At 42.6% G+C, this 72,089-nt stretch overlaps 2 protein-coding genes across 2 annotated transcripts; both read left to right on the plus strand.

The window, feature by feature from the left end:
• Window positions 1–6,660: 6,660 nt before the first annotated feature.
• LOC133887731 (uncharacterized) lies at window positions 6,661–9,579 on the plus strand. Its single transcript, XM_062327697.1, has 2 exons — window positions 6,661–8,687; window positions 8,767–9,579. The coding sequence occupies exons 1-2, from the start codon at window positions 7,094–7,096 to the stop codon at window positions 9,000–9,002; spliced, it is 1,830 nt and encodes a 609-aa protein (XP_062183681.1). The 5' UTR covers window positions 6,661–7,093; the 3' UTR covers window positions 9,003–9,579.
• Window positions 9,580–17,385: 7,806 nt separating this feature from the next.
• LOC133887889 (uncharacterized) lies at window positions 17,386–20,500 on the plus strand. Its single transcript, XM_062327904.1, has one exon. The coding sequence runs from the start codon at window positions 17,741–17,743 to the stop codon at window positions 20,096–20,098; it is 2,358 nt and encodes a 785-aa protein (XP_062183888.1). The 5' UTR covers window positions 17,386–17,740; the 3' UTR covers window positions 20,099–20,500.
• The last annotated feature ends 51,589 nt before the right edge of the window (window positions 20,501–72,089 follow it).

Genomic DNA, 72,089 nt, shown 5'->3' on the forward strand with positions numbered 1-72,089 from the left:
CTAAACGGGCAGCATGTTGTTTATCCACTTCGTCGAGTTTCACGGTGTTTCCAGATTCTACATCGAATAGTTCGGGTGCCCCGCATCATCTTGGTATTCAGAGCACGGTTGTCTCAGTATGTTCTTTTACCCTTAGCTACATATTTATTTACTATCCTATACAAAAGCCAAAAATAAATAAATTATCCCATAGTTTGCAATCAGTTATTCTTGTGAGTTTTGTTAAGTTTTAGTCCATTAGAATTTGTGTTTGGTTGCTGATCTTAGTTTTCCTTCGTGTGACTTGTGAGCCTAGATCAATCTATCTTGACGCGTGGTGTGCATGAAACAGTCACAATTGTCATATACGGATTCAAAGTTTAGTGTTCAAATACTTGTTGAAAAGAACACGTGGTGTTCTACAATTAACTATCTCAGGTGAAAGTCGCAATTCGACTTTTATCTATGTGTCTCAGACCCAACGAAGTTTCGTACCAGTTCTGAGTTTTGTGTCGTCCTTTAGTTTCAGTTTCAGTTCTTTTCAGTTTGTGAATCTTTGTGTCTAGTTCATAATATAGTGTGTCTTGTGTACATATATTAAAAAAAATAGTGAATCGATTATATCCTTTGTGAACACTTGATCTCATTGAGACTAGCTGTAGTAAGTTGCTCTAGGGCTTTGCATGTTTGTGAATTATATTGAGAAATCATATTTCATCACCTTGTGTAGAAATCTTGTGTGCTGATCACAGTAGCAAAAAAAAAAAGGAAAAAAGCAGAAAAAAGAAGAAAATAAAAGGAAGGAAAGAAAAGAAAGAAAGAAAGAAAGAAAAAGTGTTGCGGTCACAACATTGATTCGTCATACGTGCTACTGTCCAGAAGCTAAACTTTTGTTAGTTTTATGCAAATATTGTAGCCCTTTTTCTCAGTTGGATCAATCAGCTAGCGTCTCTCCTTGCACTTTTGCAACACAAGCGTTTGGTTTAGAAATTCAGATTGTGATATCTCACTCCTTGGTTGCATAAGTCTCATTATCGTTGCGTGTGAGTTGCTTTACACTTCACTTATATCTTTTGGTCAGTAACTAGGCATATTGTTCTAGCTTGGATTATTACTTAGCAAGACAATATCTTGAATTTAGATTTTCCAGGTAAAACACTAAACCCTTGAAGCTCCACATATGAATTTGTGCAATTGTTACTGAACTTTGAATTTGCTTAATAGTCACCATTGAGTTATCTACTACCAGTGGAGTGTGATAAGCCCCTCTTTTCAAGAAGGAAGAGTAAGAACTTCAATTGGTAAGAATATGAGGGTTTGAGTGATTTCCATAGGCATCTATAGTGTGGTATCTTTTCTATCATTAACTTTGGCATGTGGTGAGTTGATGGAACTTCCATTCTATGGGAGCAATGACCCAGAGGAGTACATTGAGTGGGAATACAGAATTGGAAAGTTGCTTAAGTATGAGAAGAATTCAAAAGAGAAAGAAGTTATACAAGTCACAATGCAATTAATGAATTATGCATACAATTAGTGGCAACAACTTCTAATGAAGCGACTTATTACTTCGTGGGAAGGATTGAAGGTTGTTATGCGATGTGAGTTTGTTCCACCTTATTATGAGAAAGAGCTACTTCATGATATGGAGAGTATCAAACAAGGGTGCAAACCTGTGCAAGATAACTATGTTGATCTAAGTTGTGCAATGCAACGTGCTAGTATCACGAGTGCATTTAAAGTGAAGGCGTACTTCAAAGGAGGTTTGAATTCTAAGATTGTTGTTGCACTTGAACATAAAAATTTTAGTAGTGTTCACAATCTTGTGAATTACGCCATTGATGAGGAGAGGAGAATTGAGAAGCAGCGAGTACCTCGGTTCAGCTTGAGCCAAAATAGCTCTCTTCATTATAAGAAAGATGCCTTTGCTGTTGCATTTTCCAAGAATTGCACAAATTCAATTTAGGAAAAGGAAGAACAAAATCCAATGCATATGAAGAATGAGAAGACGGTCGAGCATGGGACCTTCCCTTCGATCGATGCGACAGATAGTGCTACAACGCTTCATGTAGCACAAGAGATCATGGTTGATGGTAATTGCGCCATTGCTGGCCCATGGTCTATGGCTGATGAGATGCATCAAAACCCATGTGTGGATGAGAACCACATAGCCAAATTGAGTGAGAGTGCAGAAAATAATAAGTTGTGTGATTTCACTGAATGTAAGGATGAGTGTATCCAATTTCTGAGTATGAAAGATACACCAAACAAAAAAGAGAGAAGTAGATAATAGGTATAGGATGAGATTGACGACTAGAGGGGGGTAAATAGGCTCCACAATAAATTTCTTGCGAAATTGATGGCCTTCTCCTATTTGGATCACCCAACGCACCTCAAAACTCAAATGGAAGCAGAAATAGAAAGAAGTTTTCACAAGAGAAAATCAGGAAACACGACTCCACGGATGGTATATGAACCATAGGTTTCATTTAAGATCAATCCATGTGTCTTAGCACTTGAAAGATCACAACTAGCAAAGAAACAAGAAAAGATGAACACCGAGCAACAAAACTCTCAAAGTTGTTTGTCTAGAGGCAAAAGAGTTCAAGACCTCATCACATAAGCATGTGTATGCGAATTTTATGCCTGATAACAAGAAGAATGGCCTCACAAGGTACTGAAATTTTAGCCCAAAAACCAAAACGAAAATCAAATCTGGAAACTGAAAAACTTGCAAACATGCAAAGGAACCAATAGAGAGAAACTAGAAGGAGGTGAGCACAATAACAAAAAGAAAAATAGACTTCATTGCAACAGAGATCAACCCTATTTTAGACAGATTAAAAATAAATTATCACAAATCTCTCATCTAATACATAGGCTAAGCACTCATTTTTTTCTCCTCTAAAACCTATCACTAGGCTCTCTCAAATGGCTAGTTCATCCTCTATCATAACCCTACCCCTCTATTTATAGTCCTAGAAAACATGACCTTCAAGTTTACTAGCTTTTTTCTAAAATACACCTCTCTTGTAGTACACTTATATCTACCACTGAGGGTATTTTAGTCAATTTTTTTCTCCATTAATGGGACGGTCGCGGTGCCTTTATGACTTAGCTTCGCCTCGACATAAGCTTCGCAATGGTGCCACGTACTCCTCCAGTCCTCCCATAGTTTTTAGGCCAAACAGCGACACCCTAGTATGCTTCTAAAAGCGTGACTAGCCATCACTTGCTTCCACTTGAAGCAAGAGCTCTCATGATGACACATATTCTCCGTCTTGCAATCTTGACCCCCGGTAAGTCTCTCCCACTCTCGACCCTCGGGCCTCCTTGTCACTTGCACCGGTATCACTTTCGTTTGACTTTTTCAACACGTCATCTTCATCCTCCGTTTCATATTTTCTTGACATTCATGTGTATAACTAGGATCACCCTTGACTCTGTCCGGCCCTCCTTAATCATCTAGCACCAAGCACCCTCTTAGCCCCAATCACCTGTCGTTAACCGCTAAGTTGCATCCATCACCTGCACACATTAAAACAAGCAAACACATTTCTCCATAATCCAAAACATCTCTAGGTTAGCACAAAATCAAAAACTTTAACTCAAAGCACATTCTGTAGAAAACGTGAACACCGAATATTTTGGTGTGTTCTGCTCCTGAATACCGAACCATCTGGTGAGTGTAACACTATCTATTCTAGGAAAATTTTGTTCTCTACAAGAAAAGGTGCGGTAAAAGCTTTCGGTGATCTCATGTCCATCACAGGATAATCCGGTGTGTGTCAAAAGGTCTAGTGCATTCTCTGGTATTCACAATCTCAGCACCGGACTATCCGGCGTACATAATCGAACTTGGCACCAAAAATCTCCTCTCTGCAGAAAATACTCTGGTGCTCTCAAAGTCCATCATGGGACCATCTAATGTTTATTTTCATTTCTGCTTCAGCACTGAAAATGCTCTGGTGCTCACTTCACCATAACACTGGACTATCTGGTGTGGTAAAAAACCACACAACGGATGTTCCAGTGAGGCATAATTTTCTAGACTCTGAAACAATCTGCTCCAATTCAAACTAGCCATAAATAAGATCTCACACACACAAGCTCATGCCAACAAAAATCATTTCAAATCCAACATTGTCAATGACTCATCACATGCAAACCAAGGCACATTTAAACTTGGTTTCTCAATCTCCCTCTTCATGAGTGCATTGACAATCCTCAAAACACAAAAGATTTGGGTTCGAAAAATGAAGCACATCCAAGTGACCAAAACTCAAGAAAGATAAAGAATCATATCACTTGTCATAAGAAACATTGCAAAAGGCCGAAGGGAGGCAAAAGACCAACCAAAACCTTAAAAGAGCAAGAAAAAAAATCAAAAACTCAAAAACAAATGCCCCCCCCCCCCTTGATGAAAGCACATTGTTCATTTTTCTTTGAGGTTTGTTGAAAATTCTCATTTCTCTTCCTTTAAAGCATATTCTCATCTTTGTGCATATGCGCTCCCCCTTGGCAATGCAAACATCAAGAATAAAACATTGTGAACATGTAATCCTAAATGAGGTTTTACAAGTATACCGCAAAGAATTTGCAAGAGCTAGAAAGGTCAAAGGGCTCCCCAAGATAGAATGTAGAGCTCACAATCATATAGAGGCTCAAAAAAAGACAGTGATACAAGAACATGAAGCTTGACAACCTAAACCCAAAGAATTAATTAGCGTATTTAATTTCACATAGCTGAATCATGTGCAAGGTGACCACCGCATAAGCATCCACTCGTGTCGAGGCAATACAAGCATTAAGAACTAGTCAACTTCAATATCAAACTAGGCAAACAAGCATTTATGATAGTAGGCTTTGCAAACACTCACATTTGAAACTAAGATTTAATTGGATCAAGTGATTAAAACAAAATTGATTATTTAAGCACATTTCTTTCATTTTTTCTTCAAGTTGACTCTTATCCAAGCAAAGTGTCGGGCGACTGGATACGGCAAACACTTTGAGGCTTCAAGACAACCATGTTGGATAAGATTTTAGCACAAGATACTTGAATTCACCACATTATTCACATTTTCACAACAAAGCAAGTTTCCACATGATCAAGTCAAGTAGTGCCTTTACGGCACAAGGAACACATATTCTCCCAAGGTTCTATTATGAGCTAAACATTTGACAAAGACAGAAAATATAGTGAAATGTTCCCCAATCCACAATCTTGAATCAAGAAGCCTAAAGCAAGATATCCATCAAACTAGCCTTAACACAAGTATTGACTAAGCCAAAGCAATTACGAACATGATCATCAAGAATGTAGCATTTCATAGTCTATAGGATTCATAACATTGCCAAAATTTATCTTAAGAAAAGCTAGCTTGTTTGAAATGTATCATGTCAAAGCATCAAGAAGAGCCTAATATTAAAAGCTTACTCCACACAACTACTCAATTTAGTCCAAATACAAGTCAAAGCTCAACTAATATGATTATCTTACATAATAATATATAATACAAATACAACAAAAGTAAGATAGAGTATGTACAAAGAACAACTTCTCCTCACACAATACCATAGGATGGCACACAACAAGCACTCCTCTTAAATAGGCAAATCTTGTAGCATCTAGAGGCTTGGTGAATATATCAGCTAGCTAGTGTTTGGTATCTATGTAGCTCAACTCAATGTCTCCCTTCTCATTGTGGTCTCCTAGAAAGTGGAATCTCATATCTATGTGTTTGGTTCTGGAGTGTTGAACTGGGTTGTTGGCTAAGCTTACGGCACTGGTGTTGTCACACAAAAGTGGCACACTCCTGAAATTCAACCCAAAATCCCTTAAAGTAGCAACCATCTATAAAATCTATGAGCAACAGCTAGTAGTAGCTATATATTCAACTTTAGCAATAGACTGCGCAATGCTAGACTATTTATGAGAAGACCATCACACAAGAGAGGTACCCAAGAAGTGACAAGTACCAGATATATTATTCCTGTCAATTCTATAACTAGCAAAATCTGCATTCGAAGAACCTCGAAGAGAAAGCGAAGAGTAAGCAGAAAAACAAAGCCCATAATTGAGAGTGTGCTTGAGGTACCTTAGAATACATTTCACTAAAACATGTGGCGGGCACCACAATTTTCTATGGAGGGGATTAGAAGAGTCCAGATCCAGAACATCAACTTACCTGCACGGTTGCACATTGTACTCCACCTCCGCTTGATTTCCGATGGCGCATCGTGTCCGCCAACTCTACAACGGCCGCCTCTGCTCCGGCCACCTCCACCCTCTGCTCCAGTCAGCGGCCACCTCCACCCTCTGTTCCGGCCGCCGGAAACCCTAGCCCTCTGCCCTGGTCGCCTCTGCTCCGCACGCCTCTGCTCCGCCTGCCTCTAACGTCTGCTCCGGCCGCCCGCCTTCATCCTCTGCTCTGGCCGCCCGCCTCCACCCTCTGCTCCAGCCGCCCACCTCCAACGTCTGCTCCGGTCGCCCACCTCCAACGTCTGCTCCGGCCGCCTGCACCTCTGGTAAGTCCCTCCAGCCTCCGTAGTCCGCAGTCCGCACCCCTCTCTGCTGGTCTGCAGTCGGCTGGGGCTAAAGCAGGCTAGCAGCTCATGTCGCCCTTCTGTCTGCAGACAGAGGCACAGAGCAATCATATTCTTGCAATGAACTACTGAAGTGCAAAGGAAAAAAATAGAAAACTAGTATTTTGTACAGTCAAGACTACAATTACATTTAAATACCAATGTAATTAGGAAAAACAATCAAGATTCAAAGTTAAATACCAATGTAATTAGGAAAAAACAATCAAACTAAGTTGTTGTCACTTTTTTTCAGAACATGGCTACTCAAGGGACTAGAAGTGCGGAGGCCTCGGACGCCACATCAAATTATGATCCAAAGACTGATCCAAAGCGCAAGCTGGGAAGGTCAAATGATCTTGGATGAAAATATGCATTTTGGCCGACTATTGGTAATAGAGATCTCTTGCAGTGTTGCGTGTGTGATAGAACTGTAACTGGAGGAATTACAAGGCTCAAGGAGAATCTTGTGGGTGGTTATGGAGATATTTTGAAGTGTGCCAAAACCACACCAGCTATTGCTCAGGAGATGCAAGCTGCTTTGAAGGGCAAGAAGAGATCACTTCTGCTTGATGATGATGGAGAGCTTCAAGGAGAAGATGATGATGTGCTTGATGTGACAGAGGAGTCCCAAGATGCTTCTAGAAGCATTGTGCATCCTAGTTCAGGGACAGCTACCAAAAGGAAACAATCTAGCTTTTTGAAGTTCAAAGCACCAAAAGAGCTCAACACAAAGTCAGTCGGTTCAATGCTTAGGAGAACTCCAAAAGAGGTTGTGGAAGAAAGACATTCGAAGGGTCCTTCTCAGATCAGTATTCAAGCTAGCATGAGGACAAAAGAAGAAAGAGATGCTGTCAACTTGGAGTGGGCCAGGTTCTTTTATGAGTGTGGCATACCATTCAATGTCGCAAATTCTAGGCAATTTGAGATTGCTATAGAGGCCACTGCACAATATGGTTCTGGGTACAAGTCTCCATCCTACCATGAGCTTAGGGAGCCATTACTCGAGAAGGTTGTTAAGGAAACAGATGATTTGAGGAAGAGGCATAAGGATGCATGGAAGCAATATGGTTGCACATTGATGTCAAATGGATGGACGGATAGGAGAGGGCACCATTTGATCAACTTCCTAGTCAATAGTCCAGAGGGGACTTTCTTCTTAGAGTTGATTGATGCATCAAGTGAAGCTCATAATCAAGTGATGCTAGCTGATTTGTTAGAGAAGAGAATAAGCGACATTGGTGTTGATAAAGTTGTGCAAGTTGTTACTGACAATGGGGCTAACTATAAGGCAGCGGGCAAGCTTCTCATGGAGAGGTTTCCTACGCTTTATTGGACACCTTGTGCTGCACATTGCTTGGATCTTATGTTGGAAGATGTTGGAAAGTTGAAGGCATTCAAGAAGCCTATCTCACGTGCCCGTCATGTCACTACTTTCATCTATAGGCATGGAAGACTTCTTAGTGCAATGAGGGAGAAGACAGGTGGTAGGGATCTTGTGAGACCAGCAGCAACTCGGTTTGCTACCACATTTCTCACCTTACAAAGTTTGCACAAGCATAGAGATGCACTGAGATATCTGTTTACCTCTGATGATTGGACGAGTTGCAAACTAGTAAAGACAGAGGCCGGGAAAAAAGTGTATGATATTGTGCTTTCTAGGGAATTTTGGAACTCTGTTGAGGATTGCCTTAGAGCTTCTCTACCACTTATCATTGTGTTGAGGGTGGTTGATGGTGATGAGAGGCCTGCCATGCCAGAGGTTGCTTCTCTCATGAATCATGCAAAAGAGAGGATAAAGGCTGCCTTCTGTACTGAAAATAAGAGAAGCTTGTTCAATAATATCTTACAAATTATTGAAGGTCATTGGGATAGGCAAATGGACACCCCACTCTATGGTGCTGTCCTCTTTTTGAACCCAGGAAAATTCTATGCCATCCAAAAAGAGAATGATGAATATGTTGGGCACCTAAGGGGTTTTTTCAATGATGTGCTTGCACGAATGGTGGAAGATGAGACCCTTCGAAACAAAATTGAAGAACAATCCATGCTCTATGAAGATCAACGTGGTAGCATCTTCAAGAATTGTATGGCCCTCCAAACTATGAAGTCAAAGAACCCTCGTAAGTGATTTGAAATTTTAATTACAGCATGTTATTTACAGCTTAACCCGTAATATATGCATGTTTATTGTCAATTTAGTTGATTGGTGGCGTGCGTATGGTGGCCGATCTATTGACTTACAAAGATTTGCTAAGCGTATTGTTAGTCTTTGTGCTTCATCATCTGGTTGTGAGCATAATTGGAGCACTTTTGAATTTGTAAGTGAAGTACTCAAGTTTCACATTTCAATTAGCAAAATTAATAATACATTTTTGTTAACTTTGCTTGCTTTTATGGTTGCTTGTAGATTCATACAAAGAAGAGAAACCGGCTAGAGCATAAAAGATTGAATGATTTGGTTTATGTTGCCTACAATCGAAAAATGACTAGTAGGTTCTAAAAACGCCGTGAGGAAGCGGGTAAAAGCTATGATCCTTTGGTTATGGAAGATTTTGATTGGGAAAATGAATGGGTTGACCCAACGGCCCAACCTTAATGTTCTAGTTCTTTGGACATCACATGGGACCAAGTTGATGAAGCAATTGGTGCATCACATGAGCTTCGAGGTCGTAACCTTCCTAGGACCTACGCTCGTCGTGCAAGACATATATCAAGAGTGGTTGAAGAAGCAAGAGTGGTTGAAGATGATGAGAAGGAGGGAGAGGAAGAAGACATCATTGTGGATGATGTTGATGTTGATGATTTTGGTGATAAACCAATGGATGCTACTGAAGATGATGCGAAGAACATGGATGCTTCAAACGATTTCTATGAGTTTGCATTGGATGACTTTTGAGAGATGAGAGATTTGAAACTTTGAATGATGATTGATGAGAGAGTGCTATGTCTTTTGTGCTACATTTACATTGCTATTTATCTTTTGTGCTACATTTACATTGCTATTTATCTTTTGTGCTATGTCTTTTATGCTACATTTACATTGCTATTTATCTTTTGTGCTACATTTACATTGCTATTCGTCACGTGTGTATGGCGTCGCCACGCCACGCATCATGTCGCTGTAAAGTTGTGAAGGTGGTGGGTCGCCGCGCCACGCCACGCCGCCGTAACAACTATGATCTGAACAAGTAAAAAATCATTACTATGCCTAAGAGTGAACAAAGTTTTATCAACAGATCCCATCACATACCATGCTATAGTAAGAAAGACCTAAACCTATCATGCCAAACTCTAGGTGCCTAACATAGACCGCTTCCTGAATGAAACCATTAAGAAAAGTACTCTTAACATCCATTTGGTACAACTTGAAACCTCAGGATGCTGCAAACATAAGGAGAATTTTAATTGCTTCTAGTCTAGCTACCGGTGCAAAGTTCTCTCTAAAGTCTATCTTCTCTACCTGAGTGAAACCCTGAGCCACTAGGCTAGCCTTGTTTCTCACTACAGACTCATCCTCCCCCTGTTTGTTTTTGAAAACACATTTGGTTCCTATGGTGTGAACATTAGGGGGTGACTCTGCAAGGACCTAAACTTGGTTTCTCTCCAAAATTCAAGCTTTTCATGCATGGCATTGACCCGAATTGAATCAAATAAAACATGTGCAACATCATGGTGCTCAAAAGAAGCAACGAATGCAGAATCAGTAAAATGAGCATAAGAAACGGTCTTGAACCTCGTTACCCTCTCGTCAAGATCTTTGATCATCATGTGTGGAGGGTGTCACCGCTAAATATGTTGAGGGGCCTCACGCCTAGAGGTGAACTCCTCCTCAACCACTGCTGGTGTAGGCTCAAAAGCAGCTAAAGTGGAAGTAGAGGCTGCAGGACCCTCTGCTAGAGTAGAAGAAGCAGGAGCTAACTCTGGAGCAGGTGTGGTAGATGTAAGTAGTGGATCATCTTGCTCATCACCAAGAGTTAGAAGGTCACCATCTACAAAGATGCTCTCGCTCATCTCCTGATCACCTACACACTCAGAGATAGAACTAGCATAGTGGGGTTGACATATCAAAAGTCACATCATAGGATTACATGACTGTGTTAGTGTCAAGATTGTAAACCTTGTAAGCATGACTATGAAGAGAATACCCCAAGAAAATACCATCAGAAGAACGTGACTCAAACTTGTCAAAGTTAACACTCTTTAGGATGAAGCAACGATAACCAAAAACTCTCAAATGTGAAACCTTCGGCTTCCTCCCAAAGTGCAACTCATAAAAAGTTAAATTCAAGGTCGAGCGTAAGAAAATATGGTTGGAGATGTAGCATGTTGTACTAATGGTCTCAGCCCAAAACTTCTTAGGAGTCCTATGCTCATCGAACATTGTCCTAGCCATCTCCACCAATGTGCTATTCTTTCTCTTAACCACACCATTCTGCTGAGGAACGCACGGGGCAGAAAATTGGTGCTCAATGCCATGATCAAGACAGAAAGCATCAAAGAGATAGTTTTTGAGCTCGGTGCCATTATCACCACGAATTGTTTTCAATGCACCAGGGAGTTCCTTGAACAATTTCAAAGTTAAGCTCCAAAAATGTGAGAATACTTCATCCTTGCACACAAAAAAGAAGACCTAAGAGTAGCGAGAGAAGTCATCAATAATGACAAGAACATACCACTTCTCTCCTGCCAAACGAACACGAGAAGGATCAATAATGTCCATATGGAGAAGTTCTTCCGGTCGTTCAGTCATCACTAGATTGACTGGTGGGTAAAAGGTAGCAACCATCTTGCCATGCTAACAAGGAGCACAAACAAGATTCTTCTCAAAATTGAGCTTGAGCAATCCTCAGATCAAGCATAGGACACTCAAACAAGTAAGCAAATCAAAGCTCATGTGTCTTAGTCTCCTATACCACATCCAAAGCTCAGAAGAAGGTTGAGCAATCAATCAACAAGAAGAACTAAAAGACTCAGAAAAAATAGCTCCAAAAACTCTCCCAACTTGAGAAATCTTGCAAATCAAAGGGCTAGAAGAATCGAGAACTCGAGAAGTATCGTGTTTGAAACACACTTCCAAATCTTCATCCAACAACTGAGATAAAGAGAGAAGGTTGTATCCCAGATGCTCCACCAAAACTACATCCTTGAGAGCGAAACTCTCATTCACCCTTCCCATACCTTTGGCTTTCACCCTTCCTTTTTGATCATCCCCGAGTGTGATGTACTCGTATCGCTTTACGGGGGTGAGGCTGAAGAACCATGATGAATCACTGATCATGTGGCACGAACAACCAGAGTCAATGAGCCACTTGTTCTTCAGACCTCTGCCTGCAACTAATATATGAGAAGAATAATGGATGGATGGCTTAGTACTGGGCTTAGTCAAAAACCTCTTAGGAGAAACAGGTCTAGTACGCTGAAGGCGAGTACCATGATAAGAAAAATGTGGTCTGCCAAAGCACTGAGACTCAAAGCCTCTTACACGTGGACCAAAACCATATGAGTCATGAAAAAATCCACACCGGATAACACCTCTAGGAAGAGACTAAAAAGCGCTAGGGACTCATGAGTGGAAGTGAGGAAAAGGCTCATGTACACCAATAGAGGGGCGTTACATGTCCCGGGTGCTCCATTCCCACTCACGCTGCTCATCTCTCCTATGGCAAAAGCAAAACCAAACCATGACCTTCTCTCTAGCAGTAGGTCTAGTGATAGCGTTTCTCAGGAACTCGTATGCCGGTCACTCGGGGCTCTCTCACATGCTTTCTCATCTTAGGCTGTGGAGCTATCTTGGGTTGTGGTGCGGGTTTCTTCTTTGTGGGTTGAGAAATTTGTTTTTTTGATGGGTTGTGGTGTTGCATTGATTTTGAACTTCTCAGCTTCTAAGGTAGTAGGTGTGGTGAACACAGTCTTACTCTCTCAACTGTAAGCCACCCTCTCAAAACCCAGCCTAAGAGCCAAACCCGTCTTGTCAGCACACATCTTGGTCTTGACCAAAATCAAATTTATTTTCTCTTTGCCCTCTGAGCACTTCTCCACCAAAGAAAGGAGGTACTCATTCTTAGTCAAAAGCTTTTGAACTAGCCTTCTAACCCAGCTGAGTTTGTCCTAAAAGATGGTGGAGGTGGAATAATTTGGCTTCACATCCTTAGAAGTCCTAGCTCCTTCAGTCCCTTGTCTTTCAGTTCAACATCATTTACAAGCACATAAGAGAGTAAACCTAGACTACTCCTCAAGAAGCTTCTTCTCAGCACTCTCAAGCCAACTGACGACTTAAGCATGCACATTACGAAGATCGGCAAGTTCAGCCATGGCAATCAGGCAACTCTCACACTCCTCAAAATTGGACCTAGACCTAAGCACTACAAGTTAAGTAGAGACAGACTTATACTTAGGTCTAAGATCCTTTAATTTATGCACATATTTCTTAAGTAACATACCCTGGCTAACGAGAGTATCATTCAAGGTATCGACTTGGATGGAAAGCTGGTCGTAGGAAGGCAATATCTCAGAAGGATCCAACTCGGGATTGTTGTCGTCATTGTTGTCGTTCGTCATGAAGTAGAGACCGGTGAAGTCCTTGGCCTTCTTGTTTTTTTACTTACGGTTAATCCTCCTCCGACCTCTCCTCCTCACTGGAAGAGGTGTCGGTGTCACGAAGAGCCGCCACGAACGCCCTAGAAGCCACCTTGGTCGTCTTCTTAGCTATCTTGTTATGGTTTTTCTTGAATAAGGATTTCTTATTCTTCTTCTTGTGCTGTTATAGTCATTGTCGCCGTCCTCCCTCTTCTTGAGCTTAGGACAGTCTGTCTTGAAGTGGGTAGTGTCATCACACTCAAAGCAGGCACAAGAACCATCCCTCCTCCACTCTTAGTGATTGTTGTAGAAGTGGATGAACTTCTTCACAATCAGCATAAGGTCCCCATCATCCAGTGCGTTCATCTGCTCCTCTATGACAGAAACCAAGAAAGACAAAGAAAATCCACTCGATGAAGTGTTAGCACAAGAAAAGCTAGCTGCAGACTGATTGCCACTACCAGGTCCAGAAAGCAACACCATGTTCTGAGACAGGAGATTTTCGAGACCGATCCGAGCCGCCTTGACTATCTCGGTGGACTTAAGCTTGCTGAAGAGCTCATCATAAGTCAATGTATCATAACTTGGAGACTCTTCAATGCTTGAGATCTTCACTTCTCATATGCTACGGTCAAAAGCATAGAGAAACTTGATTTCTCTTTTGTGGTCAGAATAGGGCTAAGCACTAGTTGATCGAGGATTGCTAACAATCCCATAAAAGCGAGCAAACATCACATCCAAAGACTCTTCAGGGTCTTGTACAAATATTTGGTATTCTTGGTTGTATGTGCTTTGGATATACTTTTAAATCCTGTTGTGATATACTTTAAAATCTATCTGATAACTTGTTACGAGGTAGTGACATCTTCAGTGAAGGCATGATGGGATTGTTTGGTTACTAGCCAACGCAGGACATATCAAATTTGGTTGTGTTGATGAGATTAGCTAGTTTTATGGGCAGCCAAATGTTTCGCAAAATTTTGGAAACCCATGTTTAAGCACTACCAATTTTTGATATAGTCGATGTTGTCTAGCAATCAAACATCACCATATGTCCATACAACTGCTCCAGGATTTAGCTAGCGTTTGGATTTCTACTACTTGGCATGCCCACAAAAAGTTAGATAACGATTGTAAAAATATTTCTAGTTTTGCATGTGACCAAATGTTTCGCCAAATTTCGGCAGCCTGTGTTTTAGCATCACCAAGTTTCAGTGACAGACCCAAAATTTTTTTAAGGGTAGGCATCCAAATTTTTAAGACCACAAATTCGGTAAAAGAGTATAAAATTTGACAAAAGACAATGCAAATTCGGTAATTCAGTATAATATCATAAATTCAACAATGAATCCTAAATTTTAAAACCGTAATATAAATAGTTCAAACATGACATAAGGTCTTACACAAGTGGAAGATTACAGTATTACGATACTACTCTAGATTCTTCACTTTGCGCTCTCTCATGGTCATGAAAGACTCGATTATATCATCCTCACTTACCTTGGAGAAGATATCTCGCTCGATATATGTGACTAAATAATCATTCAACAACTCATCATCCATTCTATTTCTCAACTTATCCTTCACTAAACTCAATGCCGAAAATACTCTTTCAATACTTGTCGTCGCCACCGGTAGGACCAATACTAATTTAAGAAAAAGCAAGTACACTAAGTCATAAAGAACATACTTATTCGTTTCAACAAGTCTAATAGAGAGGTCAACAAAATTGTTTAGGCTTTTGAATCTATCATCTTTTCTCATATCATCAATAAAGTTATCAAGTTGGAGTTCAAGTCTTATCAATTCCACACTTGAAAAGTCTTTGGGATAAAACTTGGCAAGCCTAATAAATTTATGTGCATCAGAAGAATCAAAAGAATTGAAGGGGTTCAAGGCTGACATGCAAATAAGCAACTCCATATTTACCTCATCAAACCGATTGTTAATCTCATGCCAGATTTGATCAATGATACCAATATACACTTCTCTTCTATAATGATCATCAATTGTTTGAATCGGATAAAACCGTGAGGATGTTGCATGAGGCATATATCTACCATCCAATGATGGAATATCAATGCCATGTTTAATACCAAATGATGTAACCTTTCCTTCAAAGAATTCTTCCCACCCATGAGACCTCATTTGTTATAGTCTTCCCTTCGCTAAAGTAACAAGTGACATTGCATTAATAATATCTTGGTCCCTCTTTTGCAAAGATTGAGACAACTCATTTGTGTATCCAAGAATAATAACCATTAAGTGTGCATTGAAAATAAACTCAAATGACTCCAAAACATTAACTATAGCGTATATGTTCGGCCAATCATCCATTTGTTTGGGATCCTTTCTAAGAGTTATAAGTACTTATCAAATTGTAGAATACATATCAATAATGTGCAAAATAGTTTTATAATGAGAACCCCACCGAGTGTCACTGGGTCTAGTTATCATCATCTCTTGATTTAATCCACTCCTACTTTTTATTTCACCCAACTCAAGTGCAGTCTTAATTTTTTGAGCTCTAACATCTCGAAGCATGTCATGGTGCTTACAAGAAACTCCAATAATATTTAGCAAGCGAGAAACTTATCCAAAGAAAGTAGCACAACCAATATTCTCCTTGGCAACAGCAACAAGAACCAATTGATGTTGATGTGCAAAACAGTGAATATAATAAGCAGAAGGAGACTCTTTCATGATCAATACTTTCAGTCCATTAATCTCTTCTTTCATATTACTAACTCTATCATATCTTTGCCCACGAATTTGACTAAGAGTCAAGTGGTGACCAACAAATAGAGACTGAATTGCTGCCTTAAGTGACAAAGAAGTGGTATTAGCTACATGAACTACTCAAGAAACCTCTCACACATCATTTCAAGTTTATCAACATAACACAAACAAAGAGTTAGTTATTTTTTATGTGATATATTATTAGACTTATCAGCTAAAATTGTATAGTAGTCTTCATCAAATTCTTCAATTATATGTCTAGTGGGGCGCCAGGCGGGCGGTAGCGGCGTGACCACGTGAGGAACCCGGAACCAAGGACAAGGAGGCGAGAACGCGAGGAGGCGATGACGCGAGACGCGAGGAGGCGAGTCGTCGCGACGTAGAACCGAAACTGTCGTCGGTTTTTTTCTTTTTTCTTTTACAACCGAACTAACTAATTACTAATCAAACTAGATTGGACTAAAGTAATCCTAGACCTACAAGGACTACTTGTGGGTCCGCCCCTGCCAAGTTTTTATATGGTTTATGTAGGCTAGCAATTAAACATCGCTATATATCTTCAGACTCTAGCTCCGAATTTAGCTTATATATGGATTTCTACAAATATTTGACATGCCCAAGAAAATTAGATAGTGCTCGTACAGTCATTGCGAGTTTTGTAGGCGACTTAATTTTTCGCCACATTTTGGCAACCCATGTCTCTGGACAGTTGCTCCGGGATTTAGCAAGCATTGGGATTGCTACCGATATTTGGCATGGGCCACAAACATTTAGATAACGCTTTTCGGGTGACCAAAATGCTTTACTGAATTTTGGCAGCCTAGTTTTTATTTAGCATTACAAACTTTTAATATGGTTAATGTTGCAATCATTCAAACATTGTCGTAGGATCTAAAGGGGTAATCCTTTTGTCCACAAAAGCCTTTTTTCTGTAATAGGGAGAAAAACACTCATTTTTGAAATAACTGAAAAGTTTAAGCCTAATCAATCAGGCCCTATTTGCCTTTGGAGAAACCACCATGCAACCACTCAAGAATCAAGATGCAAAAACAAATGCAACGTACTGTACAATCTATGCATTTTTTTCTGGTAGATGAGTGTACAATATCTGCCGCTCTGTCAAAAAAGAAGCTCTCTTGTGGGCTCTCACCAACTGTTCCACCGCAATAATTGCTGGGGGGGCCTCGCACAGCGGCAATAGCACAACTCGCCCGTACCAATCCCCCTCCTCTCTCTTTTTATTATAGTATTATTATTGGCATTTGTACCATAAAGCATACAGTGAGATTATATCAGAGCATTCCTCTTTGCAGTCCTGCACAAGTAGCAGGCAGTCAAACTCCTACCAAAGGCCACCCAGAAAATACCGAAAATACCAGTACTACTAGGAGTAGTGAGAGAGAGAAACAGTGTGGGTGGGTAAGTAGAGAGAGAAAGGGTGAGTGTGCTGGTTTCTTTATATTCCAAGCTTTGCCCTCTGGGCTCTGAGTTCCTGCTCGTCCATTCTCTCTCTACACGGTCTCAGCGCCCAAGACTCGCAAGTATAGGGCTCAGGAAACCAAGATAAACAGAGAGAAAGAGAGTAGTGGAGAGAGAAGGGAACAGGACCAGGAGAGGGGTTTGGGTTTTGGAGGCATTGCTGGCTTGCTTGCAGCTAGTCTAGTAACACAAGAGCCAATAAAAATTGGGAGGCGAGAAAAACACAAAAATAGTGCTGCAGCTGCAGCAGCAGCAGCGAGCGAGAGGCGCCTCCTCATCCCACCTTTTGGTTTTGCCTTGCCACCCGTTCCCCACGAAAAAGTCCAGCAGCAAACTAACCCAACCGACGTAACCGCGGACATGACAGCCGCGTGACGCCATGTCGGCCGGGGAGGGCGCGTCAGGGTCAGCGCCGGCAGAGGCGCCAGCGCCGGCAGAGGCGCCGGTGGCGGCGCCTTCGGCAATGGGAGCGGAGGAGGAGGCGGCGAGGAAGCGGTACGAGTCGCTGGTGCAGGTGCGCGCCAAGGCGGTCAAGGGGAAGGGCGCCTGGTACTGGGCGCACCTGGAGCCCGTGCTCGTTCCGCCGCCCGGGTCCGGGATGCCGCCCAAGATGACGCGGCTACGCTGCGCGCTCTGCGCCGCCACGTTTTCGGCGTCCAACCCGTCGCGCACCGCCTCAGAGCACCTCAAGCGCGGCGCGTGCCCCAACTTCGCGGCGCCGCTGGTGGTGACTGCACCTGGAGCGACGCCGCCGCAACAGCACGCGGTGACCGTGGCTGCGGCATCGTCCGTCGTGCCGATCTCGTCCTTCCCGCCGTCGACGCAGCGCCGGCATCCCACCGGCGGTGGCGTTGGGCGCAAGCGCCACGCGCTGGCCGCGGCGTACGCCGCCGTGGAGGCGGCGGCGGCCTCCTCGCAGCACCTGGTCGTGGGCGAGCCCTCCGTGTACTCCTCGACGCCTCCCACGCCGCCAGCGCTGCCCGCGCCGCGGCAGATGCTCTCGGGGGGCAGGGGCGACCTGGGCGCTCTGGCCCGGCTGGAGGACAGCGTGAAGCGGCTCAAGTCGCCCATGGCATCGCCGGGAGCGATGCTGCCGCGGCAGCAGGCTGAAGCGGCCCTCGCCCTGCTCGCCGACTGGTTTCTTGAGTCTTCCGGTAGCGTGTCCCTCGCCACGGCGGAGCACCCGAAGCTCAAAGCTTTCCTGCTCCAGGTCGGCCTGCCGGAGTTGTCGCGGGCCGAGCTCACCCACGCACGTCTCGACGCGCGCTTCGCTGAAGCCCGCGCCGACGCGGCCGCGCGCGTCCGGGACGCGCGGTTCTTCCAGCTCGCGGCAGACGGGTGGCGCGAACAGGTTGTCACCCTCTCCGTTAACCTCCCCAACGGCACGTCTGTCTTCAACCGCGCCGTGCCCATGCCAGCTCCAGCGTCGTCCAACTACGCCGAGGAGTTGTTGCTGGACGCCGTCTCGTCCATCTCCGCCTCCGGGGACCTCCACCATTGCGCCGGAATCGTCGCCGACCGTTTCAGTTCGAAGGCACTACGCGATCTCGAGAGCAAACACCAGTGGATGGTGAATCTTTCTTGCCAAGTCTACGGCTTGACACGCTTAGCAAAGGACTTGGCGCGCGAGCTCCCGCTCTTCCACTCCGCCGCCGCTAATTGCGCCAAGATTGCCGCGTACTTCAACACCACGCCTGCCGTGCGCGCTCTGCTGTGCAAACATCAAGTCCAGGAGCATGGCCACTCCATGCTCCTCCGCGTCGCCTCTGCTCCGTCAAATGGCAGCAGCGAATTCAGCGCAGCATTTGCGATGCTCGAAGACGTCCTGACCTCGGCACGGCCGCTCCAGCTCGCTGTGCTGGAGGAACCTTACAAGCTTCTCTGCATTGACAACTCTGCTGCGAGGGAGATCGTTGACATGGTGCAGAGCGTGGCGTTCTGGACCGAGGTGGAGGCGGCGCATTCACTCGTGAAGCTGATCATGGACATGGTGAAGGAGATGGAGACCGAGCGGCCGCTCGTGGGGCAATGCCTCCCATGTTGGGAGGATTTGCGTGGCAAGGTTAGAGGCTGGTGCCGCAAATTCAACATCGACGAAGGCATCGCCATGAACGTGCTCGAGAGGAGGTTCAGGAAGAGCTACCACCCGGCGTGGTCGGCGGCATTCATACTGGACCCGTTGTATCTGATCAAGGATGCCAGCGGGAGGTACCTCCCGCCGTTCAAGTACCTGACGCTGGAGCAGGAAAAGGACGTGGACAGGCTGATCACGAGGCTGGTGTCGCCGGAGGAAGCGCACCTCGCGATGATGGAGCTGATGAAATGGCGGTCCGATGGGCTGGACCCGCTGTACGCGCAGGCGGTGCAGGTCCGGCAGCCCGACCCCGCCACGGGGAAGATGAAAATCGCCAACAAGCAGAGCAGCCGGCTCGTCTGGGAGACATGCCTCAGCGAGCTCAAGTCGCTCGGCAAGGTGGCCGTGAGGCTCATCTTCCTCCACGCCACCGCAAGGGGGTTCAGGTGCACGCCGACAATGGCGCGCTGGCTGACCGCCCCTGGGAGCTCAGTCGGCAGCATCGCCCGCGCACAACGGCTAGTGTTTGTGGCGGCCAATTCGAAGCTGGAGAGGAAGGATTTCTGCAACGACGACGACAGGGACGTGGATTTGCTCACGGAAGGAGACGATGACATGCTGACTGATCAGACTGCCGCCGATGTGGATCCCTCTTCGGTGTAATTTAACATCCCTGTGTTAATTGTTGTTCCTTGATGATTAATCCCTCTGCTGCTGCTGTTAGCATCTGTAGAATTTGATCCCTAGGTTAGATTCTTTCTTTCCCTTCTTTGTTCTTGTGCCCTGCATGTTGCTGGTTCTTGCTCCCTCATCTTGTTTTGGTTGGGTGGGGAGTAGGAGGGGGCATGAGATGGAGATGGAGATATCCACCCTCAATTTGCTTATCAAGTGTGGTTAATAAATGGGATGACCCTCTCCTGTCTTGCCGTATATGTGGCTCTTGCTGATGAATGTGGAAAACCTGAGGGTGATTTCTTGCCTATATTTAGGGTCAGCAAGGCAGCATGAACAGGGGAGGTTGTGTTTGTGTTGACCATTACGGCATTTTGTGTAGCCATTCTGATATTTGTGCAAATATTATCTATCATATGCAATTGTATAGTGTTTTCCTCGCCTGGAAACATGGTTTATTTTATCCTCATCTTTATACTACCCCAATTGCGAATAACCGACATTTTTTACTCAATGTTCAAAATGTATGTACAAATTGCTACATGTATGTAACATGTTAGATTACCTTTCATGGCAGATCATATAGTATATCTACCATTTTATTTGACTAAAATAATTTGAAATTTTGTTGGTCAGAGTTAAAATATTACGCCCAAAGGTATCAGTTATTTGTAAATGGAGAGAGTACCTCTCGGTTACATTTCTCATTTAAGCTCAGGCTCGGGTGAGTTTATCAAATTGTCAGTAAAATTTTGATAACGGCAGTAACTATCTTCTGTCGAGTTACTTTCAGCAGGCGCTGTACATGTGCCTATAAATTGTATGAATACTTCTTAAAATTAGAAGTTACTGGTTACTACTCTAGTGACAAGATGATGCTATTTCTTAACTGGACACAAGGTACTTTGGCTCCTCTGTTCTTCTTGAACTAGTGTGTTGGTGGTGTTGGTGGGGGGCATACAACGCAATACAGGGTCCATCCATCATTGGGGCATTTCTTTCATGTGGACGATGGTTGCTCGGGTCGCAATAGTGCTCGCCAAGGTACAATTGTCCAGGGAAAATTCCGTGGCTCTACAACCTAGGCTTGCAGCCACCTATGACTGAGGCTTCAACAGTAGGTAGCAGCGGTGCAGCAGCTACTCACTGAGGTGGTTCCCTTCGCTTGCTTGCAAAGATGGATGGCGGCATGGCTCTCTGGCAGTAGGGGTGGAAACGAGAACGATTTGGCTCGGTTTGAACGAGCTTGCACACGAGCTAGCCTCGGCTTGGTTAGATATTCGAGAAAAAAATGGGCTCGGCTTGGTTAGATGATGGCTCATCTTGGCTCGGTTAGATCGTGGCTCCGTCAAGTGGGAGCGCAGAGCCACAGGCGACAGGAGGGCTGTGGCGACACCAAATGGATAGCGTCCGGCAGAGATGCACCAAGCGGACGGGCGGCCACAGGTGAGTAGCCATAGGTAGAGACACAGCAGACGACGTCGAGAAGAGACGCGGCGGCGGACGGTGTTGGGCAGAGACGCAGCGAGCGAGCGGGTGGCCATAGGTGAGATGACAGGGGCGGAGACGCGGTGGCTAGACGGCAGACCACGGGTGAAGATACGTCAGCCGGGCGGGCGGTCGAGCGGCCACAATCGAAGACGCGGTGAGCTGGGACGGCTGGGCACAAGGCAAGCAAGCCAACGAGTTGCTTGCGAGCCAGCTCGGGCTCAATTTATTTTGACACCGAGTTGAGGCGGCAGCTCAGGCTTAGCTTGTGTGACCTCCAAGCCGAGCCGAGCCTTTTAAGCCTCAACCTAGATCACGAGTCTCGAGCTTTATTTCTAAACCTATCTACCAACCAACCTTACATTGCTTTCATCTGACCTTCTCCCACTACACATTTACTACCTTCCCTTAAATAACCCTCTAATGGGAGTAAGAGGACATGTACTACTCTTCCACCCCAATAATCTTGTAGCAATCTTTCTAGCATTCCATTGTAACTTTGCAGAGGGTGAGAGCCTATTCTTCTATCATCCCAATTGATGAAGGTGCAGTGTGACTATTCCATTGTAACTATTCATCTCGGACATTTCAAGTTTTGACACCTTCTCAGCAAACCCAGAAATGGAAGCATGGAATGGCAGCCTAACAAAGCCAGAAGTGGTGAGGCAACCAGGATGGGCCTCGTCAATTTTCAAAGTTTTCAGTTTTTTCACCATAGAGATGCCAGCACGACAGCCTGAACTCTTTCTCCATTTGTAACTTGAGTTACTACAAGGCATCAGGCATGGGCATCTGAGATTGTGCGTTGTTGCTGCTTGCATTGCAGCCTAGCATGGATTTGTGGTGTTGTACTCCAATGGCAATGTGCTTCAAGACTCTCTCTTCTTCTCTTGCATTGCTTTCTCTTTCTCTTTCCAATGAAAGGCACTGTTGTGCTGTCCCTTTGTTCCAGCTGCACTCTGTAGTTGCCTCCTCTCACCTGTCACCGTCACCAATTAAACCGAGGGTTTAGATCGAAAAAAGAGCTACCACAGTGGTAAAAGTAGCAGTGTGTGCATGTACCTAATGGGACAGTTCTTCCATTAGGGAGAAAAGCCTGCTTTGTACAGGCTGTTCATGGCCGATACTCGTCGGTGAGAACACATGGGTTTGTGTGGGGTGGGTGGGTGGGCGGCCGTTAGCCTCTGATCCTCTGATCTCCCTCCCTCCTTCCACGCCTGCAGTGCCTAAGCAACGGGTGGGCGATGGGGTCATTACGTTACCATTGTATAATGTGTGTAAGGCGTGGCAGGCAAGTCAGGAGCTAGTGCGTCTCGCAGTGCAGTCAGTGGAACCTTAATTACTCCAGGCTAGCGAAAATAATTGCCGCTTACAGGCAGGGAATCGATTTCAACATTTGACCGGCCGGCAATGTCTTTACGGATACTCATATAGGTTTATTTGTATCCAAGTACTGTCTTTTCAGTACGTAGTACAGTAGATCACGCTCGTCTACTGTTAACGTACGTCTTGACTTGGCACAGTTTAAAGACAGGAGCCATGTCTGGGTGCAAACGTGGAATCTCGTCTCCGCATCAGCGGCTCAGCTCGGCGGGCCACTTCACTCGCTCAGCAACATGAACGCCAATCAACAACAATCGGGCGTGAGCTGTCGTGTACCACGGACACAGTGTACGTGGGAAATGTTGATAATAACTCAGTATGCTAGTCATAATAATAGAATACAACTTCTCAAACGTCTATAAATATAGATCACCGTTATACATATAACTCTTTATTATTATAATAACTATAGACGACAAATCTATTATACATAAGAAAAATCTAAAATTCGATAACATATATAAGCATATTTATTGAAATAGATAATATATTATCGTATTTACAATTTTAGCATTCATATTCCGCTCATCATTTATCGAAAATGGTTTGTCAGTACACGGTATGCCGAAAAACCGCCGGTCCGATCATATTCGGCACACCGTGTGCCGAATACAGCACTGTAACCCGTATTCGGCACACCGTATGCTGAATACCAACCGTATTCGGTACACGGTGTGTCAAATATGACATTTACCTATCTTGCGGTCACTAATTCGGCACACGGCCATATTTGGCACTGGTCTGCCGAATATGGGTTTTTCGGCGTACGGTGTACCGAAATTCCATTTTCAGTAAATGATGCGCCGAATATGGATGCTAAATTTGTAAATACGATAACATATTGTCTATTTTGACAAATACACTCATGTATATTGTGTAATTTTGGATTTTTTGCCATTATACATATGGGTCACTAGTGTACATATAACTCTATGACGTAAAATATAATGTCTCTAATGTTCAATTCCTTAACAACTGTTATAAGAGCCCATAATTTTGTGTCTTGCATCTGCGTTCACGCGATTCACGCCACACCCTGTGTAAGACTCCCGTTACCGAGATCTCCTGTGCCTCCTGTATCAACCCTTGGATTATGTAGCTAATACGCACAGTATGACAGTCGTAGTATCACAGTCAAACTTCGTACATTATAGAAAGGATTAGAACACAAGAGGTTACAAACCGCATTGTATATTACGACAAAATTGTCTAAAGCAGAATAATCTAAAGCAGAATAATCTAAGCTAAAACCTGAGCCTAAACTTAAAATATAGTTTCGTGAAATAGCTTTCAAAAAGTGTAGTTTTACGATAGTTTTTGCAACTGTAGTGTAGTTTTGTGAAATTTGCTCATGTTATTTTTGTTTATATGTTGGAGCTTGGCCAACCCGCTGTCGTTCATCCCCCTGGTGAGCGTTCCTGGCCCCCTTGCGCCCTCCAAGATAGCATGTGGGCATCCCCGAGCCCTTTGTTGGCTAAGTGTTACGCGCCGCCGTGCGATTTGTTTCCGCCGTCGTGCAATCCTCATCGCCGGCATGCGTATGTGCCTGTGTTATCATCGGCCATCGTTTTGTGTGCTCTAGGGTGCCATGGGCCCCTTTCTCTTGCAGATTGGCACTGCAGGGGAGGTGCTGTCCAAATTTCGTTGTGCCACTGCCTTCCCTCCGGCCATCGTCTGGTGCTTCCTCCACCACCGGCCACCATTGAGGAGTCCCCAGCCAAGTCCGCACTATTCCGTAGAAGCTCAGCGTGCATTTCCCTTCACGAAGCTCTGGCCAGCGTGCTTCTCCAGCGAGCTTTCTGTGCGTGCTGCCATAGAATTCTCCGCCCCAGGCCGCTTCTCCCTCCCCTTCATCGCTCATGCGCCTGCTTGCCTACGCTCTTGCGTGGATCGGCCAACAGGCCGTGGCTCGGCCTGACCGGCCCAGCCACCAATAGGCCATGCCCCATGGGCCAGCCCAACTTCGGCCCACCTCCACAGCCCGTTGGCCAACCAGCGCAACCCGAGTGGGCCAGTACTGTGTAGCCCAGTACTGTGCAGCCCAAGACCAGCTCGACCCATCTAGACCCGGACCCGGCCCAATCCAAGCCCATTTCAGCCCAACTATTGACTGTTCATGTGGGTCCCACTGAGTCACTGTTCATATGGGCCCAGGCTATTATTTAGTGGGTCCCACCTATGAACAGTACTATTTTGTAATTTTTTGATTTAATTTCTGATTAAATCTTCTGGGAGCGATAACTTCTCCATTTTGGCTTTAATTTCGGTGATTCTTTTGCTGAAATTCATCTAAAATTAAGATCTACTCATCTGTCACATTATGATATCTATTAGGGCTTATTTGGCTTGTCATTTAGTGTTATTTGATTCTTCTCTAGTATAGCTCGTTATTGATTGTGGTTATAATTGCAGGAAAGCACAACTTCTACGAGTTCTACGCAGGAAGTGTCAGAAACGTGGAAGAACCTGATTTCAACCAAGACTTCGAGGAAAACTCCAGATAAGGCAAGTCATAATTCCTTGATCATATTGAACCTATGTCTTCAAATAATCTACATGAACAACTAAAACTTAACCTATTATCGTATGTGCTATGTCTTGCGTTTTTACAGACCACTTGCATTAGTTAATCCTATTAAATACTTGCCATCCCATAAATGTTATCATCCAGTATACATATCAACCTAGGATTACCTATTGTTAAGTATAATAACAATGGACGACTCCTTGATATCTAGCATGCTTAGGATTGAATATGTCTTCTCGGAGACGTCGCTTTTAAAATGCATGTCCTTGGAGATGACGATTTACCATGATCAATATTAACTCATATACCATGAATCGTTGACGATTGTGAATCCCGTGATGGTTGTGAAATCCTTGATGTTGTATGGGATATGATGGGAGATGTGTAAAAATGGGTGAAAACTGTTTTGGTGCGGGAGGCAGAGTGGTCCTCCAGGGAGGATGCTCGTAGGGGCTTGAATTACCTGGTGGTGTTCATTGCCATTGAAGATTCCTGGCCCGACCGCTTAAGGATCGAGTCTTGTGTCGTCATGCTTAGCCACCCCCATGCAACCATATGTCCTATATGGGCAGGACTTGACTTTCCATTCACCGGACTGAGTTGGGCATCATACCGGGAGGCTGAGAGCAGCGAGCAGCCAAGAGTATATTTGTCCCACTGTTTAAAGGTTTCAGGAACCAACCTAGGATTAAAAAGGGAAGCTAGCCTTCGGAACATGCAACTTTGGTACTTGGCGTGTCTCGTGGAAAAACCAAGCATGAAAGGTGTTTGAAGGGTCTCAGTATGATTCGCTCCTCCGCTGGATACGGTTGGAGGCTTAGCATATCACGTGGGTAAAGCTGCACAACCTCTGCAGAGTGTAAACCTATTCGAATAGCCGTGTCCACGGTCATGGACATGCGAAGGCATGGTCACGCTTGAATAGACTCTGGGTGCGTGTGTCTTAATGAGTGAGTGTGTGGACTAGATGTCCTGATGAGCCCATGGCTCCTTTGGATACAATCAATACCGCCAATAATCCTCAAATCATACAAGGTCCAATTATAAGAGCATAATGCATGACAATTAGACCACCAGGTGAACTCATCCCATGTTGTTCATGCTTCCTTGGATGGATTACTACTAAATTCTTATGATATTTTATTGCTTAAGGAAGTGGAAGAAGCAGCACAACCTTACCCAAATGTCACCCCTCGAAGGCCAAGTCTACTCGGACTTGAGGCTGAGCTCTAGTCGAAGTCGTGGACGTGGTCAAAGTCGTAGTTGTGGTCGAGTCTCAAGACAACACGTAAGTAAAATGGCCATAACTCTCTCATACGAAGTCCATTTTATGCGTTCTTGGACTTGCTAGAAAGCTTATGTCGAACCCTTTCCAATGGATCTATGCTCGAACAAATATTCCTTATAGTTTAGTCAAGGTTGAAGGAATAAGGTGTTACGTCATCGTTCTAGACCCTGTCAGGTTTTGTAATCGTGCCGAGATCGGAGTCCAGGTTGTGACACATCTTTCCATGGCTTCACAACCCTAGGTTGACCCCCCTCATGTCCCCCTATAAATATACGGTAGCCGTCATGAGCAGTGAAGGAGCTCCGAAGGCAGCCGGCGATGGAGAACGGGGGGCGGTGATGTACAGTGTCAGCGGGGACGGTGCCCGACAGTGGAAGGTGCTCAGAAAAGAGTTGGGATGCGAAGCTTGAGGTCCTGCGACACCGTAGGAGGGAGAAACGAGGTCAAAAGAGGTTCAGCAAGGGAGAATTTTTTGTGACGGCGAGCTCTTACCGACGGCAATGGCGGAGACGGCGGCGGGCTCGATTATGTGTGCAAATCATAGGGGAAAAGGATGGTTTGGGTGCGGAACCTCGCAAGGGATATGATGAGAGGCTTAAATAACTGAGGGAGGGAGAGGGGCAGCCGCATTTGAGAGGATTCGGCCGGTGCCATGATTTCCATTAAAAGCATTGGTTTCGAAATTAAAGATAGGAGAATGAAGGGGGAAACGGCCAGGGAGGAGGGAATAGGGGGTGGCGATCATGGTGGTGGGGTTTGATTTGCGATTTATGGCGCGAGGAGGTGGGATTTGATCGGGCGCAGGAGATTTTGGGGCCAGTTGAGTCGGGTGGCGGGAGGTTAGGGAAGAGGAGCCGGTTGGGAGGGCGGCTCGGCTGGCAGCTTGGGTCGGGCCCGCGCGCAGAGAGATCGGGGTAGGGAGGGGGAGCGGCTCAGGCGGGGGAAGCCGGCTCAACTGGCGGGCCCACCTGTCGGCGAGGGGAGGCGGGGAGAGGCCGGTTTGGGAGCTAGGAGGCCGGCTCTACCCAACGGGCCGACGCGGGGGTGGAGGGGGAGGCGGCCCACACGGAGAAAGAAAAAGCAAGGGGGAGGGAGGAAGTGGGTCAGGGGAGGAAGGATTTGGCCCGAGAAGCTTTTTCAATTTTTGAAATGCTTTTCTTTTTAGATTTTACTTCAAATTCAAAAGGGGTTTAAACGAGCGACTTCTAGCGAATTTTTGCAAACTTTTTCCACGCATAAAAATCTATTGCAACTACGACGACATGAATGCAACAAGCACAATTATAACCTATGGCCAATTAAATTTAGAAATTAATTTTCCATCTAAATTGAATAAAATACAACTCCTATTTAATTCTAGCAAAATTTTAAATTATTTGCAAAAATTGAAATTTAGGGTGTTACACCGTGCAGCCAAGCCCCCCCCCCCCTCTCTCTCTCCCTCGATCCCTCCCTTTAGAAGCTGAATCGAAGTACGCATGTGGTATTCATACGATCACTAGCTCCTAAACTCCTCATCCATTAAATTCATTTGTGTTTTCCTGGAAGATTCGAGCCGTTCTTGATGTTATTGGTGTTTTGGCTTGAAGCACAAGGAAGCACGGTTGCACTCCGCTTCCACGGCGATTTCTTCATTTCCTTCATCACCCAGTGGTCACCAACCTCCACAACCACCGTGAGTAAGTCCTTTAGGCTTTGCTCAACAAGAATGGATGAATTGGTGTGTCGATTTCAAGTTTGGAGCTAAGTTTACGGAGTTCTCAAGTTCTTGAGCTTTGGAGCAAAAAGAGAAGATCCAGATGAGATTTCTGTAAGAAATCGTGTTGCTAGGTTGGTGAGTGAGTTCTAGACTCTATGAACTATCTCAAATATGTTTCCCTTTGGTTTGGAGAGGCTCACTGATCAAATATGCCGAGTTTTCCCCCTCGAAGCAACCTCTCTGGACAACCCGTATAGTTTGGGCAGAACCTGGATAGTCCAGATAGCCCAGTGAAAACTTCGATGATTTGTGCTAAAAAATCATTAGGGTTAAGGGTGCAAGTTGAGTCTAGAACTCTGTGTATAGTGTATATATATGTTTATGTATGATAGATTTAACATGTGAGTCGAATCGGTCGAGGAAGATCATCGAGAAGTTTAAGTCTGCCTAACCCGGGTAGTCTAAGTAAAACCCAGAGAGCCCGGATTGATTCGATATAGATTTAGTAGAGAACCCTTGCTCAGAGCCTCACCCGAACATTTTGGCCTAACCTGGAGGTTTTGGACCTTCCGAGTTAATTTAAAATTGGCTAACCAAGAACTCTCATCCAGAGTATAGCCCAGTGGTTCTGGCACACGGTGGTTCCAAGTTCTACCCGGAGTCTCCGGCCTCCTGTTAGATTTCCGAACTCATTTATATCGCAAAGTTTGCTATTATTTCATGTCTTGCACTTTTAGCATATTGTTATGCATATTTTAGCATACATTGTTGCACCTCATTCATTCTCATTATTGCATGTGTTCTTCTTTAGTGAATGAGGATCCGAAGTGTGACGTGAGTGTGGTTGAAGGTGGCACCAAGCCACACGGGTTATGTGAATTCTGTGTGGGTATCATCAGGCAACCACCTGAGCAGCATGACAAGCAACTAATCATGTTTCTCCAATTAATTTGGATCATATGTATCTAATGTGATAAAATATGGTTTCTGTACGTTATGCATGTTGTTGACTCAACGTCTGGTCTTGTCTGGGTAGAACCTATGTTGATGCATTACACCTCGTCTTGAGTTATTAGTGATCCATCTTCTTGTAATCGGGGATTAACTTGATGATGGTCTAGTTTAAAAGCTAACCGAAATGCTTAGCCATGCAAAGATTCTTTGTTAGAAGTTGAGTGGTGGTTCAACACCGTTCACGAGCTATAGGCCTTAATTACAATCACATTGTAATAATGTTGGGTTGATGGTGTTGGTTGGTTGAGTAGTGAGGATGAGATGAGATGTGAGCGGTGTCAGGGGTGTTTCACTTGCCCTGATGTAGAGTTCCCCAGGGTAGGTCATGTCACACCCGGTTTTAACGGACAAAATCAAGTACGACTTATGTATGCCCAGGAAGTTTAATACACATAAGGACATCATAGGTGAAGTAACAAAAATAATACTTTATCTTACAACCATTAAAATTTTACATTAAAGACTTCACCTAAACAACTCTATTGGCTAAACGATAACAGACTAAACGACGACAGCGGGATAAAAGCATCAGTGACCAAGCACTCCATAGACATTGACCGGAAGACACACTCCTAGATCACCAGGTCGTCATCTTGAAAATCTTCAAAGTCCTCCACTGAGCAGCATATGTATTGCAGGAGATAGGTAGGGTAAGTATATGGAGTACTCAACAAGTGTGGTAAAATAATGACATGCATGCTTTTAACAAGAATAGGCTAACACATGGTATATTTACGTAAATACGAGAAATGAAAAGATATTTGGACTTAAAAGCATTAAAATTATTAAGTGAAGGTAACCCAATTAATTCAACCATTAGATTTCACCCAAAGCTTACCATCTTGCAAACCATAACCATCTAGTATCACTAGTACCATAACCATAACCATATCCATAACCATAACCATAATCATCTAGTATCACTAGTACCATAACCATAACCATATCCATAACCATAACCATAACCATATCCATAACCATAACCATAACCATAACCAACTAGTCATGTGAGGATCCAAGTCTCTCATGACCGTGAGCACGACTGATATATCAAATTTTACACTCTGCAGATGTTATACAACTTTCTCACGAGTCGTGATTTCATCATTTGCAGGCAGATGACTAAAGTCTCGATGTTGCAATGCCAGCAAAGCACTATACACACGCTAGTGGTGTGTTGCCAGGAGATCACTATGAAGCCTTTACAAAGAATCCTCTAAATATGTGTCACCAACACTCCAGGTGACTACCCATCATATTGACAGACACTGCATGCGATTTTGTAAAACAAAAAATTTAAATCATAGGTTCAAGATGATCAAGGACACTTGCCTTCTCCTTGCAGCTGCTCAATGTACTCTAACTCTTGGTCTTGATGTTCTTCAAATTTATCCGAGACGTTGTTGACTAATCGCACAATTACCGGCAAAGTACACAATAAAATACACTACGAATAGAGCACAAAATAAAAGAACAACAAGATAAAACCTATCTAGAAAGATAGAGCTCAGAAAAAAGAATCTAACGATGTAAGAATCGCTTAAAACGGAGTTACGAAAGAAAATATAAAAGAAAAGGACTAATATGTAATTAATGAAACTTTTAGGGACCTTTTTGTAAAAATAAAGGGACCTATATGTAATATTGGAAAAGTTTAGGGACCTAAGTGTAAAAAGATAGTGCTCTTTTTGTGATTACAGAAAAATATGTTTTATTGCATGGCATCCTAACTGGGCTCCGATGGCTAACACGTCAGCAAAATGATGAGGTGTTCTAGATCCGACGGCTTGGATCTTGTGCACCGGGTGCATGGTGACGGCGGTTGGATGGTGAACTCGGTGCATAGGTTTTCCGGTGGATAGGTGTGGCGGAACACATAGAGACGACAACGCTCGGCCGGAACCACATCGGGTTGGCGCTCCGGCTCGCCGGTTATGTCGGTGAGTAGCGGAAAATAGGGAGGAAGCAACGGCGAACTCATCTAGGGCTATGGAAGAGGCAGCGAACCACTGAAGAAGCTTGGCGACGAGCGACGGCGACTACGAACGGCGGAGCTCCGGTGCAAAGGCTCTTCGGTAACTAAAGCGACTCGGCGAGTTGGGGAAAGAGATCAGTGAGCTTCGGGGAGGGCATAGGGGCTTCTATTTATAGGCGGGGAGGCTTGGGGTGGCCAGGTCGGGTTCAATTTGGATTCAGCGACGGTGTCTGAAATCCAAGCTTGGTTTCCTTCGTTTAAACGTGGACCTGCTGATGAGATAGAGCAGATCACAGGGAACAAGTTTGGCCAGCTTCTAGATGATATCTGGCTCGGTTAAGGCGCAAGTTTGACACGACTGTGCAACTTGAGCTTGGCGGCGCGGCAGTCTCCGGGTCAAAGACGTATCCGACAGGTGGGTCCCACCCATCAACAGCACGGGCGAAGGTGGGCGCGGCAACAGATGCGGGCGCTTCCACGGGTGCGGAGTTGCGGCTGGGTTGGAGCGGGAGAGGAGCAGGCTGGCGGGCTTCGGTGTGGAGGTGAGTTGCGCTAGAACCAAGGTGCGACCCACGGGGAAGAGAAGGGAAGGAGGAGAGAGAAGGCTGGGCTGCTGGAGAGTTGAGCTGAGGGAGAGGGAAGAGAGGGAAAAGGCGGCCCAGGTGGGGTTTTGGGGTTTATCTTTTTCTTTTCTCTTTTCTAAATCCTTCTCAACTTCTTATTTCTAATCTTTTTGCTAATTCTATTCTGAAGCAAACAATTCAAACAAAGCCAAACAAAAACCCTAAGTGCCTAACTCCAGCATGAATGCATCCAACCAATAATAATCCTAATTCAAATTTGAATTTGAATTTGAATTTAGAAAATAGGCTTTTTCCTATTCTAATTATTCAATCTAGCTTCTAATCTTGGAAAATTTTAGAAAATTGAGAAAAATGAAAATCTGGGTGTGACAAATCTACCCCCCTTAAAGGAATCTTGCCCTCAAAATTTGGGTAGATTGGAAAAGAGACAAGGGGAATATGGTCTTCAAATTATCTTCTCGCTTTCCAAATCATTTTTTTCCTTCTGGGTTGATCCCATTGCACTGACATACCATGATCACGTCACTTTTGGCAGCTTCCCCGTCTGTTGATTGACCTTGGCGGACCTTCTTATCCTGGAGACTTGCCGAGGCATATCCAAATTTCGAGAAAATGGTACTCGTTCTTTAGAGTCACTTATGGGACTGGAGTATTACTTCTGAATACTGTTCTTCCTTTAGCTCACCTTAGTTACTCCATCGAACTTGGCTAACCAGTCCATTCCAAGGATGACATCTATACCCTTAGATTTCAAAACTATAAGATTTGCTGGAAAGTCTACCCCCTTATTCTACGACACATATACTTTGTGGCTATGAAAGATTGCGAAGCTACAGAATCAAATCAAAGTGATGCAGGTCGGGAGTTGTCAAGGGACATACCGTACACTATATCCTAAGCATCTTGAGCTTCTCTTGCGGTAACATGGTTTACCTTCCCACGGATGAAGTTTTGTTGTCCATGGTTGTTCTGAGCGGGGGCCTGATTTCCATTACGTGCATAGTATTGAAACTGAGTAGACTTTTGAGTATTAATGTTGGCCAGTCCTGGATACTTCTTAGGACACATATTCACATAATATCCTTCTTCTCCACAATGGAAACATCTCTTGCCTGAGGTAGGAGTAGCTGGGTTGTTCTTGACTTGGGGAGTGGCTGATGGATTAGAGTGTTGAATAGGGGCTTGGGACTGAGTCCTGTTCTGGTTGTTGGAATGAAATATAGGACCTTGCGGAGGAGCTTGAGTTGTCACACGGGAACATGTGTTGCTTCCTTGTCCTTGAAATGACATCTTCCTCTTCTTCTCATCTAGTTGATGGCGCTTGTGTTCAACCACTAGAGCTTTGTTCACCATAGCTTGGAAGTTGGTAAACTCTTGGGGAAGTAGGGCATACTCAATGGCATCATTCAAACCTTCTAGAAAATATTCCTGCTTCTTCTCATTTGTATCTACTTCATTTGGGGCATACCTAGACAACTAGGTAAACTTGGTCATATATATTCCCTTACAGTCATTGATCATTGCTTCAAGCTCATGAATTCTTTCTTCTTCAGATGAACATCTCCTGATGACACATGATGAGTGTAGAAACTAGATTTGAACTCCATCCAAGTAATAGCTGCTGAGTTTTCATGCGTGGCACCCATATGCTTCTCACCAGTCCAAAGCTTGACCGGCGAGTTGGTGTGAAGCATAAAGAACCATTTCTTTGTCATTGCACTGTGCAACTTGTAGCTTCCTTTCTATATCTTTCAGTCAATCGTGTGCATCCATAGGCTCCACTTCATGACTAAAGACTAGGGACTAAGTTCTCTTGAATTCTCCAAGTCTTGAGGGTTGATGAGGTTGAGGAGTATGATTTGGTTGCTGCTACAGCATCCGCACCATGGTTTGAGCTAAAGCTTACAAGATCTGAGTCTGCATAGCCATCTATTGTTCCAGGGTCGTTAGAGGAGACGGGGGTGGATTCTGGTTATTGTTGTTGTCCTCATAGCTGCCACTGATGTTCCTTCTTGTGTTAACCATCTGATCGGAGCCGGAAAGAGATAGGAATAGGTAAGCGAGACTGGAAAAGGATTCTAGTTAAGGAAAACCCGACTATATTATATTATATAGATATTAAAGATGCGACTGTGGACAAGGTGCCAAAGCATTCCACAGCACACATCAACATTCAAACAAAAGATCCAAATCACACACTTAGCACAATAACAACTCACACTATTATTAATAACTGTAATGATTGCATCGAACGTTCTACTCTAACATTTCTGAAGAATAGGGAAAATCCTCCTATGACTCAAAAAATAAAATTGGGAGAAGCGCGAAGATAGGTCTTCATGCCTTTAGTGTTGCGGTAGTTGATTCTTCCTTGAAGCGAAGAGTCTTGAAATTCGTCATCGAAATCTTCATATGAGGTAGAGGCGTCAAGTGAGATATTCAAGTGCATCCTTCCCAACGAAGTAACGGGGCTGGTTCAACAACTAAAATTTTTGAAAGGGGGATTGATGGAAATTCATTTTGCTCAATAGATTGGAATGGAAAAGTAGAGAGAGAAAATGAGAGGTCAAAGAAGCATGCGATGAGTTTTTTCAAAATAGGCTTTTAAAATATGGCCTTATGACACAACCTTTCTATCTAGGCTTGCGGTCCTACAGTCAGTATGGATCCGATACCACCTTTGTCACACCCAGTTTTAACGGACAAAATCAAGTACGGCTTATGTATGCCTAGGAAGTTTAATACACATAAGGACATCATAGGTGAAGTAACAAAAATAATACTTTATCTTACAACCATTAAAATTTTACATTAAAGACTTCACCTAAACAACTCTATTGGCTAAACGATAACAGACTAAACGACGACAGCGGGATAAAAGCATCAGTGACCAAGCACTCCACAGACATTGACCGGAAGACACACTCCTAGATCACCAGGTCGTCATCTTGAAAATCTTCAAAGTCCTCCACTAAGCAGCATATGTATTGCGAGAGATAGCAAGGGTGAGTACATGGAGTACTTAGCAAGTGTTGTAAAGTAATGATATGCAGGCTTTCGACAAGAATAGGCTAATACATGGTATATTTGCGTAAATACGAGAAATAAAAAGATATTTGGACTTAAAAGCATTAAACAATTATTAAGTGAAGGTAACCCAACTAATCCAACCATTAGATTTTACCTAAAGCTAACCATCCTGCAAACTATAACCATCTAGTACCACCAGCACCATAACCATAACCATATCCATAACTATAACCAACTAATCATGTGAGGATCCAAGTCTCTCATGACTATGAGCACGGCTGATATATCAAATTTTACACTCCGCAAAGGTTGTACAACTTTCCCACGAGTTGTGATTTCCTCACCTGCAAACAGATGACTGAAGTCTCCATGTTGCAATACCGGCCAAGAACTATACACACGCCAGTGGTGTGTTACTAGAAGATCACTACGTAGCCTTTACAAAGAATCCTCCCAGTATGTGTCACCAACATTCCAGGTTTCACCGCCAGGTGCTGCCACCTAGAAGCCCCCTCTTGTGCCTTGTGATTTCTGAGAATTAACTTCCCTCATCCATGCCTCCCATTTGGCCCACACAACACTGGAAAAACCCTAATTAATTGGCTAAGCCTACCCATATCAGTCTCGTGTTTGTATGGAACTTCTCGGGTTGTCGCTTTACGAACCGGTCCTTAATTAGGTCACTTGAGCAAAGACTAAACCAAATACATAACCATGACCACTATCACCAACATCCCTATGCTCAAGGCCTAAGGTTCCATGTTGCTAAACCATTAAGAAGTTAACCACCATTGTTTCATATGTTCATTAATCAAGATTATGACACTTTCGAGTATCCCAAAATTATGGCTAAGCAATCTATCCACCAAAGATACCTAACCATAAACTATCTAGGTTCTGATGGATGATGAGAGAAAATATAAGGAAAACCCTAACATAGGTGATTACCAATCATATTGACAGACACTGCATGCGATTTTGTAAAACAAAATAGTTTAAATCATAGGTTCAAGATGATCAAGGACACTTACCTTCTCCTTGCAGCTGCTCAGTGTACTCTAACTCTTGGTCTTGACATTCCTCAAATTGATCTGGGACGTTGTTGATTAATCGCACAATTACCAGCAAAGCACACAAACAAAGTATACTAAGAATAGAGCACAAAACAAAGAATAATAGGACAAAATATATCTACAAATATAGAGCTCAGAGAAATGAATCTAACGGCGCAAGAATCGCTTAAAATGGAGTTACAACAAAACCTATTTATGGTTTAATTTGAAAAAGAAAAGGACTAATTTGTAATTAACAAAAACTTTTAGGGACCTTTTAAAAAAATAGAGGGACCTATATGTAATTTTGGAAAAGTTTGAGAACCTAAGTTTAAAAAGACCATGCTCTTTTGTGATTACAGAAAAAATCAGGGGTCAAATTGTAAAATCACCAAATTCTATGAATTGTTGGAATTATTTTTCTTTAGAAAACATGTTTTATTGAATGGCATGTTGACTAGGCTCTGATAGATGACACATCAGCAGAACGATGAGGTGGTGCACACATGGGGTGACATGTCGATGCTGACCAGACCTAGGGTTTGACCGAGCGGTGACTGGATTTGGATCATCGGATCTAGATCCGACGATTTGGATCTTGTGCACCAGGTGCATGGCGATGACGGTTGGATGGTGAACTCGGTGCACATGTTTTCCGGTGGATAGGTGTGGTAGAACACACAGAGACGGCGATGCTTGGCCGAAACCACGCCAGATCGACGCTCCGGCTCGCTAGCTATGTTGGCGAGCGGTGGAAAACAGGGAGGAAGCAATGGCAAACTCACCTAGGGCTTCGGAAGATGCGGCAGACCATTGGAGAAGCTTGGCAACGAGTAGCGGTAGCTACGGACGATGGAGCTCCATTGCAAAGGATCTCCAGTGACTAAAATGACTCGACGAGTAGGGGAAATAGATCAGCGAGCTTCGGGGAGGGCATAGGGGCTCCTATTTATAGGCGGGGGAGGCTTGGGGTGGCCGGGTCGGGTTCGATTTGGATTCAGCGGTGGTGACTCAAATCCAAGCTTGATTTCCTTCATTTAAAAGTGGACTTGTTGGGGATAAGGTGGCAAGAGATAGAGCAGATCACGGGGACCAAGTTTGGTGAGCTTTTAGATGATATCCAGCTCGGTTAAGGCGTGAATTTGACACGATGGTGCAACTTGAGCTCGGCGGTGTGGTAGTCTTCGGGTCGAAGACGAATCCGATAGGCTGATCCCACCCATCAACAGCACTGGCGAAGGCGGGCGCTGCAGCAGTCGCAGGCGCTTCCACAGGTGCGGAGTTGCGGCTGGGCTATAGCGGGAGAGGAGGAGGCAGGCTAGCTGGCGGGCTTCGACGAGGAGGTGAGTTGGGCCGGAACCATGGCGCGGCCCACGTGGAAGAGAAGGGAAGGAGGACAGAGAAGGCCGGGCTACTGGAGAGTTGGGCTGAGGGAGAGGGAAGAGAGGGAGAAGGTGGCCCGGGTGAGGTTTTTGGGGTTTATCTTTTTCTTTTCTTTGTTCTAAATCCTTTTCAACTTCTTATTTTGCTAATTCGATTCTAAAGCAAACAATTCAAACAAAGCCAAACAAAAACTCTAAGTGCTTAACTCCAGCATGAATGCATCCAACCAATAAAAATCCTAATTCAAATTTGAATTTGAATTTAGAAAATAGGCTTTTTCCTATTCTAATTATTTAATCTAGCTTCTAATCTTGGAAAATTTTAGAAATTTGAGAAAAGTGAAATCAGGGTGTGACAGGTCGAGAGAGGAACCCGAACACCGTAGATCGCTTGCGTTGCTTAACCACCGATCGTTGTGGCCATTGGCTATAGCACTTATCATACTTACCACTTGTCGATCTAATGGTAAGATAAGCCCAATAGCTCTGTAGCTGTGATCATTTAAGCCAGCACATTGACGGTGTGAGCAGACAGGCTTGTAAGAGACATTTGAGGTTGCTCCGAGAGTTAACCTAAGTGGGCTCCGCACCGAGCGATGCCTGATTCAAATGGTTGGAGCTTGTTGCGAAAGGTTGGCACGAGTACCCTCTTGGGTGGACTTGTGTGGTCACTTGAGCCGTATAGTCCTCGATTCTTGTGGGTAAAGTTGTACCCACTGCAGGGTGTCAAAACATTTAAAATACCATGCTCTCAGTCATGAGCATGCTTTTGTCCCTTTGCAGCAGTCATAGAGTTTCGAGTTTTGTTTGAGGTGGTTAATGGGTTGAGATGGTTCTTTACAGTTGTGTTGGTTAAGTCTAAATGCTCACACATGTTTTTGTCAAATTTTGTTTTCGCATATAAATTTACTTAATCATGTGGTCATTTTCTTGGTAATATCCCAATTCATAATAATTGGAGTTAGGTTATCTATAAGTACCCAATATGGATTAAGTCTTGCAAGTGCCTTTGTACTCACACTACTCTTTCAAGTGTTACCAACGAGAAAGAGCTGGTCTTTGGCTACTTCACACCTACCGAGGGTGGTGGCGGGCACAAGTAGGCAACTACTTGTAGGTCGTGCTTTTGTGATGGAGCCTAAGAGCATATGGATCCATCCTCCTTTTGTTGTTTATAGTTTTATCTTCCACTGTATAGTTCTCTTTTGCCTAGGAGTTGATTAGTTTCAGTCTCCTCCTAGCTCTCTTTTGCTATAAATTGTAAGAAATTATGGATGTCTAAGAACTTGTAATATAATTAAATTAATCACTCTTTGTTAAGATTTGTTATGATGTGATATGTGAGAAAGGCATGTGTTCCGGATCTTGGGCACAAAACGTATGCCAAGATTACCGGAGCGGTATTCTGATTAATCCTTGAAGTCATGATTAAGGAATGAGCAATTTAATGATTAATTAGAATATTATTTGGACGGTTCCTTACATTTAACAAAGGAACTTTTACCAAGTGTCTACGTTGTGAACTGTATCTCTCTTTCTAATTTGAGTAAAGATCAATTTGAGCACTAAGTTCATCACAAAGTGTAACAGCCCGAAAATATGGGTATTTTAAAAACGTTATTTTATGGAAAGAAAATAAACAAAATCCAATACCTAAAACCTAAATAAGTGTATACACAGTAGGGTTTCCAAATTTAGCATGCAAATGATTGAATTGTGGTTGTTTTAATTGTTTGTATAATAATGTGCAATTAATGAGTATGGTATACATGTACATATATATATATATACATGCATATAAAGAAATATAATGAATGGAATGAATAATGAAACCTATAGTGTGTGTGTGTATATATATATTAAAAAGGATTCTAAAGTTTGCATGATGTTATGTTGTTTGATTAAAACTTGTTTGAATTGTTGAGTATATATGATGCTTATCTATAGTATTGAAATAACTTATATATTGTACATATTCTATATACATCTATGTACATGAACATAGGAGATACAAGAGCTAGAAGAAGAAAAAGAAAAAAAGAGAAAAAGGGATAACTCACGTCGAAACCTAGCGCAACTTCCTTTCCCCCACCTCCCCCTTTCCAGTCCGACGGCCTGCTGAGCCACCTCCCTCTTCTCCTCTCTCTTCCCTTCGCCCTGTGCTGCACAGTGCTGACCAGATTAGCTGCTCCTCCCTCTCTCTGCGCCGAGTCACTAACAGCCGAGCCCACTGAGTCATCGTCCTCCTCCTGCGATCCCCTCCCCTCTCCACCATTCACCAGTCAAAAATCCGAGTTGAATACGAGAGCAATCACGCGGGATAAGCATCTAGAAGCTCGGGTACAGATAGAGGAGTAAAAACGCAACCAAAATCAACTCTATCCCTAGCCGTACGGATTTAAACGAAGGATTTTGAGCTTGTAATTGCGACGGACTCCATTTAAACCCTAAACAACTCAATCCACCCAAAACCTCCCTCTGGGTATAAATATGTGACATGTACATGTTTCCCAGAGCATTCGTAACCTTTTCTCTAGCTTCCTGAGGCGAAAATGCCATTGTATCCCCTCATGTTAGACAGTTTCGAGAACCATAGCCCTGCATCGACATCGCCAGCCCTCCACACCGCTTGCCAACACCAACACATCGCTAAAACTTGTTTGTCGTGTGTAGATGGTGGTGTTCCGCCGCTTGTCGTCAAAGATCTTGCATGAGAACGCGATTCCGGCCATCTCCGGCGAATGCGCTACCACGGGAAGCTGCTCGCTGTCATCGCCCGAGCCAGAGAAGAAGCTGGCAATCAGTAAGCTACCCGATCCGCCGTCTACGATCTAGATTAGAAGATAGAGTACCCGGTCATAGTTTTATATCTCGGTCGTCAGATCAAGATTGGACGCGCAAGATTTAATGAGCTTGACGAAGTTGTTAGCCGCCAAAATGCCATCCGTTAGCCACATCAACACGCCGAGTAAGTGTGCCACATCAGCCATTTCGCCAATATGTTGAGCCACGTCGGCGTTCGATGCTGAGTTAGCAACCCAGGTCAGCATTTTCTTTTTCATTTTAATTATTTGTGATCTGCTGACATCATAAAGCCTTTATATTGCACAAAAATTAGTTTTTTAGTACAAATATAATTATAAAATAGTAATAATTTGGAAAATATTTGTAATAATTTTTAATAATCTTTTAAGAGTTTATTTAGTTCTGATTAATATTTTTATATAGTTTTATAATTAAATAAATTCTAGAAAATTCCAAAAAATCCTAGAAAATCATTGATGACTTTGGAATAATTCTAGAAAATTTTTACAAACATAATTTCATTTGTAGATAATCTTTTGTTCCTGTTTTAATCTTTCAAAAGTCGTAATTTGTTAATTGTAGCTCCGATTTGACCTATTGTTTCACCGAATTATCTGGAAAAGTGTGATCTTATGTGCAATGATATTTACGTGTGATATTTGGTTCTTTTTCGATCTTGGTGTTTATGTATTGCCTTTGTTCTTATGTTTCCAAGTAGATGCCAACATTTCGGATGAGCTAGAAGGGCCACATGATCAATATTTTGAAAACCCAACTGAGTATAGTGAAGTCAAGTTATGTTCTTAAACATGTTTATCCCAGTTTTAAAATGTTTTATTTTACAAACATGCATGCTAATAATTTGTTAGGAATACCAAGGGTTAGGCTTTATCCTGGTTTTTCCTTATCATTCTTGTAGGCATGGTTTGGTTTTTGGGTTATGGAAGGGTAGATAATGCTTAGCTTTTTTTGGGATGGTGATCATGATAATATGAAATATGTTAATGATCATGTTGGAACCTAAGTCCCATGACAAGGAAGGCCTTCCAACTGGAGGGGAAGCCGAAGGCTTCAGAGTGTGACATGTATTTAGAGGGTGAGATAATATTAATTCCTCTATCACCTCAGTTACAGTGCTAGCCTATTTATAGCCCGTACTCAACCACTCCACGCTAGGATTTACAGTTTCACCCCCAACTGCCACATTCCCGGCATATTCGGGGGTATTATGGTACCATCAAATACATCTGCACATTTACAACTATACCCTGAGCGAGTACGCGGGCTTCGACACCCACCAGGCACCTTCGGCTTGTCCCAGAGTTGCACCTTGGGTCACCCTTTGGCCTCCACCTGAAGGTTCGCCAGGATCTTTGCCTATTCTGATCCCCGGCACCACGGGTCGACCTTCGGGCTCCGACCTAAGGCCTGCTAGAGCCTTCGCCTATGCTGACAATTGGCGTCGTGGATCGACCTTCGGCCTCCGACCGAAGGCCTGCCAGAGCCTTCACCTGCACTTCCTGAAACACAACTGCAATATTTATCAGTGCTCAACCATTGGCGGATTTCGACTCGCCATCTGAAGGGGTACGGGAGATCATCCCCCAACAGATCATATGCAACACTGATAAAATATGCTGGTATAATTTTTGTAGCAACATGTTATAGGGATTTGAGCAATGGTTTGATGAGACTGGTACAGGTTGTATAGTTGGGATGTGGTAGTCTTGCTCAAATCTAAGGATGAGTTCATATAGTGATCTTTTTGTGCAAACCGTACAACCACAAGCCTGAAATGGGATAGACCTAGCTAATTAATTTGCATAATCTTAGTATTATATAGATCATCCAGATGTGTGTGGACCGGAAGGGTGTACTTTTAGAGTGTTCCATTGGTGCAAGAGAGGACTTCCATTATTGAGGTGTATTCACACGGTGGTGAAACCTTAGTGGGTATGCATTTATTGAGAGGGGCATAATAAAAGCTTTGAAGTGGTCAACTCCACTTACACCTCGAAAATGTGCAATGTACTAATGGGTACTAGTAAGAAAATATGATCATAATTTGTGGGTAAAGTGTATGACATCTACATAGTGTAAAACTGATTAATCATCTGTACTCATTGTTACGAGTGGTAAGGAAAACCTCACATGATTAGAACTTGGTGGTTTGGTCAATCATAATGGTGGGAACTATGATTAAGATATTGTTCAATTTTGGTGGTGAAAACCTTGGTCGAGGTGTTGGATGGTTGGTTAAGTCAAGATGGTTAGAATCTTGAGGTGATTGTTTATCTATAGTTATTTACTCAATTATTTAATGCTTTCTAAATGCATTTATTTAAATATTGTTTATGCAAAAGGGCATATTGCAATATTGTTGTCAAGCCTTCATATGCATATAATTTTCTTACAACTTTCTGAGTACGACATGTATTCACTCTTGCTATCACCAAACACTCAATTGGAGAAGGAATGGAAGAGTTAGCTGAGGATGGATCATTCTAAGATGCATTCTACATTTGATGAGCCCATGGCTCCTTCAGTTACTATCAATACCGCCAATAATCCTCAAATCATATAAGGTCCAATTACAAGAGCACATGTATGACAATTAGACCACCAGGTGAACTCGTTTCTTGCTATTCATGCTTCCTTGTGTAGGGGATCGGTGATGTCCTAAAAGGGGGGGGGGGGGTGAATTAGGACACTTCAAATTATTTCAGCTCCAAAAAAACCACAAAATAAACCTATATCAAATTCTATCTAAATGTGCTCTAGGTTTATCTAGTGTGTCTACTCTACCGATGAAAGCGCTTGCAACCTATCTAAGAAGGTATATTGCAAGTAAGTAAATGTGGAAACTTAAATAAGGTAGAGAGAGAAAACTTGGTACAAGGATTTTTTACCATGGTATCGATGGCATGAAAGTCATCCATAGTCCACGTTAGAGCTCCATAAAAGATATACTCGCGATCGATACCCGATCACGGTCTTTGAGCCACCAAGTCACAAAGACAAGGCCTCCACCCAGATGAGCCACCAAGCCACCAAGGCTAGGTCTCACCATTAGCCTCTCTTTCGGTTTCTCACCGTCGTGATCACTTCAGAGCTTGAGCCACAAAGGTAAAGGTCTCTGCGTCCCCGCACAATCGCCTTGCCGCCGCTCCACACTAAGTCGAAGGGTCAAGAAACTTGCCGGCGAGTCACCAAGACTCTAAGTGTTGGATCACTCCTTGATCCACATTCTAGGCAGCAATCACCTAGCAACTTAGTCTCTAGGCCTATAAGTACTAATCACTCACTAATTTTGTGCTTAATCACCTTTGATGATCACTTTAAGCACTTTGGTGACTTGGATGTCTTCTCATGTGTACATAAACTTCTCTAGACTCCAGCATACTCAAATGACTGAGTGGAGGGGTATTTATAGCCTCAAACCCACCAACTAGCTGTTAACCCAACGGATCTGAAAAGTTGTTAACACCGGATGATCTGGTGAGGACAATAGTACAAACACTGGATCATCCGGTGAGTACTTCCTCATAAACTAGCTGTTGGAACCCCACTCAAGCCTCTATGAACACCGGATACTCCGGTGTATACTCTATTTTCATCACCGAACTTTTTGGTGAGTATACCTTAGCTATCCAAGCCAACATCTTCTCTATGTAAATTGCTCCGGTGTCTTCTCCGGTGCTTATCACATCATCACTGGACAATTAAGTGAGGTCATTGTATTCTCCCCTTTGTCAACAATGCTCCGGTGTGTTCAAATCAATCACCGGACTATCCGGTGGGGTCTTCTGCTTCGTTTTCATCTTTGCACTATTTATTGTCTGGTGTATTGTCCGGTGTTACCTTTCTTTGTCATAAAACTATCCAGTGAGGCCTTCATGCCTCTGTCCCCCTTTGACAGAGATGCTCCAGTGAGTGCAAATACCCAGAGCACCAGACCATCCGGTGTAGTCATTTCTCCTAAGACTTTTTCCAATTCAACCAAACTTTGTCCCGACTTCGGTGGCTTCTTTATGTATTGCATCAATGAGACCTACTAACATATATTTTTGACAAACATGTTAGTTCCAATGACTATGTTATCATTAATCACCAAAATCACAGTCATGGCCTAATAGGGCCATTTTTGCTACACCTTGGATAGATTCCTACTATATTCTTGTGATGTTTTCTTGTGATGTTTTATTGCTTAGTCAGATTCAAAGAAATTAGGTGATGCTCCACCGTTTTGGACCTAGTTGGGTCTAGTAATCGTGTCGGGGTCAGAGTCTAGGTTGTGTGCACCTCTTTCCATGACTACACAACCCTAGGTTAACCTCCTTACGTCCCCCTATATATACACAGTAGCTATCGTAGTTTAGGTTCGAGTTTTGCTTAGATTATTCTATTTATATAGTTTTGCCGCTTGTTCGGTTTGTGGAACCCCAACTCGAGCACTTCATTGGTAATTAGCAATATTTAGATTGCATCTACCTGTTCTTGCTTGTGTTCTTGATTCGCTTGCAGGAAAAGCCTTCTTCGCGAGGTTAACTACGTCTTGGCATGGTTAATAACCATGGAGTAGTGGTGTAGTGGTTGCAAGGGTTCTCAATCTGTTTTGATCAGAGCCTTTGGATCATTAACGTCGAAACTCCACCAATCGACTTATCATATTACCTTCGGAAGATTAGGCAAACGCGCATCAACGTTGATCATTCATGTGGAGATATCATGAAGGATTAGAGAATACGTAACTATGTTGCAGTTTTATTTGGATCTTTGTCCTCGAATGTCACTTTTGTAAGACATTTAATGATGATTAAGTGTGATATTGTAATGATATTCATCTATAAAGTCAATATGTGTTGGCATTGATTCCTAAGCTTAACACATAGGTGAGATTGGTCTTTTCCTTGGACCGATCTCAATATTGGTGGTATCAGAGCTATATCGACATAGAATACAACCCTATATAGTCTGGTCAGCCCTAATATAAGAAAAACTGAGGATCTCAAAAGATATGCTTGAAGTTTCCTCATTTATATCTTTCTTTCTCTTCCTTACCCTCTTTACGCTCTGGAAGCCGGAGCTATGTTGTTGAAGCTTTGGGAAATGCTGAAGTCTTGAAGACACGAGAAGATGCCACTCCACGAAGATCTCCAGGAACAATTGCGCAAGAGTGACAATGGCAGGAACACTAACTTCAAGGGGTCCCTTGCCACTACCCTCTATCTAGAGCAACAAGAGATCGAAGTTGAGCCTCTTCCTACCCCAACACCATAGGTTTTAAAAGCAACTCGACCATGGGATATACCTCAATTACCCATTTTCTTAGGAATCTAGGATTGACCCTTAAGCTAATGACCGTTTAGTGATCGCTTTAGGTTGTTTTACTGTTTTTTGTTGCTCTTGGTTTTCATTGTTTGTGCAGAATAGATGTGGGTTGCAGCACCACCTTTGGGCACTCTATCTGTAATCATATCTTAGGAGACAGGGAATAAAGATAATAAATAAGCAACAAGAGTTTTGTAAATAAAGTTTTTTCAATCCTTCTCTTTTTTCAAAAGCACAAGCCCCCACCCATACCAGGCTTGTGACCCCCAAATCAAGTGGTGAATACAAGGAAACAACTCTGAGAATGGCAATAACAACCGTACCTCACCTCTAATGAGCATGGAGCAACCTATGGCAAGGCAGACTCAAATTATTCAACCATTGTAGTTTCAACCCCGTCGCGATCATATGACCATCACAGCCAGCCTTAGTTGGGAGGAAAAGTTTATGCAGACAAAGACTCCAACATTCTCGCACACCACTAAATCACAGGCTATATATGCTTGAGTTAGGAACTACCAAGAAGAAGTGGCCACTATGATAAAGAAGGGGATCCGTAATTGGAGGCAAGGAGCTAAGTCAATCAGTGATTATGTCCACCCAGCGGAGAAATAAGAACTAGATTTGTTGCCCTAGGGTGCCTTAACTTAAGGGGGTAGCCCTCCCTGCAAACCTAGTAATTCAAGAATTTGTTATCCCTAGAAAGGTTTGGTTGGCCAAGTTCAAAGGAGTGAATGTGGGTGCCTGACGAATAGTCACTATGACCAATGAAATGGGGACCAAGGTCGAGTTTGAGGCAGGAGACCAGCAATAGTGGATACAATACTGAATCAAATGGAAGGATCAACATTGGAACATATTTGAATAGACTATGAAATTCCATGATGCACTTCCATAAGAACTGTAACAATAGGACGAAAGCCAAAGGATGTGCGTAGATTATAGAGCTCTCCATGATGTTACTATCCAAAACAAATGGCCTTTACCAAGGATTGAGGATGTGTTTGATCAACCCACGTGAGCCCATGTTTTCTCAAAGATCGATCTAAGATCAGGATATCACCAACGAAAGATCCAAACATCAAATATACCCAAGATAGCCTCTATCACTCCATATGGATTATACGAGTGTACAATCATGTCGTTTGGATTGATGAATGCCCTAGCTTGTTTCTTGCACCTCATTAATAGAGTTCTCATGGAGTATTCGGGCAAGTTTGCAGCAGTGTTCATCGTCAGCATACCTGTTTACTCTAAAAGTGAATAAGGATATGAGGATAACTTAAGAAAAGCTTTAGGAAAGCTTAGAGAACATCAATTATATGATTTAGTTTAGCAAGTGTGAGTCTGGCTAAAAGAAGTGATGTTCCTCGAACATAACTTGATTGCTGGGGGGTTGCAATAGACCCATGTAAGGTGAAAGATGTGCTGAATTGGAAGTCACCTACAAGTGTCACATGAATACGAAGTTTCTTGGTAGCCGGATTTTATCATTGCTTCATAGAATGGATTCTCCAAGAAAAAATAACCACTCACGAAATTAAATAAGATGGAAAAGAAGTATGTATGGATTGTCATTGGTGAGGCAAGTTTCAAGGAACTTAAAAAGAAGCTGACCACAACCATGTGCTAGTGCTATCAGATATCCAAAAGAATTTTGACATGTATTGTGATGCATCTCAACAAGGACTTGGATGTATTTTTATGCAAGAAGGACAAGTCGTCGACAGTTAAGGACTCATGAGAAGAACTACTTGACCCATGATTTGGATTTAGCAGCTGTAGCACATGCTTTGAAGATATGGAGACATTACCATATCGGTGAAAGCTGTGAGAAGGATCTCAATCTGAGACAGCGTGGATGATTAGAGTTAACCAAAAACTATGCTGTGGGAATCCATTATCACCCTAGAAAGGCCAACGTACTTGCAGATGCATTGAGTTGGAAAGAAAAATGCATTATGACCATGTCACAAGAAGCTCAACTAGTCCTATGTGAAGAAATTCAGAAGTAGTCATTGTTCATGGAAATAAAACCTACCACAGATGAAAATATCAGAGGGAGGTAAGTAGAGGATGAATAGATCAAGGGAAAATAGGCAGAGTATCAAAGTAGGAAAAGCATCAAAATTCTTTGAGGATGAGAAAGGCATGATATGGTTTGGAAAGTGTAATTGTGTGCCAGACTAAAAGCAGCTCAAGTAGTTAATGCTGAAAGAAACCCATAAGCCGGTGCTTATTCTATTCATCTAGGCAACACTAAGTTGTACCAAGACCTAAACGATCGTTATTGGTGGCCTGGTAGGAAGCGAGGAATTGCCAACTATGTTGCAGTGTGTGACATATGCCGACGTGTGAAAGCAGAGCATCAGAAGCAAGTAGGGTTGTTTTAACCTTTGAGGATTCCTGGACAAAAATGGGAAAAAAATTAGCATTGACTTCATAGTCAGATCACCCTATACCCCAATCAGGATATGTTTCTATATGTGTTATTGTGGATCACCATACTAAGGTAGTGCCCTTCATTCCAGTTAAGACTACCTATAATGGAGCTAAGTTGGCAGAGCTATACATATCGAGGATTGTATGTTTACATGGAGTTCTGAAGAGAATAGTGTCAGATAGAGGTACCCAATTGACTTCTAGGTTTTGAAAAAATCTACATAAGTCTCTCGATACGAAGCTGCATTCTAGCCTGACATATCACCCACATACTAATGGTCAAACAGAAATAGTGAATCAGACACTCAATGATGTGCTAAGGGCATGTGCTCTATACAATTGTAATAGTTGGGATAAGGATCTACCCTAGGTAGAATTCTCATATAACAATAGTTACCAGACCAATGTACAGATGGCTCCATTCGAGGCACCATATGGAAGAAAGTGTAGAATACCTTTGCATTGGAGTGAAACTGGAGAACGCCAAGTGTTTGGACCTAGGACTCTTAAAGAAGCTAAAGAGCAAGTATGGGCAATACCAGAAAAGTTAAAGATGTGTTAGTCCAAATGAAAGAGTAATGTAGATAATCGTCGATGAGAGTTGACTTTTGAAATTGGAGATTATGTATGTTTCAAGGTTTCGCCTATTTAGAGGACTTCACCATTTTAAAGATAGAGGCAAACTAGCCCCTCGGGATATCGAACTATTTAATGTGATTGTTAGACATGGAGAAGTGGCCTATCAGTTGGAATTACCATCTAGGCCTGCATATGTGCATGATGTGTTCCACATATCACAATTGGAAAAGTGCTTACAAGTGTTGGAACAATAGTTACCTTCAGAAGAAGTTGGATCACCAAGAAAATCTCAATTATGCATAGTATCCTATCAAACTTTTGGACCCCACCGAGTGAGTGGCCCAAAAGAAAGATTATTCAAGGGTAGACAGTACAATGGACCAACCACTGAGGAAAATGAGTTAAACAGATAACTTCCTCATTTGGTCGAAGGTCAGCCCAAAAATCGGGGACGAGATTCACTTAAGGGGGGTAGGTTTTGTAACAACCCAAAATTAGGGTATTTTAAAAACTTTATTTTATGCAAAGAAAATAAACAAAATCCAATACTTAAAACCTAAATAAATGTATACACATATATATGTATACACAAAAGGGTTTCCAATATTAGCTTGCAAATGCTTGAATTGTGGTTGTTTGAATTGTTTGTATAATCATGTTCAATAAATGAGATATGGTATACATGTACATATATATACATGCATATAAAGAAATATAATAAATGGAATGAATAATGAAACCTATAGTGTGTGTGTGTGTGTGTGTGTGTATACATATATATATATATATATATTAAAAAGGATTATAAAGTTTGTTTGATGTTGTGTTGTTTTATTAAGACTTCTTTGGATTGTTGAGTATATATGATGCTCTATCAATAGTATTGAAATAACATATATAGTGTATATATTCTATATGCATGTATGTACATGAACACTAGTAGATCCAAGAAATAGAAAAAAATAGAAAAAAACAGAAAGGGAAAACTCAGGCCGAAACTAAGCCCAACATCCTTTCCCCCTCCTCCCTCTTTCTAACCCGATAGTTTGCTGGCTTGCCTCCCTCTTCTCTCCTCTCTTCAATCCACCTTGGGCCACATGGTGCCAACCGGCCTAGCTGCTCCTCCTCCCTCTCTCTGCATCGAGTCGCTGACAGCTGGGTCTACTAAGTCATCATCCTCCCGTGATCTGCACCCCTCTCCACTATTCACTAACCAAAAATCTGAGTTGAATCCAACTCAAATTCGAGAGCAATCGCGTGGGATAAGCATCTAGAAGCTCGGGTAGAGAGAGAGAGAGAGGAGCAAAAATGCAACCAAAACCAAATCTATCCCTAGCCGGCTAGACTTAAAAGAAGAATTTCGAGCTCATAATTGCGCCAGACTCCATTTAAACCCTAACCAACTCGAATCCACCCCAAATAGCCCTCTGGGTATAAATATGTGACCCATACATTTTTCCCAGAGCATCTGCAACCTTTTCCTTGGCTTCCCGAGGCAAAAACACCATTGGAACCCTTCTGTTAGCTAGCTCTGAGCACCATAGCCATGCATCACCGTCACCAGCCTTCACACCGCTCGCTGACGCCAACACATACCTAAAATGAGTTCGTTGTGAGCACATGGTGCTGTTCCATCGCTCGTCGTCTAAGATCTCACACAGGAACACGATTCCGGCTATCTCCGATGAACATGCCTGCTCGTCGCAGTCACCTGAGCTCGAGAAGAAGCTAGCACTCGATAAGCCATTCGATCCACCGTCTATGGTCCATATTATAAGATAGTGTACCCGTTCATAGATTTAGATCTTGGTTGTTGGATCTAGATTGGACACGCGAGATTTAATGAGCTTGACAGAGCCGTTAGCCGCCAGAACACCGTCTGTTAGCAACGTTAGCATGCCGAGTCAGCATACCACGTCAGCCGTTTCGCTGACATGTTGAGCCACGTCAGCGTTCGATGCTAAGTTAGCAGCCTACTTAGCATTATGTTTTTCTTTTTAATTGTTTTGTGATCTACCCATGTCATAAAGCCTATATATTGTGTAATAATTAGTTTTTTAGTACAAAAATAATTCTAAACATAGGAATACTTTAAAAATAATTTTAATAATGATTAATAATATTTAATAGTTTTATTTATTATACTTAATAGTTTTATAATTCAAATAAATGATAGAAAATTCTAGAAGACTCCTAGAAAGTCCCAGAAAATCATAGATAACTCCGAAAAAATTCTAGAAAATTCCTACCAACATAATTTCATATGTAGACAATATTTTATCCTATTTTAATCTTTCATAAGCTATAACTTGTTAACCATAGATCTGATTTGACCCGTTCTTTTGTCGGATTGTCCGAAAAAGTGTGATATTATGTGTGATGATGTTTGTTTTGTGAAATTTGGTTCTTTTTGGATCTTGGTGTTTACGTGTTGCCTTTTGTAGTTATGTTTGTGAGTAGATACCAATATTTTGGATGAGCTAGAAGGACTATAGGATTAAGACTTTGAAGACCCAACTGAGTACAACGAATGCAAGTTGTGTTCTTAAACATGTTTATCTTAGTTTTAAAATATTTTTTTTTACAAACTTGCATACTAATAATTTGTCAGGACCCAAGAGTTATGCTTTACCTTAGTTTTTCCTTTTCATCCTTGCAGCCATGGTTTAGTTTTTAGGTTATGGAATGGTAGATGATGCTTAGTTTTGCTTTGGGATGGTGGTAATGATAATGGCTCTACAAAATATGTTAATGGTCATATGCAGCAATGATAAAAGATGTTAGTATAATTTTTGTAGCAACATGGCATAGGAATTTGAGTAATGGTTTAATGAGACTGTACAGGTTGTACAGTTGGCGTATTGTAGTCTTGCTCAAATCTAAGGACCGATTCATGGAATCATCTTTCTGTGTAAACAGTACAACCACAAGCATAAAATGGGGCAGAGCTAGCCAATTAATTTCTATACTCTTAGCATTGTGTAGATCATCCGATTCTATGGAACGGAAGGGTGCACTTTCAAGGTGTTCCATTTGTGCAAGACAGGGCTTCCGTTGATGATGTGTATTCATGTAGTGGTGAAACCTTAGAGGGTAGCACATGCTGAGAGGGACATTGTAAAGGCTTTGAAGTGGTCAACTTGGCACCAACCTCGGAAGTGTGTAAGGTTCTAACGAGTACTGGCAACAAAGTATGATCATAACTTGTGGGTGAAGTGTACGACATCTGCAGAGTGTAAAACTGGTTAATCAGCCGTACTCACAGTTACAAGTGGCAAGGAAAACCTCATATGATTAGAACTTGATGGTTTGGTCAATCATAGTGGTGAGAACTATAATTGAGGTGTTCTTCAACCTTGGCGGTGGGAACCTTAGTTGAGGTGTTGGATTTCGGTGTAGTTCTGATTTTCTGTCTGAAATTGTTATGTGTACAAAGATCGCATACTAGGAAGTTTATTTTCTTCATATAGTACCATATTTTTTATCTGCGATTTTTCTCCACTATGTCATCCACTAAATTTGTCATTGAAAAGTTTGATGGCAAGATCAGTTTTTCCATATGGCAGGTTCAGATGAAACATGTTCTCACACAAGTTGGCATTTGAAAGGTGTTGTCTGCTAAACGAGCAAACATGTCAAACGACAATGGGAGGAATTGGATGAAAAATCACTATTCATCATACAATTCAGTTTGTCTAAAGATGTTCTGCATAATTTCATTAACGAGACGACTATCACCTCATTGTGAGTGACATGAGGCGTTGTACATGAACAAAAATCTGGCCAGTAAATTGTGCCTCCATTCAGTCTCATCTTAATGACTTTAATTTGCTCATAATTGATCTTGAAAAGTTAGATGTGAAAATCAAGATTTACAATATCGTTTGGACCTCGAAAGCCAATCCCCAGCATTAACCAGAAATTCATGGTTATCACGAAAACCACTCAAAATTTGGTGGGAATTCGTTCAAAATTCACACGGTCAAATTTGAAAATCGGAGAAAAAATCGACTGAATCGATATTCGGTAACCGGTCGAATTGCACCAATAACCGAGTGAATTCACCGATTTATCGACCGGTTTTTTCACATTTACTACATTTCTCAGTAACCGTTCTGATTTATCAAGCGGTTTTCTCAAATTTTAATGAAGTTCAACAAAAAAAAACTATAAAATGGCTCAATCTTGTAAAATCAATAATTAATTTAGCTGAGCTTCAAATCAAGTGAAATAAATTTTGTTGGTTTCCCTGTAACATGATCTACATGATAAATTTTTTTATATTCTTCAAAAAGTTGAACAATTTTTGTGAGAAAATGTATTTGCTAAACTTAGTTAAATACTTAGTTAACTCTTTGCTAATCCAAAAATTATGAAACCAATTTTGTTAGTCTTCTACATGATCCTATGTCTTTTAAAAATACATGAACTTATGAAATAGTTATTGTAACATGCAGGATTATGTAAATGTGTTGCAACTAGATTAATTTATAACTAAACCATCACACCTCCAAATTTAGTGAAATCACTTTTATTAGTTTACTTATACTATTCTTTATGTAAGAAAAGTAATGGTAGACGTGGTAAAGTTAATTACAGTGATGTTTCTTAACAAATTCACTTTATGCTTTTGAACTTTGTAAAAATCATGGAGAAATTAATAAAACTCTAAATGAAGTGAAGCCAATTTTGAAGATCCTCTTAAGATGCACCCTACACAAGAAAATATGTGTTTGCATGTTAAGTTTTTCCTTAACATGAGTTAATAAATGAGTTGCATGCTTCAACTTTTTATTTTTATTTTTTTTTATTTTTTTGAATTCAAATTTGAAAACTATTCACATTATAAAATCGGTGCGAACAGTAAGCTCGTTAACCATGATAATCACTCGATAACCATCGCATTTTTGAACCCTGGTGAAAATTGATGATGAGGATAAGACTTTTTTCTGGTTGTCTCTTTGCCTGCTACCTTTAAACACTTCAAGAAAATTATGGTTTATGGAAATCGTAATACCCTTAGTTTTGAGAATTTTAAATCAAATTTATTGTCCAAGAAGAAATTTGATGTTGATTCTCATTCTAAAATTAAAACTGAGGGTTTACTTGTTAGAGGTAGATTATCACATAAAGACAATTCTTCTAGATCAAAGTCCATAACTAAATAAAGAGACCATAAGTCCAGTTTTTTCCCCGTTACTATAAGAAAACAAAGCATGAAATTTCTCAATAATAAGTGTTGAAAAACAAGGAAGAAATGAGTAATAAGACTCAAAATGAAAAATCTGCTAATGCTAGTTTTGTTGAAAAAAAAAAATCTAATTGTGAGGCTCTCATTAGCACTACCAATTTGAGGAATCAAACTACTTGGATCATTGATTATGCTTGCACATTTCATATATATTCATATAAAAAGTGGTTCTCTACTTATGATCCTATTGATAGTAGTGAAGTTATGGTTGGTGATGAGTCCTCACTTGAAATTACTGGAATTGGTTCTATTCAAATCAAAACCCATAATTGTTAGAACCCTTCCAAATGTGCTAGAATTGTTAAAACCCTTACAAATGTTCGTCATGTTCCTAGAATGAAAATAAACATTATTTCTTTGGGCACCATAGTATCTTTGGGATATAAATATGTTGGTGAAAATAGTGTTCTTAAGATTTCAAAAGGTAACATTGTTGTGCTAAGAGCCAATAGAACCAATAGTCTTTATCACTTGCAAAGGATCAACATTTTACAGGTACTGCAGTTGTTTCTACTATTGCATCGGATCCTCACAACACCAAACTTCGGCATATGCATTTGGGTCATATGAGTGAGAAAGGTACTCCTATGCAAGAAAGGTGTTTTAGATAATATTAGAAAACTTATTTTTTGTGAGAATTGTATTTTTGGCAAACAAAAGAGGGTTAGTTTTAGTACCGTAGCTCAGCGGAATAAAGGAATTCTTGATTATATTCATTCTGATCTTTGGGGCAAGTCGAAGTTTCTTTGTTTTGGTGGATGTGAGTACACTATAACATCAATGATGATTTTTCACACAAAGTTTGGGTTTATTTCTTGAAATATAAGAATAAAGCTCTTTTTTCAGTACTACAAAAGGGGAAAGCTTTGCTGAAAATCAAACTGACAAAAAATTAAGAAACTTAGAACCTATAATGGATTGTAATTTTGTAGTTGTATGTTTGATAAATGTTGTGCTAATCTTGGTATTGCAAGATATTTGAGTATTCCAAGAACTCCTCAACAAATGGCGTGGCAGAGTGTATGAATCACACTCTTCTGGAAAGATATCATTGCATCCTTTCAAATATAGGTCTATGGAATAAGCGTGCTTTGTGTTCTCATACTATTTCTACAACTTGTTATCTAATCAATCACTCTTCAAACTTCACCATTAACTTTTTGATTCCAGAAGAGCTTTGCTCAGGTAAAATAGTTGATTATTCCAGGTTGAGAATTTTTATTTGTTCTACTTATGCTCATGTTAGCACTGAGAAATTCGACCCTAGAACAAGGAAATGTATATTTATTGGATATGGTTCTGGTGTCAAAAGATATCATTTATGGTATTCTGATTCTCAAACATTGATTATTAGTTGTGATGTTACTTTTCATGAAAATTCTTTACTCTCATCGGGTAGTGATAATGTGGGTAGTTCATCGACAATTGAATCTTAAATTTCTGAAGCTGTTGCAAGAAGCTCAAAATTTGAAGTAGTTTTACCTACCACTGATAATGATTCTCAGTTGCCCTTACACCGTAACTAATTTATGATTGAACACCTTATGATAATAATGATCATTGTATTGCTCGAGATAGAATAAGAAGGAATATTTAATTGCCTGCTCGATATCGTGACACTGATAATATCACATGTTATGCTCTTCTTGCTGCACAAGGTATTCATGATACTATTGAGCCTTCTTATTTAGAAGTTATCTCATGTGAAAATTCTTCTAAGTAGTTGACAGCTATGAATTAACAAATTGAGATCTTTTATAAAAAATGTGCATGGGTTTGGTCGAGCTTCCAAAATGTAAGAAACCTTTAAAGTGCAAATATGTTTATAAGAAGTAAGGTGTTTCTGGAATTAAACCTGCAAGAAGGAAGAAGATTTTTATGACACAACTTGAAAGTATTGTTACTTCTGTAAAAGTACATTTAGTTTGTCATTTGAAAAAAATCTCTTTATGGTCTTAAACAAGTTTCTAGGCAGTGGTATAAAAGGTTTGATTCCTTTATGATTCCATAACAATATTTTTGCAACAATTATGATAATTGTGTTTACTTCAAATAATTTCTCAATGGAATTCATTTATTTGCCGCTCTATGTTGATGATATACTAATTGCTTCTCATGATAAGTGCTTGATTGATTAGTTGAAGGCTCAATTTAGTCATGAATTTGAGATAAAAGATCTTGGTCCTAAAAAAAATTCTTGGCATAGAAATTCAGCGAAATTGCAAATGGTGGTAAATTATTTCTATCTCAGGAGAGATACATTTAGAAGATACTTGATAGATTTAATCACCGTAATTGCAAGCCTGTTCTTACACCTTTTGCTTCACACTTTAAGTTATCTTCAAGTCAATGTTTTACTAATGAAGAAGATGAAGATTACATGTCACATATTCCTTATTCAAGTGTAGTTGGGAATCTCATCTAGACCAAATTTAGCTCATGCAATTAGGGTGTTTAGTAAATTTATGCATAATCCTGGCAAAGAACATTAGAATGTTGTTAAGTAGATTCTTTGTTATTTGAAAGGTGATTCTAATTTTGGCTCGATATTTGTGATAAGAATAAGGTGAAGATAAATAATGTTATTGGGATTGTTGGTTCCGATTATGTTGGTAATCTTGATAAATATAAGTCTATTTCTGGATATATCTTATCTTTATGTGGTTCAACCGTCAGTTGTAAAGCTTCTCTTCAGTATGTTACTGCTCTTTCTACTACTAAAACAAAATATATTTCAGCTACTGTAGGCGTCAAGAAAGCTATTTGGTTGCGAGGTTTGGTTTTTTAACATGGTATTCTATAGAATATTAATATCTTTATTATGATAACCAGAATGATATGTTCCATGTCAATACCAAAAACATTGATGTCAAGCACCACTTTATTCATGATATTGTTACTAAGGGTAAGTTATTGTGAGAAAAATATGGGCTGATGATAATCTCATCAAGTATACTTATCAAGTCACTTTCAAATGCTAAGTTCAAGTATTGCCTGAACTTAGTTGGTATTCGGTGCTTTAAGTTAGGGGGAGGTTTGTTAGATAATGCATCAATATCCTAGTCTTAATAGAATAAGACTCTTGAAGCACCTATAAATATTTGTCATTTTTTACATGTAATCCTGTATTATCATAATAATATGTGTAAAGGTTTTTTTCATGTAAAATATTGATGTCTAATTTGCTAACAGAAAAAAGGTTAGTTAGGGTTCGTGAAACTACGTATCACGAGAACAAGGCTCGTTGAAAAATACAGGCCCAGATTAAGGACGGTGAGGTGACGGGAATGACATGACAAAAATTACTAGTGCGTTTCTGAATTTACACTTCTTGTAGACATATAGTTTCACCCTGCCTTCTGTTTTCCTCATCTCCAGCATCCGTACATCCACTGCTGGCACTGTGGCTCGTACTGTCGCACCCTTCTCCCTTTTTGATTTCCAGACGCCCGCCCGCTTTGCCAACATGACAGTACCACATTTTTGTACATGTGGTGCGTAGCCGTTGGGGCAAGGATACCATGATTTTCCCTCCTCGCCGCTTTCCACGGGTTCAGTGACCCTACCGATCCGCCCCCTTTTTCCCTTCGTTTCGGACTGGCTGTCGTGCCGGACGGAATCCCAGTCCCAGCCCTCGTGCGTGGAAGGCTAGTGGTATTTGCCTTTTTGCCTTGTCAAATTGACAAGTGAGACGGCCGGGCGTGGCTTTCAGCTTTCCGATCGGATAGACGGGTACCGATCGACGTGGATAAAGGAAAAACCATGTTTGTTGGTTTACGACTCCCGAGTAGTACAAAAGGTGACTCCTTGTTTAGGATCAGACGGAGATTGGAGGGGAGCTTTCAACCGTCGAAGAAATTCAAAAGGTGACTCCTTGTTTAGGATCAGACGGAAATTGTACATGTGTGAGGCCGAGTGGCAAAACTCGCGGTGGCATAGTGTTGATGTGACAATACCTCTGCCTGGCCAATAAATTAAAGAATAAAGGTTAACATAACCGGTCTAAAAGATGAAGCAATTCAGTACTAAAAGTTAATGGGTTTAAGTAGATAAAAACGGTTACTAAATAATATATTTGTTCCAGTGACTCATAATGATAATCTGATACGATGTTAACCTACAATCGTTGGATTTCTTGACACTCTCTCACCTTCATTCCAATAAAATATACTGGCAGTTGAGGTATTATCAACGACAAAAGCTTTAATCCATACAGTGACATGAGGCCGACAGTTGATTATGCAAATATTTTTAACAGGATTCATTTTTAGAAAACACTTTTAAAAATGTCACCGTCTAGTAAAAATAGCCAGCGAAGACCGGCCTCCCCAACCGTGGAAGCAGAGGCAGCAGTGGACGTCAACCTCAGCTCCCCATCACTCGCTTGGTGCAAGGCAGGGGCCCCTCTCCTCTGGTCTTATGTACGGTCAGTCCTGTGCGATATCTGGTGTGTCCGTCAGACGCTACGCATGAAAACATTGATCCAGATGAGCCGCACCGCATGCATGCCTGCTGCTGACTGATTTGAAATTGTCATGGAGGAAAAACTTGATGTTTGTGGCACTCTACCGCGTGAAATTATTGATTGATTAGTCCGTTCTGCATGAATCGTTAAACTGCTCTTTTTTTGGTTAAACTACCCTTTTTTGGGGTTTTTTAAAGAACTTTTTTTCGGTTTGTGCCAGTGTTTTTCGTCTAGTTAGTCTCGTATCATTGGTTTGCAAAATTTGTCTGCAAATACAACTAGTCCCGTAGGTTACACTAAAATGTACAGATGAAATGCAGACTACTGATAGGGGACCAATTAACAAGAAAAAACAGTTGACAGCTTTGACGTTACCACGGCGGAAAAACTTGAGGTGCGCTGTACTGTCCGGTTGAAACAATCTATGGATTATTTTGTCGTGTGGTGCCCCTCATTGAACTGCGCTTCCCCATTTATATCACTTTCTATTGCTAACTAATTTCATACCACTGATCTGCGAATTGTTCTCGAATGTTATTGGTTTCCAAAAACTTCTCTAAAAATTTGTCTTCGTGAAGGTTGTCTTGGAAATGCAATTAAAATTTACAGTGGAAATGAGGATCAGTGACATGGGACCAATTAGCCGACAACAGTTGCACAAACCGAAAGTGCAAATTCAGCAGTAACATTTGCTGCGTTAGAATAACATATTAGTGATGAGTTAACCATCATTAGTAACAGATTATATACTCGTCACTCTAATGTTTATTTCCTATGGTCTCTCGGAGTCGGTCACCCGTCACTAATGACAGTCTTTAGTGATAGATGAACACAACAAATGTCACTAATGACAATCCTTAGTGATGGCTATATGATGCACATTCATCACTAAAGACACTCATTATTGACGGATTTCATGAAGAAAGCCGTCACTAAATGAGGCGCACCTAGTTATCTCGGTGCTTAAAACCTATTATTATACCAGTCTCTAGATCAATCACTATTAAATAAAAGTCTTACAACAAATGTTATTATATTCATACAACACGAGAGGCGGTGAATAAACTCCATCAGCCTAATAAAATATAGAACACTAAGCAATAGTGTATAAACAATAAAGTCTACAACATCAGAGTACACAACAGAGACAGAGTAAGGGACCCACCACTCCATAGGCAACTCGGTGCGGACACGACCAAGTCTACTCGTCTACCTCACCATGTGCTTCGGTGAAATCCGAGTCGTCCTCTGAAAGCATAAGCAAAGGTGAGTACAAAAGTACTTAGCAAGTCTCAACCCTTGCCCTACAGTAGGGGTATAAATACATGCACATGGATAGATAAGGAATAAGTTGTAAGGTTATCTTTGCGAAAAGGCTAATTTACTCATGCAATGTTCAGTTTTCATAAGACATTTTTTATGAAAACAATATATCTACATCATTATATGAAGGGGGTTTTTAGCTGTGATGGAAAGTTACTAAGGACCAAGTTTTATTGTTACCGGACACCTTGTCCATGGCAACCCATGACACATGATCAGACCTAACTTTCCAAAAACAGGCACACCTTGCCCACTCACACACCAAGGGGACACCTACAACTCATGCTAGTTGTTGTGACTCAATCATAGTTCATCTATGACCGTGGACATGGCTATTTGAATAGTTTAACCTCTGCAGAGTGGTATACTTTACCCACAAGCTAAGTTTTGTAATATACCACCGTCGTGGCAGTGTGACTAAACAAAGCTATTACCCAACATAGCATCATCTCACTAGCCGCCTATGGGAGCTAACCAGGGGTTCAGGACCTTAAACTAGGCCACCAACCGGGTCGCCAAGTCTGGATCACCTGCACCTGCTCTATAACCTCTCATTGCACACATGCCTTCAGGTGACAGAAGACTAGCTGGTGGGGTTTAGACTAACCCTGCCCATACAGGGTCGAGTGGATGTACTGTAAAGACTAGGTAGGATGTTACATCAACTTGGTCCTTATACGAGCCAAGACAAACATCTCCACAAGAGACATGCTACACAGGTAGCACCTCAACACTAAGCCTGCCACAAAGGCAGCACTTAGGCTCCCAAGGTATTCCCAACAAAACCCTATTTGCCCTAGCTCCGTAGGTTTGCAGCTATTATCATTATTGATATCCAACAAGGTTTTCCTATCCCACAACTCACGCAACACCAAACACCAAGTTTCACACATTTCACCAAACTAGTTGTGGTTAAGCATGAAGTAATAGTGAAGACTATCATCCTAAGCATACTAGTAGCACGGTAATCATCTTAGCATAAATAAAATAAGAGACGAAAGTCCTAAGGTTACCAAGATATATTCAAGATATCATAAATAGGCTGGCTAATCTACATTAGGTCATAACTAAATCAACAGTTTGAAATTATGCCAACTAGTAGTATATCATGCAAACATTTGGTGGAAAATGGATGCTACGGGTCGTGGTGATAAATCTGGGTTCAATATGATCAAAAGGAAAACAAATTGAGACTTACCTTGGCTGAAGCCTTCAAAAGGGTCCTGCTCAAACTCCTGCGTTCCGGGCTTCTCCTCCTCGATGATCTCTCCGGTCTCTAAACACGACACACAACAAAGTAAACACACAAATACATTCGAATAAAATAAAGATAAATTTGAAATAAATAAGAAGCTAGTATGAAGAGATAGAGTTTGAATTTAGATGAATATCGGTGGAAGAATCATTGAAATCGGAGTTGAAATGGAGGAAGTACGGGATTCGGAAGTTGGTTAGCAGATTGAATTGAGAAAAGAAAAGGGGAGAATATTCCTCAGATATTCTCTTAAAAATCTGATTTTTGGGAAATTGAAAAATGACACTATTTATGTGGGCTAGTTTCCTGGAGGTGGGCTTCGGTAGTTGGGATGGATTCTATGCCAAGGTGGCCCATTCCCAGCCCGAGTGGGGAGGGTAATAGCGGCCAGAGCAGTTACGGCAAGGCCTGCAACCAGAGAGAGGAGAAACGATGACAGGGAATGACATTGGAAAACAGCGGTTGGGCTGGCTCGGAGATGGCGCTGCCGGGGGATTTACGATGGAAAGTCGCCGGAGAACTCGCCGCTGGCGGTTCCCAATGTTAGTTTGGGACGGGGATTTGCTCTTGGTGATCCTCACGACACGACAAAGGCGATGGTGGGGCATGTTGTCGACAACAATGGCTGAAGTAGCGCCAGTCGCACACCAGAGTTGGTAGAGGTGGTGGTTGACATGAGAATCATGCGGGGAGATGGTTCGGCTCTGGTTTGAGGGCACTAGGAGCTTGCACATGGTACGGTGAAGTGGTCTGTGTTCTCTGTCTGGTCGGAGAGGCATCGACAGTTTCGGCGATGAAGGAGGTCTGGTGGCTATGGTTGCTCGATGGTGGCTCAGGAGAGGGGCAGAGGACAGAGAGGTTGGGAAGGTCGAGAGGGGCTTGGTGAAGCTTGCCGTGAGGCCCAATTGGCCGGCGGTGGCTTCCCGAAGTGGATCAATGTTGAGCTCAGATGGCGGAGGCAGGGAGCAGTGGGGAGGGAGAGATAAGAAGGGAATAGAGTACCTCAAGCTTAAGTAGGCTGCGGTGAGGTGGTGGAGCTCAAGCACTGGCTTGTATAGGCAGACAATGGAGGACTCACCGGTGTAGAGGTGGGTACAACGAGGTACAATGAGGTGTGGCTCGGTTCAGGCGACGTGAATGCGGCTACCGGCGATTAACTTGCCACAGTGGCTTCCTACGCACGTGCACAGGTATAGCAGGAGCAGGAGAGAGAAGCAGAGAGAGAGCACCACAACGGTGGTTGGAAAAGATCGGCGATCGGCCTTACCCTGCGTCGTTGCTGACTCTGCGCGCTTTGACTGGTAGAGAGGGAAGGGGATAGAGGGAGCATTGCAGTGAGAGCACACATCGCGCAACAGGAGAGCAGAGTTAAGCGATGGTGGTTGGTAGTTGGGCGGCGGGTCCAGCTTGTGTGCTTGGGTGGAGCGCGAGGAAGGAGAAGGAGCGATGTGGGCTAGGCTGGCGCACGATGCGGAAGAGTAGGGAAGAAGGGAGAGAGGTGAGCTGGGCCAAGGAAAGAGAGCGGCCTGGAGAGGGAAAGAAAAGAGAGAGTGAGGAGAGACGGGTCGGGAGAATGAAGGAGGCCGGGCCGGGAGAGAAAAGAGAAAGGGAAGCCAAGCCGGTATAAAAGGAAAAGAGGGATGGATTTTGCCCAGGAAGAGAAGGAAAGGTTTTAGATTTTTTGGAAATTGATTTGAACAATATTGAGATAATTTTGAACTAATTTTTAAAAAGGTTTTGAAATTTGGTTTTGGCTAAAAACTGGGATGTTACAAAACTACTCCAATTAGAAAGAACCTCTCCCTCGAAATTCAGGAACCTCCTCGAACAGAAAGGGGAACTCTTTTCCCAAAGTATCGTCTCATTCCCATGTAGCTTCCGCTTCAGTATGCCTGCTCCACGGTACACGACATAGACGAACTTTCGATCCTCTGGTCTGACTGGAGACAACATGATGGGATTGTTGGCCTGATCTTCTGATAGGTAGCGATAAGTCGGTAGGTGGAGAACTCGATGTTGATGATCCAAAGGCTTCGACCAGAACAGATCGTCTCCCTTGCAATCACTACACCACAGCTCCGTTGGTTATCAACCGTGTCGCGCGGTTGACCTTGCCAAGAAGGCTCAATCCCTGCAAGCATACCGAGAACACAAGCAAGAACGTAGAAGTTGCAATCTGAAATATTGCGAATATAATTCAAGCACTCAAAGTTGGGGTTCCACAAACACTTACGGCGGCCTAGTCGGTCCGGAACAAGAGCGAAAATCTCATAATCTGTGTGTAGATCAATATCTAAGCAAAACCCAACCCTAATTGGGGTGGCGGCTACTGTATATAAGAGACTAGGGTCGGCCAAGGATCCCTGGACGCGTCCCTAATGGACTCCAACACATTACACGGCCCAACGGCCCAAAAGATGGTGGCGCAGCAACCTGACAGATTCTGGACATTCACTTGTTTCGCAGATTCTTGTTGACTCAGAAAGAATTTGGACATGAGACCAGTCCCGTTGGAAAGCCTATCTCCTTAGCTTTCCAACCATGTGTAGAACGTTGAAAACGGAGTCCGTATGCGTCCTGGGCGACGATTTTAGTGCAGTCTGGTCCTGGACTCCGAAACGGACTCGAAACTGATTGGACCTCCACCTTGGCTTGGGCGCCCTTGCTGGTCTTCTCCCGTGTTCCTAAGTAACAATACATCACAATTATTCAATGGACCTATTGTTGGAGGAATACTCGGTGTGTGTGTATCCGAAAGAGTGATGTCCTCATCATCATCCCCCTCTTGAATTGGAGTCGTCCTCGACGCAATGTCATCTTCTTCTCCCAAGTAAGGCTTCAAATCTGAAATGTTAAATGTGGGACTAACCCCATAATATGTAGGCAACTCAAGCTTATATGCATTATCATTGATCTTTTTCATAATTTTAAAAGGACCATCAGCTCGAGGCAGCAATTTAGACTTTCTCAAATCAGGAAACCTATCTTTGCGCAAATGTAACCACACAAGATCACCAATTTCAAAAGTAATATGTTTCCGACCTTGGCTACCATAAGTTCTATACTTCTCATTCATCTTTTCAATATTTTCCTTAGTCAACTCATGCATTTTCAGAATCAAATCAGCACGTGTCTTAGCATCAAAATTCAATTTCTCGGGATGTTGGTAAAGGCAGTAAATCAATAGGGACACGGGGATTAAAACCATACACTACCTGAAACGGACTTACCTTGGTGGTGGAGTGAACTGATCTGTTGTAAGCGAACTCAATATGGGGTAGACACTCTTCCCACATCCTCAAATTTTTCTTCAAAACAGCCCGCAACATGGTGGATAATGTGCGGTTCACAACCTCCGTTTGTCCGTCGGTTTGAGGGTGACATGTCGTCGAAAACAGCAGCTTTGTCCCAAGTTTATTCCAAAGTGACCTCCAAAAGTGGCTCAAAAATTTAGCATCACGATCCGAAACAATGGTGTTAGGCACTCCATGCAAGCGAATGATTTCCCTAAAAAACAAATCAGCTATGTGTGTAGCATCATCGCTCTTGTGACAAGGTATAAAATGTGCCATTTTTGAAAAACGATCCACAACGACAAATATACTATCCCTCCCCCTCTTGGTCCTAGGCAATCCTAAAATAAAATCCATAGAAATATCCTCCCAAGGCACACTAGGAACAGGAAGAGGCATATAAAGTCCATGTGGGTTCAAGCGAGACTTAGCTTTATTGCAAGTAGTGCAGCGTGCCACGTAGCGTTCGACGTCGTGCCTCATCTTAGGCCAAAAGAAGTGAGTAGCCAGTACATCCTCGGTCTTCTTCACTCCAAAATGTCCCATCAAACCACCTCCACGCGCTTCCTGCAAGAACAATAGGCGAATAGAGCTAGCTGGGATGCATAGCCTGTTAGCACGGTATAGCAATCCATCATTCAGCACATATTTATTCCAAATTCTTCCTTTTTTACAATGTTCAAAAGCATCGTTAAAGTCCAAATCAGTAGCATATAATCCTTTAATTGTTTCTAAACCAAAAATCTTATGATCGAGTTGGGACAGCATGGTATAACATCTAGATAACGCATCTGCAATGACATTGTCTTTATCTTTCTTGTGTTTAATGATATAAGGAAATGACTCTATAAAATCAACCCATTTAGCATGACATTTTTTCAGTTTGGCTTGGCTTCTAATATGTTTCAAAGCTTCATGATCAGAATGAATAATAAACTCCTTGGGCCAAAGATAATGTTGCCATGTTTCTAAAACTCGCACTAAAGCATACAACTCCTTATCATGAGTCGAATAATTCAGAGATGGCCCATTCAATTTCTCACTAAAATAAGCAATGGGTTTACCTCCTTGTAGTAGCACTCCTCCAATTCCAATGCCGCTAGCATTACATTCTAACTCAAATGTCTTACCAAAGTCCGGAAGTTGGAGTAGAGGTGCATGCGTAAGCTTATCTTTCAGCGTATTAAAAGCTTGTTCTTGTGCTGGCCCCCATTGGAACGGAATGCCCTTCTTTGTCAACTCATTGAGTGGGGCAGCAATGGTGCTGAAATCTCTCACAAAACGCCGATAGAAATCCTGCAAGGCCATGAAAGCTTCTCACCTGTGTGATAGTCCCAGGGGTCGGCCAGCTCTTGATGGCTTTAATTTTAGCTTCATCCACTTCAATTCTTTGTGGAGTAACAACATAGCCAAGAAAAGCAACTCTATTCGTGCAAAAGGTGCACTTGTCAAGGTTAGCAAACAAACGTGCCTCTCTCAAAGCAGTAAAAACAGCACGTAGATGATCAATGTGTCCGTCATGTGACTTGGTATAGATCAAAATATCATCAAAGTACACCACCACAAATCTTCCTATGAAAGCACGTAAAACCTCATTCATTAATCTCATGAAAGTGCTAGGTGCATTAGTTAAACCAAAAGGCATCACTAACCACTCATATAGACCGAACTTAGTTTTGAAAGCAGTTTTCCATTCATCTCCCAATTTCATTCTTATTTGGTGGTAACCACTACGCAAGTCAATCTTCGTGAAAATAATAGAACCACTCAACTCATCAAGCATGTCGTCTAGCCTAGGAATAGGGTGACGATACCTTATTGTGATATTATTATTGGCTCTACAATCAACACACATGCGCCATGTACCATCTTTCTTAAGAACCAAAAGAACAGGAACAGCACAAGGACTAAGGCTCTCTCGTACGTACCCACGGTCCAACAGGTCTTGAACTTGTCGCTGAATTTTCTTAGTCTCCTCTGGATTGGTCCTATATGAAGCGCGGTTTGGCAAAGTCGCTCCTGGGATCAAATCTATTTGGTGCTCTATACCTCTCAATGGTGGCAGCCCTGGGGGTATCTCAGCTGGAAAGACATCCTTATACTCCTGCAAAAGGTTAGTGACAGCAGCAAGCAAAGGGCTAGGTATATCATCAATTGAAAATAAAACCTCTTTGCATACCAAAGCATAGCACAAAGCATCATTATCTTGAATTTCAGCAAGATCAGATTTAGTAGCAAGCATAACACCACCCTTTAACTTAATGCCTTTGGACCTAGGTGTGTTCTTCTCTTTCTTAGGTGGGAAAACAGATTGAGCTACTTGCTGATTTTTAGATTCCAAAACACGTTCTTTCTTTTCTTTTTCAGCTAGCGCTTTATCACATTGCACAATTTCAGCAGGTGTCAAAGGAAGCAAAGTGATTTTCTTTCCCTTGTGCATGAGAGAGTATTTATTACTTCTACCATGGTTTGTAGCATCGGTATCAAATTCCCAAGGACGGCCTAACAAAAGTGAACATGCTTGCATAGGCACTACATCAAAATCAGCATAATCATGGTAGGAACCAATAGAAAAATATACTCTCGCAGATTGTGTTACCTTAACCTTACCGCTGTTATTGAACCACCGAATGTAGTATGTATGAGAATGTGCACGTGTTGGCAAGGAAAGATTCTTCACAAGATCAGAGCTCAAGAGGTTGTTGCAACTCCCGCCATCAATTATGGTACGAACACGTGCATCTTTGACAATGAGGAATGTCTAGAATAAATTGTGGCGTTGTAGCTGCTCTGCTTGCCCCATTTGATAACTCAAAACTCGCTTCACAATGAAGGTACGTGCTGCATAACTCTCCGTGGCAGCGGTACCACTAATCTCCTCCCCCTCACTATCCATGTCATGATCGGTAGCAAGATTAGCTTCAAATGCATATTCTTCCTTGACATCACTATTACTAACATATCCACCATCTGTTGTTGCGAAGTATGCTCGCTGGCTTGGGCAACCCTTCATGACGTGGCCAATACCTTGGCAGCGACGGCACACAATGCCCGTTGTACGACCCATGGTAGCTGCACTTGAAGAAGAGCTTGGCATTGGATCCTGCGAAACAGTAGATTTGCTCACCTCACGTGATGGTGGTGGTGCTCCTGCTGAACGCGCACGAGTGTTGGAGGAGGGGGCAGCAGATTGTGTAGATGTAGAAGGGAATGTTGTTGCTTGTCCCGGTGGTACTCGTGAAGTAGATGTACTCCCAAAATTGTTCCGCAATTTCTGCACCTGTTGTCGACCCTGCAATTCTTTTTCTGCCAAGATAGCAAAATGGAACAACCTATTGGTAGTATTGTAATCTTTATAATCAACAAGGTCCTGAATTTCATGTCTCAACCCAGAGTAAAAACGAATCATGGTATCCTCATCATCCTCCTGTATACTACAACGAAGCATAGAAATTTGAAGCTCTTGATAGTAATCATGCACAGATTTAGAACCTTGATTTAAGCGCTGCAATTTCTTTTTCAATTCACGTGTATAATCAGGAGGAATAAATCTATTGCGCATGGCACGATTTAGTCTAGGCGATGATTCAGATTCTAAGCCACTAGAAACTAAACCATTCCACCAAATAATAGCATAATTCATGAACTCACAAGTGGCTAGTCTAACTCTATGCATTTGAGGAACCATATGAGAACTATACTTTTGATCAATCGTCATTTCCCAATTCAAATAAGCATCAGTATCATATGCACCATCAAAAGGAGGCATTGAAAACTTAATCTTAGAATAAGGATCATCGCGACCGTTGCGATTAACATTATTACCTCCGTTTCCTTGACGACGTTGTTGTTGGTCACGACGTAATTTTTCAGCACGAGGACGTTGCTCAGCACGCGCATCTTGCCCAACAAAAACCTCACCATCTTCTTGGTCACCATTATTAGTATCATCATCATCATGTGAATAGTCATCATCCTGTGGTGGCTGTCGCAACTCAAGGTCGTTGACTCGCGTGACGAGGTTAGCAATACTTGTTCTAATGTCTGTCAATAGTCTAGTATGATCCTGCAAGGCTTTGTTGAGTTCTTGCTTGGACACACAATCCTTAAAATCCGACGGAGAGCCATTACCTGACATGGTTAGTAGAAAACAAAGGACAACACAATATTATCCCTATCAACTACTATGTGGTGGAAGGTGGAATCAGACACACTCAAGTGTCTTACCACGCTCTTACAAATGTTCTTACCAACGCAGCAAGGAGGAACAATCGATGACAAGTATGGAAGCGTGGGATGATTGCAAGAGTGAACCTATTCGGATCAAAGGAGGTGGAGCTTGGAAAGGCACAATATGGTAGCAAGGATTAGCAATAACTGTAATCAGATGAGCAAAGCTAAATAAGTGTCCAAAGTATGAATCACAGTTGCTGGTCTATCACGTGTCCCTAGTCCTAGCACAACAGCTGAAATAAAGCTAAATAAGATGATCAGAGAAAGACACAGCAAACAGCACAATTATCTGGGTGTTCTCTATGTGCTCCTCTTTTTTGTCTTTTAGCACTAGTAGGAATCACGAATTTTTTTTTGTATTTTTCTGATATTTTTTTCTGAACTAGGAGCACAAAAGAAACAACCATAGAAATTTTCAGCGCAAACGGATGGAACATGTGGCCTATAGAAAATCAAGCACGTTCTCTGAAAGCGTGCGAAAACTTCGCGGCTCGAATACTCAATCTTCCAAGCCGAATTTGGTAAAAAAATTTTGGCGGAACCCGGCGAAGGCAGGGAGCAACGGATGTAACTTTTTCTGTAGATGTCCGTGAAATTTTTTTTTTGCCTGATTCCAAGTCCGTATGAGAAAGTTATGGCCGTTTTACTGAACCCCTGTCGAGTTAGGGTTTTTTTTTCAAAGCACCTCTTGGAGAAATTGTTCTCGTTAAGGTATGGCAAGCAATAGGATCGCGAGATGAATAAGGAGGGCAACGGTGGTAGGGCAATTGATACAAGGCGGCTTGCGACCTATCTAGGGTTGGCGTGGCGGAAAGTAACACAAGGCGGCTCGCGGTGGCAAATCGAGTAATGTGGTGGCTCGACTTGTTGGTGGGGATGGTGGCGATGGGATAGCGGCGTGATCAAAACAGCATGGAGCGTTGACTAAAGACCAAGAACACAACTCTAAACTAGCAACAAGACTCGACCACGGACACAAACTCAACAACGCGCAAGTGAAAAAAAAAATTGCAAAGGCACAAAGGGTTCTAGGGCAGCGAAAATTGACGGAATTGTTTTTTTTTGAATTTTTTTGGACTCTAGGTAATGAAAAACAGACTAATCTAAAGGGGAAAACGAAATTACCTAACGGGCAACCTATAAATTTGATACCAGTTGATGGGATTGTTGGCCTGATCTTCCGATAGGTAGCGATAAGTCGGTAGGTGGAGAACTCGACGTTGATGATCCAAAGGCTTCGACCCGAACAGATCATCTCCCTTGCAATCACTACACCACAGCTCCGTTGGTTATCAACCGTGTCACGCGGTTGACCTTGCCAAGAAGGCTCAATCCCTGCAAGTGTACCGAGAACACAAGCAAGAACGTAGAAGTTGCAGTCTGAAATATTGCGAATAGAATTCAAGCAATCGAAGTTTGGGTTCCACAAACACTTGCGGCGGCCTAGTCGGTCCGGAACAAGAGTGAAAATCTCACAATCTGTGTGTAGATCAATATCTAAGCAAAACCCAACCCTAATTGGGGTGGTGGCTACTGTATATAAAAGACTAGGGTCGGCCAAGGACCCTTGGACGCGTCCCTAATGGACTCCAACACGTTACACGGCCCAACAGCCCAAAAGATGGTGGCGCAGCACTTTGACAGATTCTGGACGTCCACTTGTTTCATAGATTCTTGTTGACTCAGAAAGAATTTAGACATGAGACCATTCCCGTTAGAAAGCCTATCTCCTTAACTTTCCAACCATGTGTAGAACGTTGAAAACGGAGTCCGTATGCGTCTTGGGCGACGATTTTAGTGCAGCCTGGTCCTGGACTCCGAAACGGACTCGAAACTGATTGGACCTCCACCTTGGCTTGGGCGCCCTTGCTGGTCTTCTCTCGTGTTCCTAAGTAACAATACATCACAATTATTCAGTAGCATCCCATCCTTATCAAAATATAAAGGAACACTAAGGAACGAGCTCACCTTATGATTTAGTTGACGTGCACGAGCTCGTGTCAATGGATCTATTGTTGGAGGAATACTCGGTGTGTGTGTATCCGAAAGAGTGATGTCCTCATCACAACATCCAAGATCTTTACTAGAACTTGATACTGGAGATCATCTTGTAGGTCCAGGGATTCCACAGAAACATTCTCTTCTGGCACTCCAATCACTTATTTATCTAGGAGATATGGGAAACATTGTGAGTATTTGACAACTCTTGTGGTAACTGTATCTTGTAGGCTACTGCACCAACTTTTCCCACAACCTCGTAAGGTCCAATATACCAGGGAGCCAACTTTCCATGGAGTCGAAACCTCCAGGTTCCCTGTATTGGTGAGACCTTAAGGTATATAAACTCTCCAACTTTGAAGTCCAGATCTTTTCTTCTTTTGTTTGTGTAGCCTTTCTAGCAGGATTGAGCTGCCTTTAACTATTTCCTTATTTCTGCAACACGGTCTTCTACTTCTTTGATGAGGGCTGATCCAAGCAAGGTATGTTCTCCAACTTCTGACCACATTAAAGGTGTTACTGCCACAAAGAACTTCAAAGGGAAACATCTTCAAACTGGCTTGATAACTGTTATTGTATGAGAACAGCAGGTCCCGGGGTGGAAGCTGGGTCCAGTTCACAACAGCCCGGGGGCCAGAGCCCACCCCCGAAGAGGAGAAGGCCGTAGCCCAAGCTGAAGGCCCCAGAATTCCAAATCCCGCAGTCCCGATGGCGGTACCGCGAGCCAAAAACCACTGAAGCCCCCTTTTTTTTTCCTTGAGCTCGTTTTGCCCGTGTCTTGGCTGGGGGTTAACCTATTTCTGTTCCAGGCCGCCCAAGGGCTCTTCAGGAGGCCAGACGTTTCCCGAGCAACTGAGACCTCCCCTTGTCCTTGAGTCGAGAGCCCAGGCTGGCTCTGCCCCGAGCCCTCTGACTAGGGAGGAGCAACCGGCTTCAAGGGAGGCTGTCGCGACAAGGGTGGCACTGGCGTGGCCGCCGTCGGGGTCCCCAAGTGCCTCTGTTGAAAAGGCGAGGTGGGGACCCAACTCTAGGCTATCCCCTGGCCAGGCCCCGGAACCCCTCCCCGAGGTGCTGGGAAGCGCTCGGGTGGTCATCGGGCGGCTCGAGGCTGCCATTGCGGTGGAGAGGGCCGAGCTCGAAGAGGAGTGCGCCGCCCTTGTTGACGAAAGGGGCCAGCTGGAGGAGGCCCGTAAGCTCCTGGAGACCCGCGTGGCCACGGCCCGCACAACCTACGAAAGGTCCTTGCAGGAGCTGGCTGTGGAGCGGGAGGCCCTGGAGGAGGTCCGCGAGGAGGCCGTCACCGCACAAAAAAAAGGCCGACCGCCTGGGGCAGCTCACGGTGGAGTGCGACCAGGCATCGAAGAAGCGCTCCAGCGAGCTGGCCGCTCGCGAGGAGCATCTTTTCATGCGCGAGCAAGAGGTTGCCTCATGGGAGGAGGTGGTCGGCAAGGGGGAGGAAACCTTGCGGTCCGCTCAGGTGGACTTCTGCCGCCAAGCCAATGATCTCGAGCGTGGCCGCGCCGACGTTCTCCGCCGGGAGGAGTAGGTTGCACTGCGTGAGATGGACGCCGATCTAGCATCGTCA

Source organism: Phragmites australis, chromosome 13 (genome assembly GCF_958298935.1).
Source record: "Phragmites australis chromosome 13, lpPhrAust1.1, whole genome shotgun sequence".
NCBI lineage: Eukaryota > Viridiplantae > Streptophyta > Magnoliopsida > Poales > Poaceae > Phragmites > Phragmites australis.

Bases quoted from the DNA above. Each gene is read 5' to 3' on its own strand.
- LOC133887731 (XM_062327697.1), top strand. From the start codon at position 7,094: ATGCAAGCTGCTTTGAAGGGCAAGAAGAGATCACTTCTGCTTGATGAT. The intron at 8,688-8,766 runs GTAAGTGATTTG...TTGTCAATTTAG, and splicing joins TATGAAGTCAAAGAACCCTC to TTGATTGGTGGCGTGCGTAT.
- LOC133887889 (XM_062327904.1), top strand. From the start codon at position 17,741: ATGTCGGCCGGGGAGGGCGCGTCAGGGTCAGCGCCGGCAGAGGCGCCA.